Source organism: Triticum urartu, chromosome 7A, assembly GCF_056163025.1.
Source record: "Triticum urartu cultivar PI428250 chromosome 7A, HENAU_Tu73, whole genome shotgun sequence".
Classification (NCBI taxonomy): domain Eukaryota; kingdom Viridiplantae; phylum Streptophyta; class Magnoliopsida; order Poales; family Poaceae; genus Triticum; species Triticum urartu.
Window position 1 is genome coordinate 136891917 of NC_141879.1, and position 72089 is coordinate 136964005.

At 43.9% G+C, this 72089-nt stretch overlaps 2 protein-coding genes across 2 annotated transcripts; both read right to left on the minus strand.

The window, feature by feature from the left end:
* Window positions 1–39888: 39888 nt before the first annotated feature.
* Window positions 39889–40879, minus strand: LOC147958568 (protein FAR1-RELATED SEQUENCE 5-like). The gene is made up of 3 exons (XM_087532195.1): window positions 40622–40879; window positions 40247–40534; window positions 39889–40134 (listed from the first exon to the last, which is right to left on the minus strand). Exons 1-3 carry the CDS (start codon window positions 40877–40879, stop codon window positions 39889–39891), a joined length of 792 nt encoding a protein of 263 aa, XP_087388321.1.
* A 99-nt stretch (window positions 40880–40978) lies between these two features.
* Window positions 40979–58332, minus strand: LOC147958569 (protein FAR1-RELATED SEQUENCE 5-like). The gene is made up of 6 exons (XM_087532196.1): window positions 58301–58332; window positions 56757–57021; window positions 56552–56649; window positions 46750–46762; window positions 41177–41756; window positions 40979–41079 (listed from the first exon to the last, which is right to left on the minus strand). Exons 1-6 carry the CDS (start codon window positions 58330–58332, stop codon window positions 40979–40981), a joined length of 1089 nt encoding a protein of 362 aa, XP_087388322.1.
* Between the last annotated feature and the right edge of the window lie 13757 nt (window positions 58333–72089).

Here is a 72089-nt window from a genome sequence, read left to right on the forward strand (position 1 = left end):
AACATAGCACTTTTTTAGGGAAACTAGAAGTGCATAGATAGTAATGTCGAAGCTCTATCAGCACGATCTTCAACCACAATTTCTTCTCCGTTCAGCCGAACAAGAACCCTGGCTTGTCACCGACATTTGTTTCCATAGTCAATAGTTCATACGCCATCTTCTTGCGTTTCCGCAGCAGCCCCCCTAATATATTCACAACATCAAAAAATTATTCAACGAAAAGACAATAAAGTCTTCTCATTCATAGTCCACAAATGTGCGTTACCTCAGCAAATTGGTTTTGCAGCACTTCACACGTGAAGTTTTCAGTGTAGTGCATCACGTAGATGTCGGACTCCCATCTACAACAATATAAGCAGCAATATGTGATCGGACTACCGCACAAGCTGTTTATATTAATTGACTACATAAGAATGCCAGCGGCTAGACTTACAGAACACAAGGTGGGTGCATGTAGGTATTGAACCAAACATGCCAGTTTGCCGACTCCAAAACCCACCCCTCATTGTGAAGGAAATATGCCCTAGAGGCAATAATAATGTTATTATTTTATTTCCTTATATCATGATAAATGTTTATTATTCATGCTAGAATTGTATTATCCGGAAACATAATACTTGTGTGAATACATAGACAAACTAAACGTCACTAGTATGCCTCTACTTGACTAGCTCATTAATCAAAGATGGTTATGTTTCCTAACCATAGACATGGGTTGTCATTTGATTAACGGGATCACATTATTAGGAGAATGATGTGATTGACATGACCCATTCCATTAGCTTAGCACCCGATCGTTTAGTATGTTTCTATTGCTTTCTTCATAACTTATACATGTTCCTATGACTATGAGATTATGCAACTCCCGTTTACCGGAGGAACACTTTGTGTGCTACCAAACGTCACAACGTAACTGGGTGATTATAAAGGTGCTCTACAGGTGTATCCAAAGGTATATGTTGGGTTGGCGTATTTCGAGATTAGGATTTGTTACTCCAATTGTCGGAGAGGTATCTCTGGGCCCTCTCGGTAATGCACATCACCTAAGCCTTGCAAGCAATGCAACTAATGAGTTAGTTGCGAGATGATGTATTACGGAACGAGTAAAGAGACTTGCCGGCAAACGAGATTGAACTAGGTATTGAGATACCGACGATCGAATCTCGGGCAAGTAACATACCGATGACAAAGGGAACAACGTATGTTGTTATGTGGTCTGACCGATAAAAGATCTTCGTAGAATATGTGGGAGCCAATATGAGCATCCAGGTTCCGCTATTGGTTATTGACCGGAGACGTGTATCGGTCATGTCTACATTGTTCTCGAACCCGTAGGGTCCGCACGCTTAAGGTTTCGATGACAGTTATATTATGAGTTTATTAGTTTTGATGTACCGAAGTTAGTTCGGAGTCCCGGATATGATCACGGACATAACGAGGAGTCTCGAAATGGTCGAGACATAAAGATTGATATATTGGACGACTATATTCGGACACCGGAAGTGTTCCGGGAAAGTTTCGGATAAAACCGGAGTACCGGGGGGTTACCGGAACCCCCCGAGGGGTTAATGGGCCTCATGGGCCTAAAGTGGAGAAGAGGAGGGGCGGCCAGGGCAGGCCGCGCGCCCCCTCCCCCTCTAGTCCGAATTGGACAAGGAGGGAGGGGCGGCGCCTCCCCCCTTTCCTTCCTCTCCTCTCTCCCTTCCTTCCCCCTCTCCTACTTCGACAAGGAAAAGGAGGGAGTCCTACTCCCGGTAGGAGTAGGACTCCTCCCTGGCGCGCCTCATCATGGCCGGCCGCCCCTCCCCCTTGCTCCTTTATGTACGGGGGCAGGGGGGCACCTCTAGACACAACAATTGATCCTTGAGATCTCTTAGCCGTGTGCGGTGCCCCCCTCCACCATAATCCTCGATAATATTGTAGCGGTGCTTAGGCGAAGCCCTGCGACGGTAGAACATCAAGATCATCACCACGCCGTCGTGCTGACGAAACTCTTCCCCGACACTTTGCTGGATCGGAGTCCGGGGATCGTCATCGAGCTGAACGTGTGCTAGAACTCGGAGGTGCCGTAGTTTCGGTGCTTGATCGGTCGACCGTGAAGACGTACGACTACATCAGCCGCATTGTTATAACGCTTCCGCTTTCAGTCTACGAGGGTACGTGGACAACACTCTCCCCTCTCGTTGCTATGCATCACCATGATCTTGCGTGTGCGTAGAAAATTTTTGAAATACTACGTTCCCCAACAGTGGCATCCGAGCCTAGGTTTTATGTATTGATGTTATATGCACGAGTAGAACACAAGTGAGTTGTGGGCGATATAAGTCATACTGCTTACCAGCATGTCATACTTTGGTTCGGCGGTATTGTTGGATGAAGCGGCCCGGACCGACATTACGCGTACGCTTACGCGAGACTGGTTCTACCAACATGCTTTGCACACAGGTAGCTGGCGGGTGTTAGTTTCTCCAACTTTAGTTGAACCGAGTGTGACTGCGCCCGGTAATTGCGAAGGTTAAAACAGCACCAACTTGACAAACTATCGTTGTGGTTTTGATGCATAGGTAAGATTGGTTCTTGCTTAAGCCCGTAGCAGCCACGTAAAACTTGCAACAAACAAAGTAGAGGACGTCTAACTTGTTTTTGCAGGGCATGTTGTGATGTGATATGGTCAAGACATGATGCTAAATTTTATTGTATGAGATGATCATGTTTTGTAACCGAGTTGTCGGCAACTGGCAGGAGCCATATAGTTGTCGCTTTATTGTATGCAATGCAATCGCGCTGTAATGCTCTACTTTATCACTAAGCGGTAGCGATAGTTGTGGAAGCATAAGATTGGCGAGACGACAACGATGCAACGATGGAGATCAAGGTGTCGCACCGGTGACGATGGTGATCATGACGGTACTTCGGAGATGGAGATCACAAGTACAAGATGATGATGGCCATATCATATCACTTATATTGATTGCATGTGATGTTTATCTTTTATGCATCTTATCTTGCTTTGATTGACGGTAGCATTATAAGATGATCTCTCACTAAATTTTAAGATAAAAGTGTTCTCCCTGAGTATGCACCGTTGCCAAAGTTCGTCGTGCCCAGACACCACGTGATGATCGGGTGTGATAAGCTCTACGTCCATCTACAACGGGTGCAAGCCAGTTTTTGCACACGCAGAATACACAGGTTAAACTTGACGAGCCTAGCATATGCAGATATGGCCTCAGAACACTGAGACCGAAAGGTCGAGCATGAATCATATAGTAGATATGATCAACATAGCAATGTTCACCATTGAAAACTACTCCATTTCACGTGATGATCGGTTATGGTTTAGTAGATTTGGATCACGTAATCACTTAGAAGATTAGAGGGATGTCTTTCTAAGTGGGAGTTCTTAAGTAATATGATTAATTGAACTTAAATTTAGCATGAACTTAGTACCTGATAGTATCTTGCTTGTTTATGTTTGATTGTAGATAGATGGCCCGTGTTGTTGTTTCGTTGAATTTTAATGTGTTCCTTGAGAAAGCAAAGTTGAAAGATGATGGTAGCAATTACACGGACTGGGTCCGTAACTTGAGGATTATCCTCATTGCTGCACAGAAGAATTACGTCCTGGAAGCACCGCTGGGTGCCAGGCCTGCTGCTGGAGCAACACCAGATGTTATGAACGTCTGGCAGAGCAAAGCTGATGACTACTCGATAGTTCAGTGTGCCATGCTTTACGGCTTAGAATCGGGACTTCAACGACGTTTTGAACGTCATGGAGCATATGAGATGTTCCAGGAGTTGAAGTTAATATTTCAAGCAAATGCCCGGATTGAGAGATATGAAGTCTCCAATAAGTTCTATAGCTGCAAGATGGAGGAGAACAGTTCTGTCAGTGAGCATATACTCAAAATGTCTGGGTATAATAATCACTTGATTCAATTGGGAGTTAATCTTCCAGATGATTGCGTCATTGACAGAATTCTCCAATCACTGCCACCTAGCTACAAGAGCTTCGTGATGAACTATAATATGCAAGGGATGAATAAGACTATTCCCGAGCTCTTCGTAATGCTGAAAGCTGCGGAGGTAGAAATCAAGAAGGAGCATCAAGTGTTGATGGTCAACAAGACCACTGGTTTCAAGAAAAAGGGCAAAGGGAAGATGAAGGGGAACTTCAAGAAGAACAGCAAGCAAGTTGCTGCTCAAGAGAAGAAACCCAAATCTGGACCTAAGCCTGAAACTGAGTGCTTCTACTGCAAGCAGACTTGTCACTGGAAGCGGAACTGCCCGAAGTATTTGGCGGATAAGAAGGATGGCAAGGTGAACAAAGGTATATGTGATATACATGTTATTGATGCGTACCTTACTAGAGCTCGCAGTAGCACCTGGGTATTTGATACTGGTTCTGTTGCTAATATTTGCAACTCGAAACAGGGACTACGGATTAAGCGAACACTGGCAAAGGATGAGGTGACGATGTGCGTGGGAAATGGTTCCAAAGTCGATGTGATCGCGGTCGGCACGCTACCTCTACATCTACCATCGGGATTAGTATTAGACCTAAATAATTGTTATTTGGTGCCAGCGTTGAGCATGAACATTATATCTGGATCTTGTTTAATGCGAGACGGTTATTCATTTAAATCAGAGAATAATGGTTGTTCTATTTATATGAGTAATATCTTTTATGGTCATGCACCCTTGAATAATGGTCTATTTTTGATGAATCTCGATAGTAGTGATACACATATTCATAATGTTGAAACCAAAAGATGTAGAGTTGATAATGATAGTGCAACTTATTTGTGGCACTGCCGTTTAGGTCATATCGGTATAAAACGCATGAAGAAACTCCATACTGATGGACTTTTGGAATCACTTGATTATGAATCACTTGGTACTTGCGAACCGTGCCTCATGGGCAAGATGACTAAAACACCGTTCTCCGATACTATGGAGAGAGCAACATATTTGTTGGAAATCATACATATAGGTGTATGTGGTCCAATGAATGTTGAAGCTCGTGGCGGATATCGTTATTTTCTCACCTTCACAGATGATTTAAGAAGATATGGGTATATCTACTTAATGAAACATAAGTCTGAAACATTTGAAAAGTTCAAAGAATTTCAGAGTGAAGTTGAAAATCATCGTAACAAGAAAATAAAGTTTCTACGATCTGATCGTGGAGGAGAATATTTGAGTTACGAGTTTGGTCTACATTTGAAAAAATGCAGAATAGTTTCGCAACTCACGCCACCCGGAACACCACAGCGTAATGGTGTGTCCGAACGTCGTAATCGTACTTCACTTGATATGGTGCGATCTATGATGTCTCTTACAGATTTACCGCTATCGTTTTGGGGTTATGCTTTAGAGACGACCGCATTCACGTTAAATAGGGCACCATCAAAATCCGTTGAAACGACGCCTTATGAATTCTGGTTTGGCAAGAAACCAAAGTTGTCATTTCTGAAAGTTTGGGGCTGCGATGTTTATGTGAAAAAACTTCAACCTGATAAGCTCGAACCTGTTGGATAACGTTGCAGAAAACAAAAAAAATTCCTACGTTTTCACCAAGATCCATCTATGAGTTCATCTAGCAACGAGTGATCGGATGCATCTACATACCTTTGTAGATCGCGAGCGGAAGCGTTCAAAGAACGGGGATGAGTGAGTCGTACTCGTCGTGATCCAAATCACCGGAGATCCTAGCGCCGAACGGACGGCACCTCCGCGTTCAACACACGTACGGTCAGCGTGACGTCTCCTCCTTCTTGATCCAGCAAGGGGGAAGGAGAGGTTGATGAAGATCCAGCAGCATGACGGCGTGGTGGTGGTTGCAGCAGTCACCGCAGCAGGGCTTCGCCGTTCTTCTGCGAGAGGGAGAGGTGTAGCAGGGGAGAGGGAGGCGCCAAGACTTCAGGGTGCGGCTGCCCTCCCTCCCCCCTTTATATAGGCCCCCTAGGGGGTGCGTCGGCCCTAGGATATGTTATCTCCTAGGGGGGCGGCGGCCAAGGGGAGGAGTGCCCCCCAAGGCAAGTGGAGGCGCCCCCTCCCCTAGGGTTCCCAACCCTAGGCGCATGGGGGCCCAAGGGGGGCACACCAGCCCACTATGGGCTGGTTCCCTCCCTCTTCAGCCCATGGGGCCCTCCGGGATGGGTGGCCCCACCCGGTGGACCCCCAGGACCCTTCCGGTGGTCCCGGTACAATACCGTTAACCCCCGAAACTCTCCCGATGGCTGAAACTGCACTTCCTATATATAATTCTTCACCTCCGGACCATTCCGGAACTCTTCGTGACGTCCGGGATCTCATCCGGGACTCCGAATAACTTTCGGATTACTGCATACTCATATCCATACAACCCTAGCGTTACCGAACCTTAAGTGTGTAGACCCTACGGGTTCGGGAGACATGTAGACATGACCGAGACGACTCTCCGGTCAATAACCAACAGCGGGATCTGGATACCCATGTTGGCTCCCACATGCTCCTCGATGATCTCATGGGATGAACCACTATGTCAAGGATTCAAGCAACCCCGTATACAATTCCCTTTGTCAATCGGTATGTTACTTGCCCGAGATTCGATCGTCAGTATCCCAATACCTCGTTCAATCTCGTTACCGGCAAGTCACTTTACTCGTACCGTAATGCATGATACCGTGACCAAACACTTGGTCACTTTGAGCTCATTATGATGATGCATTACCGAGTGGGCCCAGAGATACCTCTCCGTCATACGGAGTGACAAATCCCAGTCTTGATCCGTGTCAACCCAACAGACACTTTCGGAGATACCCGTAGTATACCTTTATAGTCACCCAGTTACGTTGTGACGTTTGGTACACCCAAAGCACTCCTACGGTATCCGGGAGTTACACGATCTCATGGTCTAAGGAAAAGATACTTGACATTGGAAAAACTCTAGCAAACGAACTATACGATCTTGTGCTATGTTTAGGATTAGGTCTTGTCCATCACATCATTCTCCTAATGATGTGATCTCGTTATCAATGACATCCAATGTCCATAGTCAGGAAACCATGACTATCTGTTGATCAACGAGCTAGTCAACTAGAGGCTTACTAGGGACATGTTGGTGTCTATGTATTCACACATGTATTATGATTTCCGGATAACACAATTTTAGCATGAATAAAAGACAATTATCATGAACAAGGAAATATAATAACAATCCTTTTATTATTGCCTCTAGGGCATATTTCCAACAGTCTCCCACTTGCACTAGAGTCAATAATCTAGTTACATTGTGATGAATCGAACACCCATGGAATTCTGGTGTTGATCATGTTTTGCTCTAGGGAGATGTTTAGTCAACGGATCTGCTACATTCATGTCCGTATGCACTTTACAAATATCTATGTCTCCATCTTGAACATTTTCATGAATGGAGTTGAAGCGACGCTTGATGTGCCTGGTCTTCTTGTGAAACCTGAGCTCCTTGGCAAGTGCAATAGCTCCAATGTTGTCACAGAAGAGTTTGATCGGCCCCGACGCATTGGGTATGACTCCAAGGTCGGTGATGAACTCCTTCACCCAAATTGCTTCATGCGCTGCCTCCGAGGCTGCCATGTACTCCGCTTCACATGTAGATCCCGCCACGACGCTCGGCTTGCAACTGCACCAGCTTACTGCCCCACCATTCAAAATATACATGTATCCGGTTTGTGACTTAGAGTCATCCAGATCTGTGTCGAAGCTAGCGTCAACGTAACCCTTTACGACGAGCTCTTCGTCACCTCCATAAACGAGAAACATTTACTTAGTCCTTTTCAGGTACTTCAGGATATTCTTGACCACTGTCCAGTGTTCCTTACCGGGATTACTTTGGTACCTACCTACCAAACTTACGACAAGGTTTACATCAGGTCTGGTACACAGCATGGCATACATAATAGAACCTATGGCTGAGGCATAGGGGATGACACTCATCTCTTCTATATCTTCTGCCGTGGTCGGACATTGAGCTGAGCTCAATTTCACACCTTGCAACACAGGCAAGAACCCCTTCTTAGACTGATCCATATTGAATTTCTTCAATATCTTATCAAGGTATGTGCTTTGTGAAAGACCTATGAGGCGTCTTGATCTATCTCTATAGATCTTGATGCCTAATATATAAGCAGCTTCTCCAAGGTCCTTCATTGAAAAACTCTTATTCAAGTAGGCCTTAATGCTGTCCAAAAGCACTATATCATTTCCCATCAAAAGTATGTCATCTACATATAATATGAGAAATGCTACAGAGCTCCCATAAAAAGTATGTCATCTCATCAAAGCGAATGTTCTAACTCCGAGATGCTTGCACCAGCCCATAAATCGAGCGGTGGAGCTTGCACACCTTGTCAGCATTCTTAGGATCGACAAAACCTTCCGGCTGCATCATATACAATTCTTCCTTAAGGAAACCATTAAGGAATTCCGTTTTGACGTCCATTTGCCATATCTCATAATCATAGAATGCGGCAATTGCTAACATGATTCGGACAGACTTCAGCTTCGCTACGGGTGAGAAAGTCTCATCGTAGTCAACCCCTTGAACTTGTCGATAACCCTTAGCGACAAGCCGAGCTTTATAGATGGTCACATTTCCATCCGCGTCTGTCTTCTTCTTAAAGATCCATTTATTTTCTATGGCTCGCCGCTCAACGGGCAAGTCAGTCAAAGTCCATACTTCGTTTTCATACATGGATCCTATCTCGGATTTCATGGCTTCCAGCCATTTGTCGTAATCCGGGCCCGCCATCGCTTCTTCATAGTTCGAAGGTTCACCGTTGTCTAACAACATGATTTCCAAGACAGGGTTGCCGTACCACTCTGGTGCGGAACGTGTCCTTGTGGACCTTTGAAGTTCAGTAGGAGCTTGATCAGAAGTATCTTGATCATCATTATTAACTTCCTCTCTAGTTGGTGCAGGCACCTCAGGAATATTTTCTTGAGTTGCGCCACTTTCCGGTTCAAGAGGTAATACTTCATCAAGTTCTACTTTCCTCCCACTTACTTCTTTCGAGAGAAACTCTTTCTCTAGAAAGGATCCATTCTTGGCAACAAAGATCTTGCCTTCGGATCTGAGGTAGAAGGTATACCCAATAGTTTCTTTAGGGTATCCTATGAAGACACATTTTTCCGACTTGGGTTCGAGCTTTTCAGGTTGAAGTTTCTTGACATAAGCATCGCATCCCCAAACTTTTAGAAACGACAGCTTAGGTTTCTTCCCAAACCATAATTCATACGGTGTCGTCTCAACGGATTTCGACGGTGCCCTATTTAAAATGAATGCAGCAGTCTCTAAAGCATAGCCCCAAAATGATAGCGGTAAATCGGTAAGAGACATCATAGATCACACCATATCTAATAGAGTGCGATTACGACGTTCGGACACACCATTACGCTGAGGTGTTCCAGGCGGCGTCAGTTGTGAAACTATTCCACATTTTCTTAAGTGTGTGCCAAATTCGTGACTCAAGTATTCTCCCCCACGATCTGATCGCAAGAACTTGATTTTCCTGTCACGTTGATTCTCAACCTCACTCTGAAATTCCTTGAACTTTTCAAAGGTCTCAGACTTGTGTTTCATTAAATAGACATACCCATATCTACTCAAGTCATTAGTGAGGGTGAGAACATAACGATAGCCACCGCGAGCCTCAACACTCATTGGACCGCACACATCAGTATGTATGATTTCCAATAAGTTGGTTGCTCGCTCCATTGTTCCTGAGAACGGAGTCTTGGTCATTTTACCCATGAGGCATGGTTCGCACGTGTCAAATGATTCGTAATGAAGAGACTCTAAAAGTCCATCTGCATGGAGCTTCTTCATGCGTTTGACACCTATGTGACCAAGGCGGCAGTGCCACAAGTATGTGGGACTATCATTATCAACCTTACATCTTTTGGTATTCACACTATGAATATGTGTAGCATTACGCTCGAGATTCATTAAGAATAAACCATTCACCATCGGAGCATGACCATAAAACATATCTCTCATATAAATAGAACAACCATTATTCTCGGATTTAAATGAGTAGCCATCTCGAATTAAACGAGATCCTGATACAATGTTCATGCTCAAAGCTGGCACTAAATAACAATTATTGAGGTTTAAAACTAATCCCGTAGGTAAATATAGAGGTAGCGTGCCGACGGCGATCACATCGACCTTGGAACCATTCCCGATGCGCATCGTCACCTCGTCCTTCGCCAGTCTCCGCTTATTCCGCAGCTCCTGCTTTGAGTTACAAATGTGAGCAACCGCACCGGTATCAAATACCCAGGAGCTACTACGAGTACTGGTAAGGTACACATCAATTACATGTATATCACTTATACCTTTCGTGATGCCGGCCTTCTTGTCCGCTAAGTATTTGGGGCAGTTCCGCTTCCAGTGACCACTTCCCTTGCAATAAAAGCACTCAATCTCAGGTTTGGGTCCATTCTTTGGCTTCTTCCCGGCAGCTTGCTTACCGGGCGCGGCAACTCCCTTTCCGTCCTTCTTGAAGTTCTTCTTACCCTTGCCTTTCTTGAACTTAGTGGTTTTATTCACCATCAACACTTGATGTTCCTTTTTTACTTCTACCTCTGCTGATTTCAGCATTGCAAATACTTCAGGAATGGTCTTTTCCATCCCCTGCATATTGAAGTTCATCACAAAGCTCTTGTAGCTCGGTGGAAGCGACTGAAGGATTCTGTCAATGACCGCGTCATCCAGGAGATTAACTCCCAGCTGAGTCAAGCGGTTATGTAACCCAGACATAGCGAGTATGTGCTCACTGACAGAACTGTTTTCCTTCATCTTACAGTTGAAGAACTTGTCGGAGACTTCATATCTCTCGACCCGGGCATGAGCTTGAAAAACCATTTTCAGCTCTTCGAACATCTCATATGCTCCGTGTCTCTCAAAACGCTTTTGGAGCCCCGGCTCTAAGCTGTAAAGCATGCCGCACTGAACGAGGGAGTAATCATCAGTACGTGTCTGCCAAGTGTTCATAACATCTTCTTCTGCAGGGAGAGCAGGTGCTTCACCTAGCGGTTCTTGTAGGACATAATCTTTCTTGGCAGCTATGAGGATGATCCTCAGGTTCCGGACCCAGTCCGTATAGTTGCTGCCATCGTCTTTTAGCTTGATTTCTCTAGGAACGCGTTGAAGTTGAGGACAACGTTGGCCATTTGATCGACAATACATGTTGTAAAGATTTTAGACTAAGTTCATGATAATTAAGTTCATCTAATCAAATTATTCAATGAACTCCCACTTAGATAGACATCCCTCCAGTCATCTAAGTATAACATGATCCGAGTTAACTAGGCCGTGTCCGATCATCACGTGAGACGGACTAGTCAACATCGGTGAACATCTTCATGTCGATCGTATCTTCTATACGACTCATGCTCGACCTTTCGGTTTTCTGTGTTCCGAGGCCATGTCTGTACATGCTAGGCTCGTCAAGTCAACCTAAGTGTTTGCATGTGTAAATCTGTCTTACACCCGTTGTATGTGAACGTTGGAATCTATCACACCCGATCATCACATGGTGCTTCGAAACAACGAACGGTCGCAACGGCGCACAGTTAGGGGAAACACTTTCTTGAAATTATTATGAGGGATCATCTTATTTACTACCGTCGTTCTAAGTAAACAAGATGCAAAAAACATGATAAACATCTCATGCAATCAACTAATAGTGACATGATATGGCCAATATCATATGGCTCCTGTGATCTCCATCTTGGGGCTCCATGATCATCTTGTCACCGGCATGACACCATGATCTCCATCATCGTGTCTCCATGAAGTTGCTCGCCAGCTATTACTTCTACTACTATGGCTAACACGTTTAGCAATAAAGTAAAGTAATTTACATGGCGTTTCTCAATGACACGCAGGTCATACAAAAAATAAAGACAACTCCTATGGCTCATGCCGGTTGTCATACTCATCGACATGCAAGTCGTGATTCCTATTATAAGAACATGATCTCATACATCACATATATATTCATCATTCATCACAACTTTGGCCATATCACATCACAAAACACTTGCTGCAAAAACAAGTTAAACGTCCTCTAATTGTTGTTGCAAGTTTTACGTGGCTGCAAGAGGGTTCTAGCAAGAACGTTTTCTTACCTACGTTAAAGCCACAATGTGATTTGTCAACTTCTATTTACCCTTCATAAGGACCCTTTTCATCAAATCCGCTCCAACTAAAGTGGGAGAGACAGACACCCGCCAGCCACCTTATGCAACTAGTGCATGTCAGTCGGTGGAACCGGTCTCACGTAAGCGTACGTGTAAGGTTGGTCCGGGCCGCTTCATCCCACATTACCGCTGAAGCAAAATAAGACTAGTAGCGGCAAGAAAGTTGACAACATCTACGCCCACAACAAATTGTGTTCTACTCGTGCAAAGAGAACTACGCATAGACCTAGTTCATGATGCCACTATTGGATAACATTGCAGAAAACAAAAAAAATTCCTACGTTTTCACCAAGATCCATCTATGAGTTCATCTAGCAACGAGTGATCGGATGCATCTACATACCTTTGTAGATCGCGAGCGGAAGCGTTCAAAGAACGGGGATGAGTGAGTCGTACTCGTCGTGATCCAAATCACCGGAGATCCTAGCGCCGAACGGATGGCACCTCCGCGTTCAACACACGTACGGTCAGCGTGACGTCTCCTCCTTCTTGATCCAGCAAGGGGGAAGGAGAGGTTGATGAAGATCCAGCAGCACGACGGCGTGGTGGTGGATGCAGCAGTCACCGCAGCAGGGCTTCGCCGTTCTTCTGCGAGAGGGAGAGGTGTAGCAGGGGAGAGGGAGGCGCCAAGACTTCAGGGTGCGGTTGCCCTCCCTCCCCCCTTTATATAGGCCCCCTAGGGGGGTGCGCCGGCCCTAGGAGATGGGATCTCCTAGGGGGGCGGCGGCCAAGGGGAGGAGTGCCCCCAAGGCAAGTGGAGGCGCCCCCTCCCCTAGGGTTCCCAACCCTAGGCGCATGGGGGCCCAAGGGGGGTGCACCAGCCCACTATGGGTTGGTTCCCTCCCCTCTTCAGCCCATGGGGCCCTCCGGGATGGGTGGCCCCACCCGGTGGACCCCCGGGACCCTTCCGGTGGTCCCGGTACAATACCGTTAAACCCTGAAACTCTCCCGATGGCTGAAACTGCACTTCCTATATATAATTCTTCACCTCCGGACCATTCCGGAACTCTTCGTGACATCCGGGATCTCATCCGGTACTCCGAACAACTTTCGGATTACTGCATACTCATATCCATACAACCCTAGCGTTACCGAACCTTAAGTGTGTAGACCCTACGGGTTCGGGAGACATGTAGACATGACCGAGACGACTCTCCGGTCAATAACCAACAGCGGTATCTGGATACCCATGTTGGCTCCCACATGCTCCTCGATGATCTCATGGGATGAACCACTATGTCGAGGATTCAAGCAACCACGTATACAATTCCCTTTGTCAATCGGTATGTTACTTGCCCGAGATTCGATCGTCGGTATCCCAATACCTCGTTCAATATCGTTACCGGCAAGTCACTTTACTCGTACCGTAATGCATGATCCCGTGGCCAAACACTTGGTCACTGTGAGCTCATTATGATGATGCATTACCGAGTGGGCCCAGAGATACCTCTCTGTCATACGGAGTGACAAATCCCAGTCTTGATCCGTGTCAACCCAACAGACACTTTCGGAGATACCCGTAGTATACCTTTATAGTCACCCAGTTACGTTGTGACGTTTGGTACACCCAAAGCACTCCTACGGTATCCGGGAGTTACACGATCTCATGGTCTAAGGAAAAGATACTTGACATTGGAAAAACTCTAGCAAACGAACTATACGATCTTGTGCTATGTTTAGGATTGGGTCTTGTCCATCACATCATTCTCCTAATGATGTGATCTCGTTATCAATGACATCCAATGTCCATAGTCAGGAAACCATGACTATCTGTTGATCAACGAGCTAGTCAACTAGAGGCTTACTAGGGACATGTTTGTGTCTATGTATTCACACATGTATTACGATTTCCGGATAACACAATTATAGCATGAATAAAAGACAATTATCATGAACAAGGAAATATAATAATAATCCTTTTATTATTGCCTCTAGGGCATATTTCCAACAGAACCCAAATCGGAGAAATGTGTCTTCATAGGATACATAAAGGAGACTGTTGGGTACACCTTCTATCACAGATCCGAAGGCAAGACATTTGTCGCTAAGAATGGATCCTTTCTAGAGAAGGAGTTTCTCTCGAAAGAAGTGAGAGGGAGGAAAGTAGAACTTGATGAGGTAACTGTACCTGCTCTCTTATTGGAAAGTAGTACATCGCAGAAACCGGTTTCTGTGACACCTACACCAATTAGTGAGGAAGCTAATGATAATGATCATGAAACTTCAGAACAAGTTACTACCAAACCTCGTAGATCAACCAGAGTAAGATCCGCACTAGAGTGGTATGGTAATCCTGTTATGGAAGTCATGCTACTAGATCATGATTAACCTACGAACTATGAAGAAGCGATGGTGAGCCCAGATTCCGCAAAATGGCTTGAAGCCATGAAATCTGAGATGGGATCCATGTATGAGAACAAAGTATGGACTTTGGTTGACTTGCCCAATGATCGGCAAGCAATTGAGAATAAATGGATCTTCAAGAAGAAGACTGACGCTGACGGTAATATTACTGTCTACAAAGCTCGACTTGTCGCAAAAGGTTTTCGACAAGTTCAAGGGATTGACTACGATGAGACCTTCTCACCCATAGCGATGCTTAAGTCTATCCGAATCATGTTAGCAATTGCCGCATTTTATGATTATGAAATTTGGCAGATGGATGTCAAAACTGCATTCCTGAATGGATTTCTGAAAGAAGAGTTGTATATGATGCAGCCGGAAGGTTTTGTCGATCCAAAGGGAGCTAACAAAGTGTGCAAGCTCCAGCGATCCATTTATGGACTGGTGCAAGCCTCTCGGAGTTGGAATAAACGCTTTGATAGTGTGATCAAAGCATTTGGTTTTGTACAGACTTTTGGAGAAGCCTGTATTTACAAGAAAGTGAGTGGGAGCTCTGTAGCATTTCTGATATTATATGTAGATGACATATTACTAATCGAAAATGATATACAATTTCTGGATAGCATAAAGGGATACTTGAATAAGAGTTTTTCAATGAAAGACCTCGGTGAAGCTGCTTACATATTGGGCATTAAGATCTATCGAGATAGATCAAGACACTTAATTGGAATTTCACAAAGCACATACCTTGACAAAGTTTTGAAGAAGTTCAAAATGGATCAAGCAAAGAAAGGATTCTTGCCTGTGTTACAAGGTGTGAAATTGAGTAAGACTCAATGCCCGACCAATGCAGAAGATAGAGAGAAAATGAAAGATGTTCCCTATGCTTCAGCCATAGGCTCTATCATGTATGCAATGCTGTGTACCAAACCTGATGTGTGTCTTGCTATAAGTCTAGCAGGGAGGTACCAAAGTAATCCAGGAGTGGATCACTGGACAACGGTCAAGAACATCCTGAAATACCTGAAAAGGACTAAGGATATGTTTCTCATATATGGAGGTGACAAAGAGCTCATCGTAAATGGTTACGTTGATGCAAGCTTTGACACTGATCCGGACGATTCTAAATCGCAAACTGGATACGTGTTTACATTAAACGGTGGAGCTGTCAGTTGGTGCAGTTCTAAACAAAGCGTTGTGGCGGGATCTACATGTGAAGCGGAGTACATAGCTGCTTCGGAAGCAGCAAACAAAGGAGTCTGGACGAAGGAGTTCATATCCGATCTAGGTGTCATACCTAGTGCATCGGGTCCATTGAAAATCTTTTTTGACAATACTGGTGCAATTGCCTTGGCAAAGGAATCCAGATTTCACAAGAGAACCAAGCATATCAAGAGACGCTTCAATTCCATCCGGGATCTAGTCCAGGTGGGAGACATAGAGATTTGCAAGATACATACGGATCTGAATGTTGCAGACCAATTGACTAAGCCTCTTCCACGAGCAAAACATGATCAGCACCATAGCTCCATGGGTGTTAGAATCATTACTGTGTAATCTAGATTATTGACTGTAGTGCAACTGGGAGACTGAAGGAAATATGCCCTAGAGGAAATAATAATGTTATTATTTTATTTCCTTATATCATGATAAATGTTTATTATTCATGCTAGAATTGTATTATCCGGAAACATAATACTTGTGTGAATACATAGACAAACTAAACGTCACTAGTATGCTTCTACTTGACTAGCTCATTAATCAAAGATGGTTATGTTTCCTAACCATAGACATGTGTTTTCATTTGATTAACGGGATCACATTATTAGGAGAATGATGTGATTGACATGACCCATTCCATTAGCTTAGCACCCGATCGTTTAGTATGTTGCTATTGCTTTCTTCATAACTTATACATGTTCCTATGACTATGAGATTATGCAACTCCCGTTTACCGGAGGAACACTTTGTGTGCTACCAAACGTCACAACGTAACTGGGTGATTATAAAGGTGCTCTACAGGTGTCTCCAAAGGTATATGTTGGGTTGGCGTATTTCGAGATTAGGATTTGTCACTCCGATTGTGGGAGAGGTATCTCTGGGCCCTCTCGGTAATGCACATCACCTAAACCTTGCAAGCAATGCAACTAATGAGTTAGTTGCGAGATGATGTATTACGGAACGAGTAAATTGACTTGCCGGCAAACGAGATTGAACTAGGTATTGAGATACCGACGATCGAATCTCGGGCAAGTAACATACCGATGACAAAGGGAACAATGTATGTTGTTATGCGGTCTGACCGATAAAAGATCTTCATAGAATATGTGGGAGCCAATATGAGCATCCAGGTTCCGCTATTGGTTATTGACCGGAGACGTGTCTCGGTCATGTCTACATTGTTCTCGAACCCGTAGGGTCCGCACGCTTAAGGTTTCGATGACAGTTATATTATGAGTTTATTAGTTTTGATGTACCGAAGTTAGTTCGGAGTCCCGGATATAATCACGGACATAATGAGGAGTCTCGAAATGGTCGAGACATAAAGATTGATATATTGGACGACTATATTCGGACATCGGAAGTGTTCCCGGAAAGTTTCGGATAAAACCGGAGTACCAAGGGGTTACCAGAACCCCCCGGGGGGTTAATGGGCCTCATGGGCCTAAAGTGGAGAAGAGGAGGGGCGGCCAGGGCAGGCCGCGCGCCCCCTCCCCCTACCCCTCTAGTCCGAATTGGACAAGGAGGGAGGGGCGGCACCCCCCCTTTCCTTCCTCTCCTCTCTCCCTTCCTTCCCCCTCTCCTACTTGGACAAGGAAAAGGAGGGAGTCCTACTCCCGGTAGGAGTAGGACTCCTCCCTGGCGCGCCTCATCATGGCCGGCCGCCCCTCCCCCTTGCTCCTTTATATACGGGGGCAGGGGCCCCTCTAGACACAACAATTGATCCTTGAGATCTCTTAGCCATGTGCGGTGCCCCCCTCCACCATAATCCTCGATAATATTGTAGCGGTGCTTAGGGGAAGCCCTGCGGCGGTAGAACATCAACATCGTCACCACGCCGTCGTGTTGACGGAACTCTTCCCCGACACTTTGCTGGATCGGAGTCCGGGGATCGTCATTGAGCTGAATGTGTGCTAGAACTCAGAGGTGCCGTAGTTTCGGTGCTTGATCGGTCGACCGTGAAGACGTACGACTACATCAACCGCGTTGTTATAACGCTTCCGCTTTCGGTCTACGAGGGTACGTGGACAACACTCTCCCCTCTCGTTGCTATGCATCACCATGATCTTGCGTGTGCGTAGGAAAATTTTAAAATACTATGTTCCCCAACACATTGCCGAACAACCCACCTGCCTGCGCCATCCCTTCAAACATGAGCTCAATAGTTGGCTCGTGCTTTGATACATATCTAGCTTCATTTCCATATGTAATCACAGGGTCCAGGATATGCAGTATCTTGTCACGCATGTCAAAACCATATCCACTCCAAGTTTGCTCTAGCTGTCCTGGAGCCATTATCTACAAATTTATGTTTTCCCCCACAAACAATTAATACATAGCATTCATAGGAAAACAAAATTGGTCCATTTGTAGGAAATACCAACAACATGAAAATAGTGGTTTAGAAACTCACAAGCCTAGTGTGCAATGGACCAAACCCAGGCCTAAGAGGTGTTAACAGGCTGCGTATGTACTCCATATCCCGATCAGCGATTCCAACTGAGAAATTCATCTGCATATTGTAACAAACAAAACAAAACAGGTTAGGAACTTGTGAAAAAGGTAGAGTTTTATATTATATTATGCTTGTTATACATACCAAGAGCTCAACCAAAACAAGTCTCCTCCATTCTGGTCCATCTAAGCCGCGTAGCATTGCAATCTCCTTCTGGTTGAACAAACGAACACCAGTCTCCATCATCTCGATATCAAATGGTACATTATGCTTCACTTTCTCCTTGAATGTAGTTCCAGTCATCCTAATCAACCAAGGTAGCAAAAGATGGACCCAGATGCTGCATGAAACAACATTTCTTAAGATGTTTAGTAAACAATGCATTCTATATTTTCAATATTTTGATATATGTTAATAATCTTACTTCTTCAATTCAGAGCTTTCGCACAGCTGGACAGATTCGTAGCATTCCATGGCCAGTTCATCAGGAACCTCATGATGGCGCAAACCGACATCAAATGGAGATAGTGCAAACACGATCTGCCCCCCTATTCCTAAATATGAGACATTGTTCATCACACATCAGTACAAACCAAACAAACCAAACACACGACCAACAGTCTTAAGTTTTCCCCCATCACTTTGATTAATTTCAGGAGCAGGCATATCTGCAAAACAAACCATCAAGCCAAGTTTTATTAGTCAATAAATTTTACTAGGCAACAATTAACATGTATATCGTTTAGTTAGCGACAACAACCTTGCATGATAATAGCATCTGGCAAGGGGGCAAGCTCCGTATTTGAAGCCACCTCTTTCCCCATCATGTTGCTCAATGCACTCACAACACCAACCATATCCTGCTGCTGCGCAAGATCACCACCCAGTCCACAATTCACTGGAGTCGATCACCTAATTGTTGGCAAATTCATATTGATGCGTCCACTAGGCGGGTACGAGTCAAATGCCGGCCCAGCTGAGCTTGACCCACTCACCAAGTCCACAACGTCTGCTCCAAACCAAAATGTTAGCAAACCAAGTTAGAGTGCACCAAAATTTTCTTTATTTAGTTAAAGTAAGTAACTTTGACATACCATTGCATGTCATTGTAGGAGTAGAGAAGCCAACACTCCTAGAAACAGGAACCCATTTTTCTCCAGAAAGCATGCACTTTAATGGATCAGCCGCCATACAAGTCCCACCCATGATGCCTATCAAACACAATTCAAATTTTTGTTTGTCAATGAATGACCACACCGAACACGACGAGTACCCGATGAGCACAAAAACTCACTCAGGTAATAATCAAGTCCAAAACGATGAGCACCTGCTTTGTCATTGGCATTTAGATCATCCATCGAACTTGACATTGTCGGAATGTCAACGGCAACTCCTGAATTTTTTGGATGGCACACAATGTAACAGTCAGTCTTTAGCATCATCATTTGGATGGCACACAAAAATTCTGTAACATATTAGAAGCATTTATTTTCTACCAATAATATTTAATTCAGTTTGTCAGTACCATTACTTCTCCATTTTACTACAACTAGCTCTTTACCATGTGAACATACTTTTATCAGCAAGACAAGCTTGATTTGCATTCTTACTCAGAGATTAACAATGTATCCTAATAATTATTAAATAAAAAATAACTTAGTATCACAAGCTATACATATAAATTCTAATATATTTTTTTCAAAATTAGATCATTTAGTTAGAAGGGCCATTACACTGATACCGTCCACACGGACTGTAGTAAATGCACTTTTTGTCTTAAATGTGTATAAGAATTTATAATAATAACTAAGAAACTTCCATAGCAAATTGTCAAAAAATATATTGAGGACTATATGTTAACAAAACAACACTTAAATTATGATCTAATTATACATCCGTTTCAGCGCTGTACTTCTTAATCAGCAAAACAACGTTTTTTAACCAATAGTGATCTACATTTTTTCATGCAACTAAATGGTTATGGCCAGTTAGAAACAACATTGAAATACACTTCTGTCCAAAAATGTATCTGTGCAATCCCAAGGTAATTTTACTGAACTACAAGCTAAGTAAATTTGATAAAACCACAACATTTTTTGTTAGGTCAATGGTTGTGGCCAGTTAGCACCACAAGCTAAGTAAATTTGATAAAACCTTATTTATATCAACAATTTTTGCATACTTTTAGAGATCTATTACACAATAATAATCCAATTCAATCTTTATAGGGTCACCATCCAGCATTTTTTGTTAGCTCATTTAAATAAGTTCACGGAATTCAAATAATCTGCAAGAATCCATCAAACTTAACACCTACAAAACATTCTTTAATACTAACCAACCAGGATTTTTTTAGAAGCAATTTTTGTACTGTTGGAAAATCGGTTAAAAAAGTTTAAATATGTAGCAGTAACTACATTTTAAAGTTTTCATCAACTCTCTTGCACCTATGTAAATTTTTTTGGACAATTTTAAATAACTATTTCTCACCAGCAGAAAATAATACTCAAAATAAATCTATGATACGTCCAGTTTTTAAAATATTTTTCCACCAACAGCACTTATCCAAGTTCATTAATTTTATGATTTCTCTGTAGGAGTCATCTAACCTTTACCCTTGTTATTGTCAATCATGATACTGTATCATGATAAATGCTATACTACTTTGTGTCATGTATGGCAATAAATGAACTACTACATGATACTAATATATGATACTATGCATTAAAGAGGTAGTATCATACACTAGTATCATATGCATGATACTACTATATGATACTCCCCATTACAACCAGCCTCATGCCCACCCCCTCCCACCTGAGGCGGTACCGCCCCATCTGCCCCGGCAGCACCAATGCTGTTGTCGGATTGTTCTTGCCCCTGCGCATGCACACACACTTCATTAAATTCTCAACTTAACTCCTTTCATGGATGTAACCCAAATTTAGCAAAACATGCATGTACTCGCCCTCACCCGATAGGAAGAATAAATCTCAGGTGGTGCATAACGCCTGATGACTCTTCTAAGCCTTGACTGGCCGTACGCAGCGATCCTGGGTTCTGCTAGGGTGGCGATCTCGCTCGGCAAGTACTCAAAAGACTCGCAAAAAAGTATTTGCGTCGTCATTTAAGCAAAGCTGAGTACCCTCCCAAACAACCCCATGTTGAATAAATCAAATCTAGCACGTTAATCCATTTACCTGCGGGATTATCATGCACCCTTCAAGCACTATCCTCGCGTGCCCACGCTGGAGGCTTCGACGCGCACGTCGAGTTCCATGCCTGAGGCTTTCAACAATGTACTCGGTGACGTCATACTTGTCGATTTCATCTGGGTACTGCACCATGTACAGTATCTCGTCCACTACCTTTGCGTACGGATCTTGAGGAGCTAGGAAAGTTGAGGACGCTAGCATCGTATACGCCACCTTGATTCTCCTCCTAACCGCCGGAGTTAGTTCTTATCTTCTTGCATTTTGAAGAATCGTCTTCAAACGCAAAATAGAAATGGATGCACACTTGGCGTAGTCGTTGCCAAGCAGCTCGTGCACTCTCTCAAGCACCTCTAACCTATTGGCCAAACACATCCTACGAAGAACACGCGTGCGGCCACCCCCTCCTACCAAACCAAGTATCCTACGTACTTCTCGGGCGTTTATATCTCTAAAATGCCCCTCACCCAGATTCAATCTCATACTGACTGGATCTATTTTTGAAAGCAACCACAAACAAAAAACACGATCTGTGTTGCCCCCTGGTTTGAGCTTAAGGAGGGCAGCCATGCCTCCCTCCCCCAAGATGTCCTCAACCGGAGCATCCCAGTCGCATTGGGCCCGGAGAAGATGCACAAGGGAGTACGAGGTCATTACCCTTCTTCGTCGCGGAGGTACGGTCTCTGCCGCCTGCGGTGAACCATCCATCATGGCCTCATCCACCACCACCGAATCGACGTGCACGTAGTCGCCATCACTAGTGCAGAACCGGGCAATAGCGCCGGTTCGTAAGGCCCTTTAGTGCCGGTTCGGTAACCGGCACTAAAGTGTGGGCACTAAAGCCCCCCCCCCCTTTAGTACCGGTTCAGCACGAATCGGTGCTAAAGGGCAACCACGTGGCACGAGTCAGCTCCGGGGGCAGGGAGCCCTTTAGTATCGGTTGGTGACACCAACCGGTATTAAAAGGTTGGGGGTTTTGGATTTATGATTTCTTTTTCATTTAATTTTTTTTTGTTTGCTGCTATTTTATGATACTACATATTGTACACGTTATGCATATATATAAATAAAATTTCTAGTAGAACCGATGATATATATATATATATATATACAATTAGCTAGCTATATGCAATTTCTCCTAATTAGTGCCTTCGGAGCCAATGGCATTAGCCTAATTGGTGTCTTTGGAGCGCGATGACAATTGGAAGTGGTTCATGGGGGCGGTAGCGGGTAATAGTATTCTCCTTTGGGATCTATGACCTGGTCAAGCAAAAATCCCGCTATTTTCTCTTGAATTGCTTCTATGCGGTCCTCTGCTAGGAGCTGCTCCCACACCTCTTTGAACTGTTAAGAAGGAGATCAATATGCATGTGTATTAGTTGTGTGACTAGATATCGATAATGGTGTAAAAATTATGAATAGTGTTCTGACAAACATACACACTCCTGTTTTTGAGATCTGCTTTTTTTTGACGCCATCATGCGAATGTTCTCGCAAACATAGTATGCACATAGATTATTCTCCGGCGCCTGCTTCAGGGCCTTTACGAGAATGGAATTTGATCAGATAATAATTAATCAAGCATGATAATTAAAGAGATGGCAGCTAGCTAGCTAGTACTACTTAATTACTTACCTTTGGTCGATACCATTTCAGCTTTCGTTTCCATTGGCCTGGAGTGACGCTGATGAACTTTGCCCAAGCCCTGCCCGCCGACAAAGAAAATAAATAAAGGGGTTATTAAATAGTTCATATCAGGAAATGACGAACTAAATAGGCCGAGATATAGTTAATAATGATTGAAATTACCTGTTGACTATTCCAAACAAGATGGTGTAGTCACTTGCTTTTTTAAGTAGTGAGTCCAGTATTTCAACTGTTCCTTCATCAACTTTAATGATTAACAAGATCCAGTGAAATCTGCATGCACGCATGTTTGCATGTCTTAATTAAGCGGGCATATGTAAGCAAAAACATGTAGCTAGCTAGTAGGCAAAAACAGAATTTGTAGTACAAGACAGTGTGACTCACTCGAAGTTGTAAGGAAGTAGTATATCTTCATTGGTATTGAGGCACTTGAAGAACTCTAGCATGCTTTCCTCTACACTTTTTTCATAATATGGATCTAATTTCCATGTGTATTCATTAATGATATTTGGGTCAATGAACCCAATGCCATAGCGTCCACCTTTTTTCATTTCATAAAATTTCATCCTGCATAATACCACAGAAAAGAATATAGTGAGGATAATTACAGGTAATGATTGATTAAAATGATCACTACAGCTAGCTTGAGACTTAAATTACAGAAAGAAAATCACTTACAGACAATAGCAACCGACGATAGATTTGTCGAGTGCGTCTTGATTGTATAACTGAAATAGTTTTGAATACTCAACGGACACAGCTTTCTCATGGTACTAATGATCCTTCTTGGCATTCACCATGAGGGACTCTCGATTGGAAATCTTGGTAATGTCCATGTACCATTGATGCAATTCATACATTCTCGTTGGGAGCTTCTTGACCTCGTCTGGCTCGACCAAAGGTTGGCCCCAGACATATTTCCGTTTTATTTCCTCCTCTCTAATCAGAGACATGGGCTCGATATTGAGGAGTTGTCCAACAATGATCATGAGCCTTTTAGCCTGCTCAATAGGCTCCTCGGTTATTACCACATCGCCCAGCCCGGGAACGTTAACGGTTTGCCCACAATAATATTGGGCGCGCGTACTCTCATGTGTTGTTGGCACAACAAGCGGGGGGATTGATTGCGCCGCCTGTTCTCCCAGCTAGGGAACAGTTTTACCGCTCCTTTTCCAGCTGATTTGCTCGAGATCGAGCTCGCCTCTTTCTATAGACATGCTCGATTTAACTTCCTGAGGTGGTGCTCATAGTCTGTGTCAACAGACTTGGGAGCTGGTGCTCTAGCCATACGAATGAAGTGGTCAACCTTTTCCTCAGTCACTTTCTCCCTTGGAGGCGGTGGCGGTTTCGATGCAAAATGGGCTTCCACCTCGACCTTCGATATGGCTGTGTTTTCCTCCTCGGACTTGTCGTAAGGCCTCTGTGGAAGAGGCGCGAGGCTGCTTGGACCATATTGAAATCGCTTGCCTCCGCCTGTACCTCCAGTACTACCTCGACTTGTACCGCTACGCACCATAGCTGAGGCAGCTCTCTTCTGTGATTGCTGAGGCGGCGAAGACAGCTGACGTGGCTGAGTTGGAGGAGGAGGAGTGGCCTGAAGCTGTGCCGGACTTAGAGGAGGAGTGGCCTGACGCTTTGCCGGACTTGGAGGAGAAGGAGTGGCCTGAAGCTGTGCCGGACTTGGAGGAGGAGTGGTCTGACGCGTTGGTGGACTTGGAGGAGTGGGAGTCTGCTGACTCGGTGGCGGACTTCGACGAGGAGTCGGATGACGCGGTGTCGGTGGCCTTCGAAAGATGATGCAATCCTTTCTCCATAGGATGATATGATGGTTGGCCTCTTCCAGTGTGTGCTCCTCGTCACCTCCAGGAATGTCAAGCTCTAGCCCCGAATATTGGTCCACCACCTCATCAACCAAGACACGAGCATAGCCCGCTGGAATCGGGTTGCAATGGAAGGTTGCCTCGGGGGGATTTGTAAAAGAAACGGCGTCCGCCACCTTCATGGATATGTTCTTCATTTTGAAGTGTAGCTCGCAGTTAGTGTCCTTCATGATGTCATCCACTGGGTAGCTATCCAGCAATGCGTCGCTCGGGGCGGAACCCATGCTGCTTCTCGGCATGGATGGGACGGAGCTATCCAATGCTGGATCATCCGCTAGCTGCTGCAGCTGCTGAGACCCCCTTTGCTGGCTAAGTGAGTCGATCTACTCCTGCTGCCGCTGGAATTTGACTGCCAAGTCCGCGTGCGCTGATTCTAGGCCTTGAAGGCATTCATAGTCCAGCTTCCTCTGTTCCTCCTCCATCTTCCTCTTCTTCTCCTCCGCAATCTTATTTCTCGCACGGGTTCTGTAGTCGGCATTCTAGTCCGAAAACCCCTCATACCACGGAATAGCGCCCTTGCCTCGTGTTCTTCCCGGGTGTTCAGGATTTCCCAGGGCACGCGTAAGCTCGTCGTTCTCTCTGTTGGGCCCGAACACCCCCGATTGAGCCTCTTCTATTGCAACAAGTAGCTTATCTTCGGCTCCGTCCAGACATGCGTTCTTCGAAACTTTGGCTGTCTTCGGGTCCAACTCCCCCCATGCGCATAGAACCAAGTCCTGCACCTGGGGGGCCAGCTCAATATTTCTGGAGTGACACCTGCATCCTCCCATCTCTTTCTCAGACTTATCCCACTTAGGCATTCCCACCGTGTAGCCACCTGGCCCCAGCTTATGGAACTTATCCTTTTTTGCGGCATTGGCCTTGTTTATTCTCGACCGTTCCTTAGATAATTCTGATTCCTTGAATTTCACAAAATCGTCCCAATGAGCACTTTGCTTCTCTAGTGTTCCCTTGAATACCCGAGTCTACTTTCCTCCCGTGACGTACTGGTCCCATACACGATTCTTGTGGTTGTTGAATGCAACCGCCATCTTCCTAAGAGCAGCGTCCTTGACTTGCTCCACATCTGCATCTGTGAAATGATCCAGTAGGGTGAAATGTTCCATGAGCGTTTCCCAAAGCAGAAGTTTTTGTCTATCGTCGACAAAAGTAAGATCTGGACGTGGCTTTGCTGGCTCTCTCCATTCTTGAAGGGAGATCGGGAGTTGGTCCTTCACAAGAACTCCGCACTGACGAATGAACTTGTCCGCAATCTTCTTAGGCGCTAATGGTTCGCCATTAGGTTTGATGGCCTCGATATTGTACTTTATGCCCTCCTTCAACTTTTTGTTCGGGCCTCGTACTGTCCTGCTGCCTGAAGATTTGCCCGATCTGGATGGCTGAAAGAAGAAAGATCGATTCGTTAATATATATCTTCAAGTCATTTAAAACATGTGATGATCACCAGATGCTTGCTTATATAAATATACCTCGCCGGTCTTTGTTGTTTCAAGATCAACATTTTCTTCGTCATGTTCATAGTTCATGACTTCATCAATTAGGTCGTCGCGATCGAATATCATATCACCCTCCCTGGTGTTGTTTAGATATTCGGAGCCGTCATAATCTTCTTCATTCTGATCATCATCTGGCCCGCGAGCATTGCATATGATATTGAACAGGGCCTCTTCTCCCTCTCTGCCAGTATTGTCCGCCATAGGTTTTATTTAACTAATCCAAAAGAAATATATTCAAATTACAATGCATGCATGCAATCAATTAATATGGAAAAACTGAATCAATCATAGTACATAATAAGCATCATCGAATATAATCACGAATACGTCGTCTCGAATAATAGATATAATCTCGAATACATCGTCTCGAATAATATATATAATCTCAAATAAATCATCTCGAATATTATATATTGAATACATCACTAGCTAGCTACCTAGCTAATAAAGATCGAATACTAGAGAGTAATCTAGACGGTGGACAACCAAAGTGAAGGAACCATCACTAGATCATAGCTCAGATGATCTCCCCAAAGAACCTGCCAGGTATTGGAGAACCTGACGTCCATAGCAGCCATGTAGCAATGGACGTGCTCGTCCTCCTCCCTGACACGGCGACGTACCACCTCCGGCGGGGCCGGCTCCCTCCGCACCGAAAGTGTCCCACACGAACGCCACCAAAGGAGATCATGGTCGACGACGGGACCCGGGGCCGGGTTCCTCACCAGGCGTCGCGCCCCTGAAGGTAGCACCTCCCAGTGCCAGCCCGGCGGAGCCCAGTCCCGGACATGGATCCTCTGAAGCAGGACGTCATTGCGAACTGGTCGACGGCGAGGATGCAGGTCGGGCATCGTTGTAAGGGCATATTTATCCCTAAGTGTTTTTTATAATTGATGACAACGCATTTGCGGACTAATCGTGTGCCTTGAGTATTCCAGACACTTCATTGCTAGGCACAAGACGATTGGGTGCCCCTCGAAGACTGATGAAGATGGCGTCTTTTCTACGTTTCTTTTTGGTGGATTTGAGTCGTAGCAAAGCCGTACTATTAAGAGGGGGTCCGCGTTGGAAAGGTTTAGGTGGAATCATCACGTACACGTCTCCTTCTTGTCCCCTCCTTTTTCCTTGGAGCTTCCTCCGTTTTCTTGTCTCCCTTGTCTGGCTGCTGTGGTTGGTCGCGGCAGTACTGCTCCCAGGAAAACGATAGTACCGTAGGCATCCGCGATAGTACCGCGCGGTGGCGTGGTAGTACCGCAGGTGCCCACGGGAGTACCGCTCCCCTGGAGCTGCACTACCGCTGCCCACCAGGCTAGTGCCGCCCCTTTGCGGTAGTAGGGGAGGATGTAATTTTTTACATCCGCACCTACCACGGTAGTACCGCTTTCGCCGAGCGGTAGTACCGCGCTATGCAGTCAGGCAGTAGTACCGCCCCTAGGCAGTACTACTGTGTCGGGCTTTTGCTACTTCCGTTTCTTTGCGGAAGTAGACATGGAAGTTCCCTTCCCCCTGGCTGGGGTGTTTGCCTTGCGGTAGTACCGCATGGGGGGCGCGGTAGTACCGCGCGTGCGGAAGTACCGCCCCCAGCTCCTGCGCGTATGTTTATCTTTTCTGTTGCTGGGGTTGCGGCAGTACCGTGGGTCGGTACGGTAGTACCGCACAGCCGTGCGGTAGTACCGCTTGGTTGCAAGAAGTAGTACCGCGCGCCCTTGTGGTACTACCGCTGGCCAGGCGCGGTACTACCGCTGGCCGCGGGCTGGTTGGTGGGTAACAGTTGGATCCTTTTCCCACACTATATAAGGGGTCCCCTTCTTCCCCGTTGACTTATCTCTTCCACCCCCAAGCTCCATTATTGCTCTAAGCTCCATTTTCACCCGATCTCCCTCCCTAGCCGACCAAACTTGTTGATTTGCTCGGGAGTGGTTGAGAAGGCCTCGATATACACTTCCACCAAGAGATATTTGATTCCCCCCATTAATCCCTTGCAGATCTTGTTACTCTTGGGTGTTTGAGCATCCTAGACGGTTGAGGTCACCGCGAAGCCATAGTCCATTGTGGTGAAGCTTCGTGGTGTCGTTGGGAGCCTCCAATTGAGTTGTGGAGATTGCCCCAACCTAGTTTGTAAAGGCTCGGTCGCCGCCTCCAAGGGCACCAATAGTGGAATCACGACATCTCGCATTGTGTGAGGGCATGAGGAGAATACGGTGGCCCTAGTGGCTTCTTGGGGAGCATTGTGCCTCCACACCGCTCCAACGGAGACATACTTTCTCTCAAAGGGAAGGAACTTCGGCAACACATCCTCGTCTCCACCGTCTCCACTCTTAGTTATCTCGTGCCTTTATTTGTGCAAGCTTATTTGTTTCATATATCTTGCTTGCTTACGTTCCTATCCTTGTTGCATCATATAGGTTGCTCACCTAGTTGCATATCTAGACAACCTACTTTGATGCAATGTTTAAATTGTTAAAAAAGCTAAAAATTGTTAGTTGCCTATTCACCCCCCCTATAGTCAACCATATCGATCCTTTCAATCGTCGACAACAAATACTATATGCCGCAAAAGTAAAGTAACATTTTTTAAATGATGGATTGTGATTTCATATATGCAAATTCTAAATTTTATAACTAAAACTAACATTTCTAATATTTCTATAACTAAAACTAACATTTCTAATATTTCTATAACTAAAAAACATTTCTATATAACTAACATCTCTATATAACTAACATTTCTAATATAACTAACATTTCTAATATTTCTATATAACTAACATTTCTATATAACTAACATTTCTAATATTTCTATAACTAAAAAACATTTCTATATAACTAACATCTCTATATAACTAACATTTCTAATATAACTAACATTTCTAATATTTCTATATAACTAACATTTCTATATAACTAACATTTCTAATATTTCTATAACTAAAAAAATTTCTATATAACTAACATTTCAAATATTTCTATAACACAGTGTGTGTGTGTGTGCGCGTGCGGCCGGGGCAGGAGCTCACCGGCGAGGCGCGACGACGGGGGGCGGCGACGGGGACGGAGACGGGCGGTGACGACAGGGATGGGGACGGGGCGGTGGCGACGGGGACGGGGACGGGCCGGGCGGGGACGACGGGAGGACGGGGCGGGGATCGGCGACGCGGTGCGGCACGACGACGGGGACGGGGACGGCGACGGACGGCGACGGGGGTAGCGACGAGGGGTGGCGGCGACGGGGCAGAGGAGAAAGAAGCAGAGGGAGAGATGAGAAACTGACAAATTTTTTGAAGTGTTTTCTTATATAGAACAATCTTTAGTACCGGTTGAAGCCACCAACTGGTACTAAAAGTCTGTTTTGGCCAGGCCAAGCGGCGGGAACGGCACCCCTTTAGTACCGGGTGGTGGCTCCAACTGGTACTAAAGACCCCCCCCCTTTAGTACCGGTTTGAGCCACCACCCGTTACTAAAGGGGGTGCGCTGGCGCATGTGCGGTGCGTCATGTTTAGTCCCACCTCGCTAGCCGAGGGGCGTCCGCACTGGTTTATAAGCCCCAGTGTGGTAGCTCTCTCGAGCTCCTCCCCAAAGCACGCCTACTGGGCCTAAATGTTCTGTGTTGCCCTGTGGGCCTACTGGGCCTTTACGGGTTTGCATCCTGGCCCAACAACAGGTTGGGTTTCTAATCGTATGCAGGCCGCTGTGGCGCAGTAGGCGGGCTTTTATTTTCTTATTTTTTGCTTTATTTATTTTTGTTTTATTTATTTTTGAGTTGTTTTTTTTGCTGTATTTATAGTTTCTTTGTGAATATTTTTGCTTTAGGTACAAAAAATTACAAACTTTCTGTTAGTGCCGGTAGTTTACAAATTTGAATAGTTTAAATTTTGAATTATTTGAAATTTGTGTGAATCACTAGTTTGTGAATAACTTAACTTTGAAAATAGATTTTTCAGTGATTCTTTTTTCTTATGTTTAATATTAGTGTGTTTTATCATTATATTCAATTTGGTAATGCTTAGGTTATTTAAAAAATGAAATGCCTTTGTAACGGATGAGTTTTCGTCCGAAACCCTGATACTTCGAAAGAGATTGTCCATTTTGTACACGAAGTGCATCCAGTTTTTGCGGTAACCCTCTCTACTTTTTTGCACATGCTATGTGGGTGAAATTATGATACCATGCAAACTTTCAACCTTTTCTGAGTTCATTTGAAATGCTTTTCAATTTCAGGGTCATTTAGCTGAAAAAATCAGTAAATGCATGAAAGAATTTGTTTGTACATAAAATTTCTTCGCGTTTCAAATGGCAAAACACATAACTACCCTAACTATTATAGAGATTCCCTCCTGGGTGTGAAACACAGAAGAAAGTGATGATAGTGAAGCCGATCACATCCCAGATCTTTGGGTGTGAAACTTTTTCTTCGCGTGTGTCCCTTTGCGTCGTAGCCATGGAAAATTTTCATCATTTAACTAGATGCTCGGGTCAATATTCACTGTGAATGGAGCAATTTCATCAAACTTTTCATAATCTTCTAACATGTCTGTCTTGTCATCCACTCCCACGATATTTCTCTTCCCAGAAAGAACTATGTGGCGCTTTGCCTCATCGTATGATGCATTCACTTCCTTATCTCTTCTTTTTCTCGGCTTGGTAGACATATCCTTCACATAGAAAACCTGTGCCACATCATTAGCTAGGATGAATGGTTCGTCTGCATACGCAAGATTGTTGAGATCCACTGTTGTCATTCCATACTGCCGGTGTTCCGTTACCCCGCCTCGTGTCATATTGACCCATTTACACCGAAACAAAGGGACCTTCAAACCACGTCCATAGTCAAGTTCCCATATGTCCTCTATGTAACCATAATATGTTTCCTTTCCTGTCTTGGTTGTTGCATCAAAGGGGACACCACTGTTTTGGTTGGTGCTCTTCTTATCTTGGGCGATCGTGTAATATGTATTACCGTTTATCTCGTACCCTTTGAAAGTCATTATATTCGAAGATGGTAACTGGGACAGCAAGTACAGGTCATCTTCAATAGAGGCGTCATGCATGGTACGTGTCTGCAACCAGCCGGCGAAACTCCGATTTGTTCACATGTAATCCAGTCCTCAGACCACTTCGGGTGTTTGGAGCGTAGAAAATTCTTGTGTTCGTCCATATACGGATCCACCAAGACGGAATTCTGTAGAACTGTGTAGTGTGCTTCAGTTAGAGAATGTCCGTCCATACATATTATTTCATCCCCTCCTAGCGTGCCTTTTCCATTCAGTCTGCCCTTATGCCACGATTCAGGAACATCAATCGGCTTAAGGTCAGGAATAAAGTCAATACAAAACTCAATGACCTCCTCATTTTCATGGCCCTTGGAGATGCTTTCTTCTGGCCTAGCACGGTTATGAACATATTTCTTTAAGACTCCCATGAACCTATCAAAGAGGAACATATTGTGTAGAAATACAGGACCCAAAACGTTAATCTCTTCGCATAGGTGAACTAGGACGTGCGTCATGATATTGAAGAAGGATGGTGGGAACACCAACTCGAAACTGACAAGACATTGCGCCGCATCACTCCTTAGCCTTGGTACGATTTCTGGATGGATCACCTTCTGAGAAATTGCATTGAGGAATGCACATAGCTTCACAATGGCTAATCGAACGTTTTCCGGTAGAAGCCCCCTCAATGCAACCGGAAGCAGTTGCGTCATAATCACGTGGCAGTCAGGAGACTTTAGGTTCTGGAACTTTTTCTCTGCCATGTTTATTATTCCCTTTATATTCGACGAGAAGCCAGACGGTACCTTAATACTGAGCAGGCATTCAAAAAAGATTTCCTTCTCTTCTTTGGTAAGAGCGTAGCTGGCATGACCCTGATGTATGTCGTCTTTTCCGTGCATATGTTGCTGGTCCTCTCGTGCCTCAGGTGTATCTTTTGTCTTCCCATACACGCCCAAGAAGCCAAGCAGGGTCACACATGATTCCTCAACAATTTTTTCATTGTAACTGACTCTCCGTTCTCTCCGTTCCACTTTGGTTTTCTACTAATAATTACCATGATGAATTTCTCTTACTGCTTGGTTCCGCAAAAAGATTCTTCGTCACGTGCATCACGTCGATTGCGGAGCGGACCTCTAGGTCTTTCCAATAGGGCAGGTCCCAAAATATAGATTTGTTCTTCCACATGGGTGCATGTCCGTCAGCGTCATTCGGAACAGGTTGTCCGCCAGGACCCTTTCCAAAGACTACATTCAAATCCTTGACCATATCATGTACATCAGCACTAGTACGGTGGCGAGGCTTCGTCCGGTGATCCGCCTCACCTTTAAAATGCTTGCCTTTCTTTCTTACCGCATGCCTCCTCGGAAGAAATCGACGATGTCCCAGGTACACATTCTTCTTACAATTAGCCAAATATATATTGTCGGTATTGTTCAAACAATGTGTGCATGCGCGGTATCCCTTGTTTGTCTGTCCTGAAAGGTTACTGAGAGCAAGCCAATCATTGATGGTCACGAACAGCAATGCCTTTAGGTCAAATTCTTCCCCCATGTGCTCATCCCACGCACGTACACCTGTTCCACTCCACAGCTGTAAGAGTTCTTCAACTGCCTTAGGTACACATCAATATCGTTGCCGGGTTGCTTAGGGCCTTGGATGAGCACTGGCATCATAATGAACTTCCGCTTCATGCACAACCAAGGAGGAAGGTTATACAAACATAGAGTCACAGGCCAGGTGCTATGGTTGCTGCTCTGCTCCCCAAAAGGATTAATGCCATCTGCGCTTAGACCAAACCATACGTTCCTTGCGTCATCTGCAAACTTCTTCCCGTACTTTCTCTCGATTTTTCTCCACTGTGACCCGTCAGCGGGTACTCTCAACTTTCCGTCTTTCTTACGGTCTTCTCTATGCCATCGCATCGCCTTGGCATGCTCTTTGTTTTGGAACAAACGTTTCAACCGTGGTATTATAGGAGCATACCACATCACCTCGGTAGGAATCTTCTTCCTGGGGCGCTCGCCCTCGACATCACCAGGGTCATCGCGGCTGATCTTATAGCGCAATGCACCGCATACCGGGCAAGCGTTCAAATCCTCGTACTCACCGCGGTAGAGGATGCAATCATTAGGGCATGCATGTATCTTCTGCACCTCTAACCCTAGAGGGCAGACAGCCTTCTTTGCTTCGTACGTACTCTCGGACAATTCGTTGTCCTTTGAAAGCATATTCTTTATCATTATCAACAACTTTCCAAATTCCTTGTCAGATACACCATCCTCTACCTTCCATTCCAGCAATTCCAGTGTGGTGCCCAGCTTTTTCTTGTCACCTACGCAATTCGGGTACAACAATTTTTTGTGATCCTCTAACATGCGCTGCAACTTCTTCTTCTCCAAATTACTTGCGCAGTTTCTTTTTGCATCGGCAATGGCCCGACCTAGATCATCAACGGGCTCATCCGATGCCTCTTCTTCAGCTTCTTCCGGCATTGCCGGCTCAGCTTCTTCCCTCATTGTTGTATCATCGTATTCGGGGAATCCATGGCCAGGATAGCTGTCGTCGTCCTCTTCTTATTCATTGTCTTCCATCATAACCCCTCTTTCTCCGTGCTTGGTCCAAACATTATAGTGAGGCATGAAACCGGACTCAAACAGGTGGACGTGAATGGTTCTTGACGTAGAGTAATTGTGACCATTCTTACAGCCAGGACATGGACAAGGCATAAAACCATCCGCCCGCTTGTTTGCCTCAGCCGCAAGTAGAAAAGTATGCACGCCATTAATGAACTCAGGAGAGCATCGGTCATCGTACATCCATTGCTGGCTCATCTTCAATACACAGCACCAAAAACACAAAATTAATACAATACATAAAGTTCATACATAAAGTTCATACAACACTTAAATGCAACAAACAAATAACTCTCTAACTAAAGAATTTAAATGCAACAACAAATGTGATCAAAATCGCAACTAAGGTAACAATTGATCCAACAGCATAATGATACCAAGCCTCACTATGAATGGCATATTTTCTAATCTTTCTAATCTTCAAGCGCATTTTCTCCATCTTAATTTTGTGATCAACGACGACATCGGCAACATGCAACTCAAATTCCATCTTCTCCCTCTCAATTCTTTTCAATTTTTTCTTCAAATCCTTGTTTTCTCTTTCAACTAAATTTAACCTCTCGACAATAGGATCGGTTGGAATTTCCGGTTCAACTACCTCCTACATACAAATATCTATGTCAACTTGATAGGCATAATTTATCATAAACACGAAATGCAACAAATAGTTTTAAAAGAGAATGTACCACATCCGAATCATAACTCGGACGAGGGCCGACGGGGACGGATATCAAAACCATGACACTATGTATAACAAACAACGTATGGGTAAGATAATTATACGAGTAACTATATATCCAAATCACACAAACATCAATTTTTTATATAAAACATTCATGAACAAGAGGCTCACCACAAGGTGGTGCCGGCGACGGGACATTGCGGGCGATCGACGGTGGTTACGACGGAGATTTAGAAGGCACTAAGTAAACCACACCTACATATGCAAACTAAGTGTTATTATTGCATATAAATCAAATACTAGCACATATATATAATTCCATCCAAATTACTAAACTCAAAAATCAATCACTATATAAAGCATTGCACGAGCTAATCTAGCAATGAGAGATGAAAGGACAAAGTTGTTAACCTTTGTGATCATTTGAATGGATGGGTTCTTCAAATCTTGACAAATTTTGGGCAAAATGTGTGATGAGTTTGAGAGAAAGAGGGAAAGAACAGAGAGGAGAAGGGAAAGGGGAAGAACAGAGCAAGCTCGGGTGGACGAAGGGTGTATGTAGGACAACCTTTAGTCCCGGTTCGTGATACGACCCGGTACTAAAGGTGCTGAAGGGGCTCCGGACTGACAACATCCTGCCACCACTCACTTTAGTACCGGTTCGTAACCGGTACTAATGATGTCCGCCCGCCTAGCCGTTGGAATCGGCACTAATGAACACACTTGTGCCGGCTCCAATTCAAACCGGCATTAATATGCTTTACATTTGACCCTTTTTCTATTAGTGCATCCATGTCATCTCCATCAATACCGTCGCCGCCATCCACACCATCGCCACCAACTTGAGGAGGGGAGACGCGCCTCCTCGCCGCGTCCTTTGCCGAGCAGAAGAAGCTCGGCCTCATCTCTCCGCTACAACTTAGCTAACATATCCACTACGCGCAGTACGGGGGAGCGCTCTGTTCTTGCTCTGGAATGCTTCGAGTGGGGTGAGTGAAGCTCAGTGGTGGTAATAAGAGAGGAGAGAGGTTGTGATGGAGACGAGGCGTGTGGGCAGAGAGGAGTTACGGAGCGGAGGAACGAGCTGCTCCCTCTCTCTGACATCCACAGGCTAGAGCTCTCCCACGATGCACAGTGCGTCATTCAAAACCCACCCACTCCAGGTCCATGTTTATTGCAGGCAGTGGTTTGGCTTCGTCTATATCGATGCGCGCAGACAGGACGAGCAGTCGCGCACAAACGAACAGTAAACGAACCCTCCATTCACTGTTCTCAACCAGGAGTTTCAAATATATCCAAGCTACCAGATTTTGTGGCCCGGACACAACCAATCTTTATGCGACACGTGTACAGACAGGTCAAAAAAGCAATGGAAAAAACAAATACCATTTTGACCATTAGTTAATCATTTTTTAAACCAGATTTTTCTTTGCAAATTAAATTTGTATGGCTGTTTTGCACATGCCACCGTCCGGGGCAGAAATTCATTTTTTTTACCATAATCGGACATATAACAAAACAAATTTTCTTAGGTTTTTTATCGGATGAATAGCCTAACCCCAGTCCGAGACCCATAAACAAAATACAAATGCTACGTCGCAATTAAAAAATTATATATAATCCTGGCGGCGTTTTTGCGGTGATATGCAATGCAATATATTAGTATAGTTAATACCTAAGCAAAAGAGTCCTTTATACTACTCCGATAAGCAAAAAAATTCGTCACGTCCGGTAAACCTCCCAAGTAAATGTGTTTAGGATTACAATGTCGAAACCCTATACATTAGCCGCCATGTCCCTCCGTTACCGCCCACTACACCATAGCATACACCGCCTCGGCGCTAACCAACTATACCCTAGCGCGAGCGTCGGGCCCGCTCGGAGGCCAAGCTGATGTGTAGGGGGGATGATTCTACGTTCCGTGTCCTCTCGCCCCCGTCTAGCTTCCTCGACCGCGATACCGGGCATCATCAGGCCACACCCTTCCACGCCGCCCTTACTCTTCTGTTGAGACTAAGTTGTCGGAAGACACAGAGGAGGGTGACCTTGTCAACGCGATTTATTTTTATAAAATCCTTTTTCTCGGTCACAGACCTATTACCTGTGCGGTTGGTTAGTAGTATACATAGTTATATATATGAGATGCATTTTATTATTTTAACCAGTGGGTTCCGAATCAATTTTCTTTATATTATTCAAAATAGCATCTGAAAGCCAAACAAATACATTACATTTTTAGTCACGAGAAGTAACTACCACATTACTTGTACTGATAAACTAGCTTATCGCCCAACGCATTTTCATCCATTCTCATTTAATCTTTTTTCCTTTAATCCGCCTCGATGCCTGGCTGTCAACTTCCTCCTCCTCAGCACACCTCATACGACGCTTCCCTAGCACGCCTCCGGCGTCAGAGAGCGCGCCGCTCGAGGCAAGGTCTCCGTCAGTCTGCAGCCCGTCTTCAAGGACTCCAGCCATTGGGTCAAAATCTCCCCACCCCTCGAGCGAATCTCTAGCTGCGCGGCGATAGGTGTACCCGGCAGCAATCGTCTCGTCAGCAGGCTAAGTACATTTAGTTTGCAAAAAATATTAGTTAAGGAGGGAACGCAAATACATAAATCCAATTTGAATGTACGCCATTTTTTGAGTTTTTGAAAACGCACCTTGTATGCTCAACATTCATCACCTGAGAGCAGCGACTTTGCTTCCACACCGCTCAATGCCTGAACACAACACTGCAGCAAGAACAAGTCAGATGAGCTAAATTTTGTGATGGAAATGTTGAAACATCAACTGCTGCAGAGAGCAAACTAGAACAAGGAATGCATATGACCTGGTTCCGGCCAATAACAGATTCCAGTGAAGTATATGAGCAAACATCAACATCATTTGAGTCTGTGCATTTCATCTTGAAATATCTCACGGGCTTTTCAAAGATAGACATGGGTGAGTATGAAAATATGGAAATGAAGAAGCAGTAGAGCATCGAATATGTAATTTTAAAAAGGAAAACGACCTCACCTCTGTTGTCCTTGCAGCCGTGCCAACAGCCCCACCCATCGAATATGTTCGAAAAGAGGAAGCGCAGCTGTTATCTTTCTCAGTTTCTGCTGTGTTGAGAATACAAAATTCACTCACTTTAGCTTGCTACTTATAAAGCTTTCCAATACAGCCCTCATGCAGATCTGGACCTCTAGTTTTCGAATTTTTTTGAACAACGGAATATCGGCCAAAGCAATGCACAGACACGATCCCGCAAAAATTAATTCCACGTACGGTAGGTGCATGCAACATTTACATCACCGAGCTGGCCCTCCCATCGATCAAGCCAGACTTTTTTTTTTGCTAAACAAGCTAACAATCGTACGCACAGCCCGTCCTGATCTGTCGCTTCCACAGCGGGGCCTGTTTTGTGCCCCGTCTAGCCATCCCGTGGCAATTGAGTGCCTGTGCTACACGCCCTGGCGTTCTTTGCAGCATAAAACTGGCCCAGTACAACCACCAGCGCGCGCATTAACGTACTAGCGAGAGCTAGGACCGATGACGATTTCCACAACAATAGATCGTGTCACCTTTTTGCCTAGATTCGGACGCCAGCGTTTGATTCAACCACTCGACGTGCACCGTCCCTAGGCATGTTGCCCGCTCAGGACGCCAAGCACTCTCCTCGGCCCGGCTCGTCATAGTGGGAAGTAACTTAGGGCTTGCTTGGTTCCAATAAGTCATCTGATTTATAAGTTAAGTGACTTAAAATCCGTGATTTATAAGTCACATTTGTTTGGTTGCCACCTGACTTATAAGTCACCTGAACACATCTTTCCACCTTATTTTTTTATGTAAAGGTGGTGGGACCCATGCAAAAGAGGATGACTTATAAGTTTTAAGTTGGGGTGGAGCAACTTATGACTTATAAGTTTGGGTGACTTATAAGTTGGGTCCGTTTGGTAAAATAAGTCACTTTTTGCACTTTTCGACTTATAAGTTGGTGACTTATTTGAAACCAAACAGGGCCTTAAACTAAACTAGTAACATACATATGTTACTAGTCCATGTTACTATCTTCATAGTGGGAAGTGTCATAAGTACATGTCTTTATTTATTACTTTGTAGACTCATTTTGTATTGGAATCCGCTATATGATGGTAACATATTATGTTACTCTATTTCTCTCTCTCCTCTTTAACTACATGACACATCATCTTAATTGGAGTATGTTACTACTTATATTACTCCCACTATGACTAGCCTCACGTGCACGTACCCCCTGCCCGTTTTCGAGGATTAGGAAATAAAACTCTTTCCTACTGGCAAGATTTAGCATGATATTATGTTGCAAAGGTACTTTTAATGACAACAATACATGCAAAGCTACAAAATCCAGAAAAAAATTTAATACTTGTACAAACACACCAATATTTTTTTAAATAAACTTATATTAGGTATCTAAATAAAAACAAACTATATTGAATTTTGTTTTTAACTTTAATTTTAGTTGTTATTTTCGGTGACCAAGATTGAGAAGCATATCAATTTTTCTCATTGGAAAAAGTTTGTTAAAACTCTAACCATCGTTAGGTCCCATTTTCTTTTGTTGCACCTCCAATTCAAGAACTAGTATCAATTGTTTAAAAGTCTACATATAAAAAAACATCAATTAGTTAAATTAAAACACATAGCAAGTTTTGCGTATGGAAAATACATTAAGGATACTCCTAACAACTTATTTAAACAATCCGGTGTGCCTTGCCACAATTGTTCCTTCTATGTCCTAGCACACCACAGTTCGAGCATTTTGGTTCCTTCCTCGGAGCCTTTGGCATGTCGCCGCGCTCAGGACAAGTTGTGCTTTTGTGCCCCTCTCCGCGACATATCTTGCAAAAGCGTGTGCGTTTCACTGCCTATTCATACGGAGCTCTGTCTCTACTATTTGTTGGACGGCCAGCTGGTCGTTTCCTTTCTGCTGCCTTGCTAATTGTAGAAACATCATCATAGTTACCCCACTGAGCTACGACACTGTCATTGTCATCTGCAATGGCTTTCGCTGCAGCTTCTTTATCTGCTACTCCCATCCCATCTCTTATCACACACAGTGGTTTAATTTTCTCGCTTGCTTGTTGCAACAATATGATTGCCGTACGACTCGACATCTGCATCCCCTTGCCTGACAAATGCCAAAGCTGCATGGTGCAACTTAGAGTGCCTGTATGTGTCAGCCTTGGGACGTCCATTGTCATTCTGGTACCTAACAAGATCATCTAGTAAAATATCTCTTGCGTCCCATGTCCATCTCTTTAATATGTGTTTTTTAGGTATCTCTGATAGACCCATGTCCAGCATGACCTGTTTGTTAGAATGATAATTTCCCAGGAAAAATTAGTCCACCACTGTTTAAAAAAAATTGACATAATTAGAAAGCATCTCTCCTCTATCAAAAGCTTTATTTTTTTCGTACCTTTATCGCGTGAGCACACAGCATGCCACCATGTTCAAAGAAGCCACACTCGCAAACAAACTCTGTCCTGTCCATATCAACAACAACATAGAACACTGATTTGCACCAACTGCTCCTTCTTTCGGCGTCTACATGAGTAACCATGTGTTTCCTTCCAGGTTCCACCTCTTCAGTTACATACAACCCAGCCTTATACAACGATTCACCAAACTGCTCAAACATACTCCTTGTGTATATTTTGCTTGCATGACGTTCCAACGGCCAATTACCCTTCAGCACCACACCAGCCTTCATGATGTAATGATGAAAGGTTATAATAAAGCATTTTGTTGGTTTTTTCATATTCGTTGTTTATAAAATAAAAAACAAACTTACAATTGCAGTTATCTTCTCTTGATAGCTTTCCTCCGAATCCCTATCAAATAATATCTTCTCGAATTGCTTAACGAAAAGATGCATTGGGCATCCAGGAGGGACGTACCCCTTCAACAAATGGTTTGCACTTTCACTTCGTTGTGTGCTTGTCATCTTGGCACAAAATACTCCCATGAAGTATGGCTTCGCCCACTTATGCCTAACCCCATATATTTGTGTTAGGAAATGGTGTTTTTGCAAACCATATTTGGCTAACATTACATCCCACTCGTTCTCAAACTCTTCTTTAGTTAGGACATGGTGGACCAACATTTGGAAGTCTTTTTTGAACTCTGACTTCTTACCATAAAGAACTCCCTAGCTTTCTTTTGCTTTCTTCACCACATGCCACTTGCACCAACGATGGGTGGTGTTTGGCAATTCATCGATTATAGCCAACTCCATAGCCCGTGCCTGATCTGCAACATACATTTTACAAGTGTTATTGCCCTTTGGTAAGCACTTTGTGTAGGAGAAACAAATAATGATTTTGTTGTTGTGTTTAATAGTACAAACCTGTCAACATTGTAACCGGGTGTTTCCCACCAACCATTCTCACGAACTCCCTGAATACCCGTTTAAAACTTTCAACTGTTTCATCCCTCATTAGAACACCACCAAAGATAATACTTTGAAAATGGTTGTTCACACCAACAAACAAACCGAATGGCATGTCATAGAGATTAGTTCGGTAAGTGGTGTCAAATGTAATTGCATCACCAAAAAATCTGTACTGGTCTACCCCCCTCCCTGTCACCCGCATCAATGTCTTCACCCTCGATTCATCATCAGCCTGTACGTTGTACGTGAAATCTGGATCTGCGGCTTTAAGGTCTTGTAGCAAAGTAACCATTTTCGTCGCGTCATGGTCAGATTGGTCTCTGCTCATTTTCCCACACAGGGTACGCAACGACCTTTTGGTGAAAGGTACATTTTCCAAAGTACCAAAGAAACTGCCAACAATACTGTATACCTTGCTAAGGCTTACATTATTCTCACGGAGTTGCTTCACCAAGTCTTTTGTGTGTATATCAATGTACCTATGCGACTTCCAATGTAGTTTCTGCCCACAATTAGTCGACAACGGGTGGTTATGCTCAATCACTAGTAGAAAACGGAGCTTTAAAACCGGTTCATAAGGGTCTTTAGTGCCGGTTCCATAACCGGCACTAAAGGGTGGGCACTAAAGGCCCCCCTTTAGTACCGGTTCGGCACGAACCGGCGCTAAAGTGCCACCATGTGGCGTGAGCTCGCGCCCTGGTATGGGGGACCTTTAGTACCGGTTGGTGTTACCAACCGGTACTAAAGGTTTTCTTTTGAAAAAAATTTGAATTTTTTTTTGAAATTTTTGGAAAAAATTTGATTTTTTTTTTCGATTTTTAATTTTTCTGAATTATTAGATGATTTAGTCTCTAATCACCTCTCTTAACTGCACATGTGTGGATCACTCATTCCAAATCGCCTAACTTCCCGGCCGGTCACCCATCCTCTCACTCCCCCAGCCTGAGCACGCTTAACTTCGGAGTTCTATTACCCCTACATTCCAAGTCTGCACTTGTTGTTTTCCTGACAAATGTAAGCTGTCAATCCTATTAACACTCAGCAGTTTAGCTTGAGCATTAGGTCACACGTTTCACCGTTTGAGTTTGAAACTATTATTCTAAAAAATAGTAATTATTTAGTAACACTAATATTTCTTGAATAAGTTTGACCATAGTTTGACCACAGTTTGACCATAGTTTGACCAGATTTGACCAAAATTCAAAAAATTGAAATAATTATTTATTAACACTAATATTCTTGAATAATTATGTAGTAACATTAATACTTCTTGAATAAGTAGTTTGACCAGATTTAACCAATTTTTTTTAAAAAAACTGAAATTTGACCATATCTTTTTTTCCTTTTGGAATTTGAGGATTCTAAAAAATTGCAAACAGGCCGTAGGCAGTCTCCATCGGATGCGGATTTTCGTGCTGAATTTTTTGATATATTATACGTTTTTTCCGACATCGTATGCAAAAGTTATAGCCGTTTTACATTTTCCCTACACTTTTTGCAAAACATGTCCAAATTTAAGTTTTCAAATTTTTCTAACTAGTAGATGTAGTAATATAACTACCTCTCGAAGGATTTTATTTTTTGAAGTTTTTATCATTTTCTTTTGATATTTTCAAAACTGAAATGGCGATACACCGGGGGGGGGTGGGGGTAGAGTTTGAAAATTGCCCTATAGTGACGGTTTGTGTCTCCAACCGGGACTATAGGTTAAGACTCTTTAGTGCCGGTTGGTGACACAAACCGGTACTATAGGTTAGACCTTTAGTACCGGTTTGTGTCACAAACCGTCACTAAAGGGGCTCGTGGGGCCCTGGCCTGACGCCAGCCTGCCACCACCCCTTTAGTACCGGTTCGTGGCACGAACCGGTACTAAAGGTTCATTACGAACCGGCACTAATGCATAGCCATTCGAACCGGCACTAATGGTCACATTACACCGGTAGAAAAAGGGCTTGTTGTCCCGGTTCGTAAGGGCCTTTAGTCCCGGTTCCTGAACCGGGACTAAAGTGTCGATACTAATGCCCTGCCCCTTTAGTCCCGGTTCAATCCAGAACCGGGACTGATGGGCCTCCACGTGGCCTGTGCGCGGAGCCCAGGCAGGAGACCCTTTGGTCCCGGTTGGTGGCACCAACCAGGACCAATAGGCATCCACGCGTCAACATTTCTGTGGCTGGGGGTTTTTTTTTGAAAGGGGGGGGGGGTTGGGGGTTTTGGGGGGTTAATTTAGGTGTTCCATATATTGTGTTAGCTAGTTATAATTAATAGAGAGAAGTGTCCTCTCTTATGTCCGTGCTTGGTCGACGCTACGTACTATACATACGTATAGAGAGGACTAGACACGCTAGTTAGCTAGTAAGCAAACGAAGGAAATAGAAGATCGTCATGAACATATATGCATACAGAGAGAAGTGATATTGACCACCTCTCCTTCTCCGAGAGATTGGTCGAACAACAAGTTCTCGTATATCTATCCGACACTACCGGCTACATATATACAATAATTATCTCTTACAAATATAATCATACGGACTCATGGTCCACATAGTATTCTCCGTCTTCAGCGATCACGTGGTCAAGAAAGAATGCCGCCAATTCCTCTTGAATTGCTCGCATGCGAGCTGGTGCTAGGAGTTCATCCCGCTTTCGAAACATCTAATTTGAAGAAGGGGGTCAATACATATATATATGAATGAATGAAACTCAATACAAATGATGGTAATAAAATAAAATTGTGAATGTTGTTATTTACGTACTTCATATTGTTCGTCAGAGTACCCGCCCCGCTCACAGGTCGTGTGGCGGATGGACTCGCAGACGTAGTATCCACATAAATCATTCCCTTGTTTCTGCCACAACCACTTTACAAGAAATGTCAATCAAACTGATAAGCAAGAATGGTAAATGGTATTGATGAAACTAGCGCTTGAATCACTAGGAGATGCGCGGAACATGCTACTATAGTACTTACTTTCGGGTGTCTAAATTCCAGCTCCTTCGGCAGTCCCAGAACTTTTCTGGTGAATTTTCTCCAAACCCTGCCGGACAAAGAAAACAATTACTTGATATCAGGAAATGAACAAAGTTGTTGATATGGTGGATAATGATCGATTTAACTTACTTCTTGAGGATTTCAGTCATGTCCGCATACTCCTGGGGATCTTTTCGTTTAGAGTCCAAGACGGTTACTACTCCCTGCTCAAGCCTAATCTCTAGGAGAATATAGTGGAAACTGCACACTCATGCATAACTCATCAATTACATTACTATAACCTGGACTAATATATAAGGAAAACCGAATATGCACAAGACAGTAACACTCACTTGAAGTTGTAAGGAAAGAGTATTATATCTTTGTTTTCATTTTTTTTGAATGATTGTAGCAAGTTGGCCTCGGTATCTCTGGGACGATGTTGAACCTCAGTTGCATCTATGAGATATGTGTTAACGAACCCAATATCACCGATTTGTCTTTTCTTCAATTCGGCGATCTTCATTCTGCATAATATAGTGAGGATAATTATAAATACATGCAATGAAAGAGATGAGCTATATAGAGAGACTTAATGACAGAAGTAGTAGTACTTACAGACAGTAGCAGGTGATCGTTGTTTTATCGAGGGCCAATTGATTGAAAAACTGATAGAACTCCTCAAATGGAATAGGCAACAGTTCAATTCCAACGAGGTCATGCTCCGGTTTAACTCTCGCATACAAAGTACTCCTCCCCCCAGACTCTCTGCAGATTTTCAAGTACCAATCATGTAATCTTCGCATCATCGTTGTTAAAGATTTTTCATCTTTGACGAGAGGCTTCCCGTACTCGTATCTGTGTAGCTGCACCTCCATGGGATCATAATGTACATCGTCGGGCAGGTAATCGTCAACATTGCCATAACCGGGCACCATCCTTGGATCGACGATGTCGCTAGGCACCTTGAGGGGGGGGGCACGATTGCTTTGCTTGTTCGCCGAGCTGGGCAATTTGTTTCCCAGCTGCTCGTCGTTCTTTCAGCCTTTGATCACTGACTGTACTTCCCGACCGCTCCGCTTCGGCCCATGTCTTTGCAATAATGCGCTCATAGTTGCCTTTTGGCGGAGACTTGGGTGGTTTTGCCAGGGCAGCCAGAGTGCGCTTCACTTTCACCGGATCTACCTTCTCCTCCGGAGGTGGATGTCTCTTTGCTCTCAACCCTTGAAACCAGTCATCCACTTCGGTTCGCGCAATCTCGGCGTTCTCCTCCGGGGTCCTCTCATGTGGTAACTTCTCTGGAGTCTTCAGAGAAGGACCGAATCTGTATGTCCTCCCGCCTCTGGTTGTACTGCTAGACGCCGACCGAGCAGACGGAGCGGTTATCTTCTTTACTTGCTTACGAGGCGGAGGAGAAGGACTACGACACGCCGGAGCAGCTAGAGCGGCGGCAGGTCTCTTCCGCCCTTGCTGACGAGGCAGAGAAGGAGGAGGCTGGCTGCTCGGGCGCGTCGGCGCAGGCGGAGAAGGAGGCGGAGTGCCGCCACGCGCCGGAGAAGGAGCCGGCCGAGGGCCCTGATCGTCACTCGCCGGAGGAGGAGGCGGTGGAGGAGGCGGAGTGCCCTGACTCGCCGGAGGCGGAGGCGTCCAGTTCGGAAGGTTGATGAGCTCCTTCCGCCATAGGCATGGAGTCTTCAAAGCAGACCCCAGCCGAGTCTCCCCTTCACCGGTAGGGTGGTCAAGCTGGAGGTCCTAAAATCCCTCCGTTATTTCATCCACCATCACCCTAGCATATCCTTCTGGAATCGGCCGGCAGTGAAAAGTTGCGCCGGGTTCAGTAGGATAAACAAAACAGCCGCCTTGACCTTCAAATTCATCCATTGCGTCATAAGGTGGCAATTTTGAGACTCCGTGATAGCATCCACGGGATAGCTGGCATGAGCCATCAAGGCATGCTCCGGCTGAAGCAGCTCGATGGAAGCCACGCTGCTTCTGCGCTGAGATGGCGGGGTAGCTTCGGGGGAGGCTTCGGCAGTACGTTTGCTGCGATTTGCTTCTCGTTCCTCTATCGCGTCTACCCTTGCTTGCAGCGCCTGCATTTGGGTCTGCTGCACTTTTTTCGTCCTCTCATGGGATTTGTAACCGCCTGCGTCCAGAAACCCAACCTTCCACGAAATGGAGCCTGGCGTGCCTCGTGTCCGTCCAGGGTGCTCAGGATTCCCGAGGGCCATTGTGAGCTCGTCGTTCTCTCTGTCTGGAAAGAACTTCCCTTGCTGCGCTGCTTCGATATACTGCTTAAGCTTCCTGACTGGTATGTCCATTTGATCGTTCGTCCAAATGCACTTCCCTGTTACAGGGTCCAAGGTTCCGCCAGCCCCGAAGAACCAAGTCCGGCAACGGTCTGGCCAGCTAATTGTCTCTGGTTCGATCCCTTTATCAACCAGATCATTCTCAGTCTTGGCCCACTTAGGCCGGGCTACGAGGTAGCCACCTGACCCCGTGCGATCGTGAAGCATCTTCTTCGCAGCATTTTGCTTGTTTGTCGCCGACATCTTCTTACTCTTTTCCGATGTCTTGTGGGCCACAAATGCGGGCCAGTGATCTCTGATCTTCTTATATCTGCCCTTGAATTTTGGTGTCTCATTATTTTCGACAAACTTATTCAGCTCTTTCTTCCACCTCCTGAATAGTTCTGCCATCCTCTTAAGAGCAAAAGACTTGATTAATTGCTCTTTAACTGGGTTCTCTGGATTATCCTCTGGCGGTAGGGTGAAATTTGACTTCAGCTCAGTCCAAAGATCATTTTTCTGCATATCATTGACATAAGACACCTCAGGGTCTTCTGTAGCCGGCTTAAACCATTGCTGGATGCTTATCGGGATCTTGTCCCTAACCAGAACCCCGCACTGAGCAACAAATGCGCTCTTTGTCCGGAGGGGTTCAATCGGTTGGCCGTCGGGCGCGATTGCTATGATCTCAAACTTTTCATCCGAGCTCAACTTTTTCTTCGGGCCTCGTCTCTTTACCGAAGTTGTGCTCGATCCAGAGGGCTAGAAAAAACAACAAAGACTTAATTAATATGTGTACATACCAAAACAATGAATGCATCAATCAGCTAGTCAGCACAGGCTTAACTAATATACATACCTGGCCGGACTCGGTTCGGTCACCGGAGCCGTCATCACGGTCTCCTTCTTGCACCGGCATTGGGTCACCGGAGCCGTCCTCATGTTCTTCTTCTTGCACCGGCATTAGGTCACCGAAGCCAGCTTGTTCACCCTCTCCTTCCAGACCATCGGTGTCGTTGAGAAACAACGAGACGGCATCACTTCCTTCTGCGATTATGTCCCTCAACAACGCTTCTTTTTCTTCGTCTAGGGCGGTGTCCATAGTTTCTACAAATATTTACAACATGGCAATTATTATTCAAACATGACAGATGGATATATTAGTGCCAAACATAGAACTAGCTACCTAATCATAGTAAGGAATCATATATATTAATTAGTGGCCTCGACCCCCCCACGTGTTGAAGCTATCGGGAGGGGGTATATATCGACAACGACGACACTACATCTATATGTCCCTCGACGACCCTCGTTCCCGATAAAAAAAGAGGAAGAAGAAGAAAAAAAAGAGGAGAAGAAAGAATAGAGGAGAAGAACTCCTCTATTCTTTCTTCTCCTCTTTTTTTCTTCTTCCTCTTCTTTTTTTATCCTGTTCTTCCTCTCATGTTCGAGAGGATCGTCGAGGGGTCGGAAGGTTGCCTAGTGTCAAAGGATTCAACAAAACCATGTCTTCATCATTAGGCGAAAGTAACATGTGCATGATGGTACGAAGCTCTCCAAAGTTATTTTGGAACGGAGTCCCAGATAAGATAATTCGCTTTTTGGTACAAAGTTCAGCAACACCTTCCAAGTATCGTTATTTGGAAGGCCTTTGCTGAAATTCATACAAAAAGGCAAATTATCCTATCCGGGACACCATTCCAAAATAACTTTGGAGGACTTCATCATGCACTGGTTACTTCCGGCTAATGATGAAGCCATGGATTTCTTCAATACTTTGACACTAGGAAACCTCTCTTGACCCCTCGGCGATCCTCGACCCCTCGAACCCTCGACGACCCTGAAACCCTCAACCCCTAGACGACCCTGGAACCCTCGACCCTCGATCCCTAGACCCTATAGAACCCTCGAACCCTCGACCCTGAAACCCTCGACCCTTGACCCCTTAACGACCCTCAACCCTCTACCCTAGTTCCCGACCCTCGACCCCTCGGCGATCCTCGACACCCTCGTTCCCGATAAAAATTAAGAAGAAGAAGAAGACAAAAGAGGAGAAGAAGAAAGGAATAGCTAGAGGAGAAGATCGAAGAAAAAAAGAAGAAAAAAAGAGGAGAAGAAGAAAGGAATATCTATTTTCTCTTCCTCTCCACTATTCCTTTCTTCTTCTCCTCTTCTTTTTATTCTTTTTTTTCTTCTTATTTATTTCTCCTCTTCTTTTCCTCTCCTCTTCTTCTTTCTTTCCTCTTCTTATTTTCTTCTTTCCTATCCTTCTTTTTCTAAAATTGTAACTTTTGCATATATAAAACTTTTCTAAAATTGTAACTTTCTATATAAAACTTTCCTATCGGGAGGGGATTATATCGACCCCCTCCTCGTGTTGAAGAAAACGAAGAAGAAATAAAAAGAGGAGAAGAAGAAAGGAATAGAGGAGAAGATCGAAGAAAAAAAAGAAGAAAAAAAGAGGAGAAGAAGAAAGGAATAGAGGAGAAGAAGAAAAAATAGAAAAAAATTTCTTTTTCTATTTTTTCTTCTTCTCCTCTATTCCTTTCTTCTTCTCCTCTTGCTTTTCTTCCTCTCCTTTTCTTCTCCTTTTTCCTCTTCTTATTTTCCTTTTTCCTCTCCTAAATATATAAAACTTTTCTAAAAATGAAAGTAACCTAAAATGTACTAAATCAGAGAACATATATAGATAATCCTTTTCTAAATATTTAAACCTAACTTTTGCATATATGAACATATATACACAGAGAACATAAAAACATATATACATTTTTATAAAAAAGAAAAATACAAAATACAAACATATATATGAAAAAAAATCTGAAAAGAAGGAATATACACAATACATATACTGACATATATACATAATATACACAAAGAGGCAATATACACAAGCATATATAATATATAAAAAAACAGGGGAGGGGCGCCAGCCGGACCAACGGGCAGGGCGACGACAACGGGCGGGCCGGGGCGACGGCGACGGGCGGGGCGGGGCGACGGCGACGGGCGGGGCGGGGCGACGACGACGGGCGGGGCAGGGGCGACGGCGACGGGCGGGGCAGGGCAGGGCGACGGTGACGGGTGGGCCGGGGCGCGCGACGCGCGTCGGGGCAGGGCGGCGATCGGCGACGGCGTCGGGCGAGGGCACGGGCGACGGCGAGCGGGCGGCGACGGCGACCTCGGGCGGCTAGGGGAGGCGACAACGACGTCGGGGCAGCCGGCGTCGAGGAGCAGCGCAGCAGCCTGGCGGCGTTTGGAGAGAAGAATGGCGGGTGGGGGAAATTTCCTAAGTGTTTGGTTATATAGGAAAGGTATTGGTCCCGGTTTGTGGCTCAACCCGGGACCAATGCCCCCCCTTTAGTCTTGGTTGGTGCCACCAACCGGGACCAAAGGCCTCTTTTCAGCAGCCCAAAGGGCGGGAAGCGGCGGCCTTTGGTCCCGGTTGGTGAGGTGAACCGGGACCAATGCCCCCCTTTGGTCCCGGTTCTTCCCACCAACCGGGACCAATGGCCTTGTGTTGCCCCGCGCCCAAAAGTTTAGTCCCACCTCGCTAGTTGACAGGGCTCAGGAGTGGTTTATAAGCGCTACTGCGCCCACCCTCCCGAGCTCCTCTCAACTTCAGGCTTTCAGGCCTAATCTGTCACTGCAATGCCTGTGGGCCTACTGGACCTGCCGCGGGCCTGAATCCTGGCCCATGGTAGGGTTTCTAGTCGTATTCAGGCCGTGGTGGCCCAGTAGGTGGCATTTTTTTGTTTTTTTCGTTGCTTTATTTATTTTCTTTTGTTTTTTGCTTTATTTTTTAATTCTTTATGCTTTTAGTTTTATAAAAATTATAAACTTTTTGTTAATGCCATTAGTTTTCAAATTTGAAAATAATTTTTTAGTTTTTTTGTTTTCTTTGTTGCTTTATTTATTTTATTTTGTGATTAACTTTACTATAAAAATAGTTTTTTCCCGTTTTTTTGATTTGTTTTTTGCATTATTTATTTTCTTTTGTTTTTTGCTTTAATTTTTAATTCTGTTTGCTTTTAGGTTAGCAAAATTATAAACTTTCTGTTAGTGCCATTAGTTTTAGAAAAATTATAAACTTTCTGTTAGTGCCATTAGTTTTCAAATTTGAAAACACTTTTTTAGTTTTTTTGTTTTCTTTGTTGCTTTATTTATTTTATTTTGTGATTAACTTTACTATAAAAATAGTTTTTTTCCTGTTTTTTGATTTGTTTTTTGCATTATTTATTTTCTTTTGTTTTTTGCTTTAATTTTTAATTCTGTTTGCTTTTAGGTTAGCAAAATTATAAACTTTCTGTTAGTGCCATTAGTTTTAGAAAAATTATAAACTTTCTGTTAGTGCCATTAGTTTTCACATTTGAAAACACTTTTTTAGTTTTTTTGTTTTCTTTGTTACTTTATTTATTTTATTTTGTGATTAACTTTACTATAAAAATAGTTTTTTTCCTGTTTTTTTGATTTGTTTTTTGCATTATTTATTTTCTTTTGTTTTTTGCTTTAATTTTTAATTCTGTTTGCTTTTAGGTTAGCAAAATTATAAACTTTCTGTTAGTGCCATTAGTTTTAGAAAAATTATAAACTTTCTGTTAGTGCCATTAGTTTTCAAATTTGGAAACACTTCTTTAGTTTTTTAGTTTTCTTTGTTGCTTTATTTATTTTATTTTGTGGTTAACTTTACTATAAAAATAGTTTTTTTCCTATTTTTTTGATTTGTTTTTTGCATTATTTATTTTCTTTTGTTTTTTTCTTTAATTTTTAATTCTGTTTGCTTTTAGGTTAGCAAAATTATAAACTTTCTGTTAGTGCCATTAGTTTTAGAAAAATTATAAACTTTCTGTTAGTGCCATTAGTTTTCAAATTTGAATAGTTAAAATTTGAATTCTTTGAAAATTGTTTGAATCACAAGTTTGTGATTAACTTACTAAAAAAATGAGAATAGATGCGCTTATAGAGAAAATTCAACCTAAATTCCTAGTAAATTTCTATGAATTTCAGAGAAATTCACTATGATTTTAGGTTAAACTTTTCTCTATTAGGGCATCTATTTTCACTTTGAGAGGAGCTCAACAAGGCAGAGAGGGAAGGGCTTATAAACCGGTGTGAGCCCCTTCGGTTGGCGAGGTGGGACTAAACTCGGCCCGCAACGAGGACCAACCCTTTAGTCCCGGTTTGAAAGTTGGCATGGGCCAGGGACTAATGGTCATGGTATTACGAGGGCCGAACCATAAGACATGAAAGCATTTCAAATGAACTCTGAAAAAGTTGAAAGTTGGGATGGTATCATAATTTCACCCACATAGCATGTGCATGTACAAAACAGACAATGGTAGCATGTTCGTGTGTTACAAAGTTGCGGGAGAAAGTCTTAACTTTTTCTTCACTTGTGTCATTTGCTTATTGCGCCGTAACCATGGATAATCTTCATTGTTTATCAGGATGCTTGGGTCAGCCTTGACATTGAAGGGAGGAATTTCATGAAACTTTTCATAATCTTCAGACATGTGTGTCTTGCCGTCCACTCCCAGGATGTCCCTTTTTTCTGAAAGAACTATGTGGCGCTTTGACTCATCGTATGATGTATTCGCTTCCTTATCTTTTCTTTTTCTCGGTTTGATAGACATGTCCTTCACATAGATAACCTGTGCCACATCATTGGCTAGGACGAACGGTTCGTCAGTGTACCCAAGATTTTTCAGATCCACTGTTGTCATTCCGTACTGTGGGTCTACCTGTACCCCGCCGCCTAACAGATTGACCCATTTGCACTTAAATAAAGGGACCTTAAAATCAGGTCCGTAGTCAAGTTCCCATATGTCCACTATGTAACCATAATATGTATCCTTTCCGCTCTCGGTTGCTGCATCAAAGCGGACACCGCTGTTTTGGTTGGTGCTCTTTTGATCTTGGGCAATCGTGTAAAATGTATTCCCATTTATCTCGTATCCTTTGTAAGTCAATACAGTCAAAGATGGTCCCCTGAACAACAAGTACAACTCATCACAAACAGTGTTGTCACCTCTGAGACGTGTTTCCAACCAACTGCTGGAAGTCCTGACGTGTTCACATGTAATCCAGTCGTCGCACTATTCCGGGTGTTTGGAGCGTAGACTGTTCTTGTGTTCATCGACATACGGGGTCACCAAGGTAGAGTTCTGTAGAACTGTGTAGTGTGCTTGAGACCAAGAATATCCGTCCCTGCATATTATTGAGTCTCTTCCAAGAGTGCCTTTTCCAGTCAGTCTCCCCTCATACCGCGATTTAGGGAGACCTATCTTGTTAAGGCCAGGAATGAAGTCAACACAAAACCCGATAACATCCTCTGTTTGATGGCCCATGGAGATGCTTCCTTCTGGCCTAGCGCGATTGTGGACATATTTCTTTAGGACTCCCATGAACCTCTCAAAGGGGAACATATTGTGTAGAAATACGGGCCCCAGGATGACAATCTCGTCGACTAGATGAACTAGGACGTGCGTCATGATATTGAAGAAGGATGGTGGGAACACCAGCTCGAAACTGATAAGACATTGCGCCACATCACTCCTTAGCCTTGGTACGATTTCTGGATCGATCACCTTCTGAGAGATTGCATTGAGGAATGCACATAGCTTCACAATGGCTAATCGGACGTTTTCCGATAGAAGCCCCCTCAATGCAACCGGAAGCAGTTGCATCATAATCACGTGGCAGTCATGAGACTTTAGGTTCTGAAACTTTTTCTCTGGCATATTTATTATTCCCTTTATATTCGACGAGAAGCCAGTCGTGACCTTCATACTGAGCAGGCATTCAAAGAAGATTTCTTTCTCTTCTTTCGTAAGAGCGTAGCTGGCAGGACCTTTATACTGCTTCGGAGGCATGCCTTCTTTTTCGTGCAAACGTTGCAGGTCCTCCCGTGCCTCAGGTGTATCTTTTGTCTTCCCATACACGCCCAAGAAGCCTAGCAGGTTCACGCAAAGGTTCTTCGTCACGTGCATCACGTCGATTGAGGAGCGGACCTCTAAGCCTTTCTAGTAGGGTAGGTCCCAAAATATAGATTTCTTCTTCCACATGGGTGCGTGTCCCTCAGCGTCATTCGGAACAGCTAGTCCACCGGGACCCTTTCCAAAGATTACGTAGTGTAAATCATTGACCATAGCAAGCACGTGATCACCGGTGCGCATGGCGGGCTTCTTCCGGTGATCTACCTCGCCTTTGAAATGCTTGCCTTTCTTTTGACATTGATGGTTGGTCGGAAGAAATCGACGATGGCCCAGGTACACATTCTTCCTGCATTTGTCCAGGTATATACTTTCAGTGTCATCTAAATAGTGCGTGCATGCGTGGTATCCTTTGTTTGTCTGTCCTGAAAGGTTACTGAGAGCGGGTCAATCGTTGATGGTCACGAACAGCAACGCCTTAAGGTTAAATTCCTCCTGTCTGTGCTCATCCCACGTACGTACACCGTTTTCATTCCACAGCTGTAAAAGTTCTTCAACTAATGGCCTTAGTTACACATCGATTTCGTTGCCGGGTTGCTTAGGGCCTTGGATGAGAACTGGCATCATAATGAACTTCCGCTTCATGCACATCCAAGGGGGAAGGTTATACATACATAGAGTCACGGGCCAGGTGCTGTGATTGCTGCTCTGCTCCCCGAAAGGATTAATGCCATCCGCGCTTAAAGCAAACCATACATTCCTTGGGTCCTTTGCAAACTCATCCCAGTACTTTCTCTCGATTTTTCTCCACTGCGACCCGTCAACGGGTGCTCTCAACTTCCCATCTTTCTTTCGGTTCTCACTGTGCCATCGCATCAACTTGGCATGCTCTTCGTTTTTGAACAGACGTTTCAACCGTGGTATTATAGGAGCATACCACATCACCCTCTTCCTGGGGTCTTGCCGTCAACATCACCAGGGTCATCTCGTCTGATCTTATACCGCAATGCACCGCATACCGGGCATGCGTTAAGATCCTTGTATGCACCGCGGTAGAGGATGCAGTCTTTAGGGCATGCATGTATCTTCTCCACCTCCAATCCTAGAGGGCATACAACCTTCTTTGCTGCGTATGTACTGTCGGGCAATTTGTTATCCTTTGGAAGCTTCTTCTTCAATATTTTCAGTAGCTTCTCAAATCCTTTGTCAGCCACAGCATTCTCTGCCTTCCACTGCAGCAATTCCAGTACGGTACCGAGCTTTGTGTTGCCATCTTCGCAATTGGGGTACACCCCTTTTTTGTGATCCTCTAACATGCGATCGAATTTTAGCTTCTCCTTTTGACTTTCGCATTGCGTCCTTGCATCGACAATGACCCGGCGGAGATCATCATCATCGGGCACATCGTCTGGTTCCTCTTAATCTTCAGCAGCTTCACCCGTTGCAGCATCATTGGGCACATCGTCTGGTTCCTCTTGATCTTCACCAGCTCCCCCCATTGCAGCATCACCGTATTCAGGGGGCACATAGTTGTCATCGTACTCTTCTTCTTTGCCGTCTTCCATCATAACTCCTATTTCTCCGTGCCTCGTCCAAACATTATAGTGTGGCATGAAACCCTTGTAAAGCAGGTGGGAGTGAAGGATTTTCCGGTTAGAGTAAGACCTCGTATTCCCACATTCAGTGCATGGACAACACATAAAACCATTCTGCTTGTTTGCCTCAGCCGCATCGAGAAAATCATGCACACCCTTAATGTACTCGCAGGTTTGTCTGTCACCGTACATCCATTGCCGGTTCATCTACGTGCATTATATATAATTAAGTGTCCAAATTAATAGAAGTTCATCATCACATTAAAACCAAAGTGCATACATAGTTCTCATCTAACAACATATAGCTCTCGAGAGCATCTAATTAATTAAACCATACATTGAAACTATGTAAAACATTTCAATGCGAAAACAAATGCGATCATAATCGCAACCAAGGTAACAATTGATCCAACGGCATAATGATACCAAGCCTCGGTATGAATGACATATTTTCTAATCTTTCTAATCTTCAAGCTCATTGCATCCATCTTGATCTTGTGATCATCGACGACATCCGCAACATGCAACTCCAATATCATCTTCTCCTCCTTAATTTTTTTATTTTTTCTTCAACAAATTGTTTTCTTCAACTAATTTAACCTCCCGACAATAGAGTCGGTTGGCATTTCCGATTCACATACATCCTAGATAATTAAAATCTATGTCACGTTGGTCGGCATAATTTTCATAAACAATAAATGAACCAATAGTTATAAACATAATATACATACCACATCCGGATCATAGACATGACGAGGGCCGCCGGGGGCGGATACCAAAACCATCGCACTATATAAGATGCAATAATAAATGTAAGAAAATGATATAAGTATCTATCTAAACATACAAGTAAGAATATTTTTCCTTTCAGAAAGAAGATAAGAACAAGAGGCTCACCACGGTGGTGTCGGTGATGAGATCGGCGCGGGTGATCGACGGCGGTAAAGACGGGGACGGGGCGTGACGGACCGCTAAATCTAGACAAATCTCGAGGAAAATGGAGCTTGGAGGTCGAGCTTCGAGAGGAGAAAGCTTAAGTAGTGTGGCTCGGGCATTCCATCGAACACCTCATGTGCATAGGAGGTGAGCTAGAGCACCACAAAGCCCTCTCCCCCTCGGCCAGAGAAAAACAGAGCACTGGGGTGCTCTGCTCGCGAGCGAGGGGTATATATAGGCACCTCATTGGTCCCGGTTGGTGACATGAGCCATGACTAAAGGGGAGCCTTTGGTCCCGGTTCAAGCCACCAACCGGGACCAATGGTGGTGGGCCAGGAGCGAGGCCCATTGGTCCCGGTTCATCCCACCAACCGGGACCAAAAGGTCCAAATGAATCGGGACCAATGGCCCACGTGGCCCGGCCAGCCCCCTGGGCTCACGAACCGGGACCAATGCCCACATTGGTCCCGGTTCTAGACTGAACCAGGACTAATGGGCTGACCCGGCCTGGACCAAAGCCCTGTTTTCTACTAGTGTTAGTGCCGGCTCAAATACAAACCGGGGCTAAAGGGATGAACATTTGACCCTTTTTCTACTAGTGAATGTGGTGCTCGCTGATGTACCAACCATTATCAGACGAATGCAATAGGCGAATTTTGGCTTCACATCCACACCTAGAAGATCTGATGTTCTCCTTAATTGGGGTGCCCTGCACTACGAGTAGTATGTTTAAAATCAAACCATCACAAAAAAAAATCATGAATCATCCAAGGTGTTCATTCTGAAAAAACTATTCAATTTCTAAATGGGACTCACCGCACATCCGCAAACCAACTCTTGCATGCATTTGGCTCGTTTGACATTCAGACAACTTCTGGCAAAACGTATCCCAAATCCGATTTCCCACGAGTAGAGGTTGTAAAATTCGTACGCCTCGTTCAGAGAATCAAACGACAAACCAATTTTAGGATTTATTACAACGCCTTCTTTCTTCTCGGCAAATCCTCTTATGGTCAATTCAAGTGCGCTCTTCCTTTCTGCACTCCACTCTCTGTCAACATCTCCATTTGACAGCCTAACCCTGAAATCCATGTGTAAATAGTACATATAGCTGTATCAAAGAAACTTTGGAGAGGACAACAGAACAATATCAATATGAACAACGTGAATTTTTTTGTCAGCACTACGGAATAGTTGCCCAGATTCTCCACATTTTTTGGACAATGGCCCATTACTGGATTTAAATTTGCACGGCCCATGAACGCCACATGAGGTAAATGATCCAATTTTTTTTCCTAGTAGCAAGGACCAATAAGTAACTTTGAATAATATTCGCAAGAAGACCAAGTATTGTGATTTTACATCGTTTATGATCCAGCGCATGCATAATCCCCATATTTTTTAAGTCGACTCCCTTGGATACTATGCAGTAACATTTTACCCGAATAACAAAAATTATTTCGTTAATACAAACAACTAACCATTTCAGTACAATTATCGTTTTTAATATCGAACACATAATTGTTGCGGGTAAACATGTTCATTATGTAGAGCATGCCAGAGTAAAATAAAAACAAGGAATGTCTAATTTTTTTTACCATATCGGATCATGGACCAGCCTTTTTATATTTTTTTAGACAGAGGCCCTTAATTCTATATAAACTACCCAGGCCCATGATTCGATATGAAATACCTAGGCCCATGAGCGAGACAGTTGCAAAATGACCAATTTGCGCACATGCGGGTATATTGCATAAAGACCAAGATTTGTTATTTTACAACATCAAAAACCAACGCATGCATACATGACATTTTACTTCAGTGTTCAGATTTTTTATACAAAGCATGAACATTTTACGAGCTAACCATCAATAGTTCGTTATAAAAAAACAACTACCAAGTCAGCATTTTTTTCCTTTAATCTCGAATGAAGAAAATGCTGCGTCTAAAATCGTCGTTAATAATTTTTTTCTGATTCTTACCTCCTTTTCCATGTTGATGTTGCTTCTGCTCCGCCTGCATCCTCCACACGGACTTCGCAAGCTCCAGCCTCTAAACTATCTGCATGCTCACGGGATAAGTTGTTGATGGATAGATCTATTTCATCTCCCCCCCGGTGGCTTCAAGCTGTGATCGAGCCTCATCTTCCATATCATTTGTCTCGAAGCATCCACACGATGGCAAGCCTTTGACGATCCTGATGAACATATTGATGGCACACGCATCACATCTCTTAATCTTTGCGACGCGTTCAAGCACCCAGGTATCAAGCTGCATGTCGATCTAAACATTTGAGAAGAGAAGTCACGTCAGAAGAAATCAATTCAAACCAACTACAAAACAAATCTTAAACACCTCACCTTAGCTGACCATCCATGTCGACGAACTCCATCTTCGATGACAGAAGGAAACAGATCGAGATGTATCACCTAGCCTCCACCAGACAGACACCACACAAACCACCTGCCCAACGCATCATGTGTTTCTTTTGCCTGCTAGCCGTTGTTTTGACTATAATAACACCTGAGCAATGAATGGGTCAAGCCAGGACAGCGCGTCCCAAAACATGTACCAGGCCCTTGTTGTGTGGTACATCATGGCGCATGCAAGTGGACATGTGCTGGTTTTCACATTGGATACGCCGATCGGAGGAACAATTGCCAGCGGGTGGCGGGTGGGGGGCGCATGTGTATCCATACTGGACCGTAACGCGAGTTAAACGTACCACCTCTATGCAGTATATGTCTCGCGTATTGCTGATATATCCAGGCATGGGCCCCATTGTGCAAATCACCACGCATGCAGCGCACGACATCGATTAAGTGCGCCAATGCCGGGCACTGAAAGTCCGCTCCGCGAATTGAATACATTACTTGTGAGTTGTGTGTTCCCCTGTGTGTGTTTGTATGTAGTGTAACTGTGTAAGGGCCCAATTGGTTTGTCGTTTTACCAGGAAAAAAAACTAAAACCTCCTTTGGTTCGAAGGATTTTTGTAAAAATTTCATAGGATAGGATTTTTGTAGAAAAAAAAATCCCTTTAGAGCTTTTTGGTTTGTAGGAATGAAATTCTATTTCTATGAAAGAATTCTTTCTATCCTTCACATTTTATAGGAAAATAAACATGGGGCCCACGAGGGTAGAGGGCGCGCCTGGGGGGGGGGGTAGGCGCCCCCCTACCTCGTGGCCTCCTCTTTTGTGTCTTGACGTAGGGTCCAAGTCTTCCGAGTCTTGTTCGTTGAGAAAATCACGTTTCCGAAGGTTTCATTCTGTTTGGACTCCATTTGATATTTCTTTTTTTCGAAACCCTAAAATAGGCAAAAAAACAACAATTCTGGGTTGGGCCTCCGGTTAATAGGTTAGTCTCAAAAATAATATAAAAGTGGATAATAAAGCCCAATAATGTCCAAAACAGTAGATAATATAGCATGGAGCAATCAAAAATTATAGATACGTTAGAGACGTATCAAACATCCCCAAGCTTAATTCCTGCTCGTCCTCGAGTAGGTAAATGATAAAAACAGAATTTTTGATGCGGAGTGTTACTTGGCATAATTTTAATGTAATTCTTCTTAATTGTGGTATGAATATTCAGATCTGAAAGATTCAAGACAAAAGTTCATATTGACATAAAAATAATAATACTTTAAGCATACTAACAAAGCAATTATGTCTTCTCAAAATAACATGGCCAAAGAAAGTTATTCCTACAAAATCATATCGTCTGGCTATGCTCCATCTTCACCACACAAAATATATAAATCATGCACAACCCCGATGACAAGCCATGCAATTGTTTCATACTTTTGACATTCTCAAAACTTTTTCAATTTTCACGCAATACATGAGCGTGAGCCATGGATATAGCACTACAGGTGGAATAGAATGGTGGTTGTGGAGAAGACAAAAAAGGAGAAGATAGTCTCATCATCAACTAGGTGTATCAACGGGCTATGGAGATGCCCATCAGTAGATATCAATGTTAGTGAGTAGGGATTGCCATGCAACGGATGCACTAAAGCTATAAGTATATGAAAGCTCAAAAAGAAACTAAGTGGGTGTGCATCCAACTTGCTTGCTCATGAAGACCTAGGGCATTTTAAGGAAGCCCATCATTGGAATATACAAGCCAAGTTCTATAATGAAAATTTCCCACTAGTATATGAAAGTGATAACATGAGAGACTCTCTACTATGAATATCATGGTGCTACTTTGAAGCACAAGTGTGGTAAAAGGATAGTAACATTGTCCCTTCTCTCTTTTTCTCTAATTTTTTTATTTGGGCCTTTTCCTTTTTTATGGCCTCTTTTTTTAGTCCGGAGTCACATCCCGACATGTGAGAGAATCATAGTCTCCATCATCTTTTCCTCACTGGGACAATGCTCTAATAATGATGATCATCACACTTTTATTTTTCTTACAACTCAAAAATTACAACTCGATACTTAGAACAAAATATGGCTCTATATGAATGCCTCCGGCGGTGTACCGGGATATGCAATGATTCATGAGTGACATGTATGAAAGAATTATGAACGGTGGCTTTGCCACAAATACGATGTCGACTACATGATCATGCTAAGCAATATGACAATGATGGAGTGTGTCATAATAAACGGAACGGTGAAAAGTTGCATGGCAATATATATCAGAATGGCTATGGAAATGTCATAATAGGTAGGTATGGTGGTTGTTTTGAGGAAGGTATATGGTGGGTGTATGATACCGGCGAAAGGTGCGCGGTATTAGAGAGGCTAGCAAAGGTGAAAGGGTGAGAGTAGTGCGTATAATCCATGGAGTCAACATTAGTCATAAAGAACTCATATACTTATTGCAAAAATCTACAAGTTATCAAAGCAAAGTATTACGCGCATGCTCCTAGGGGGATAGATTGGTAGGAAAAGATCACCGCTCGTCCCCGACCGCCACTCATAAGGAAGACAATCCAAAAATAAATCATGCTCCGACTTCATCACATAATGGTTCGCCATACGTGCATGCTACGGGAATCACAAGCTTTAACACAAGTATTTCTCAAATTCACAACGACTCAACTAGCACAACTTTAATATCACCATCTTTATATCCCAAAACAATTATCAAGTATCAAACTTCTCATAGTATTCAACACACTCATAAGAAAGTTTTATTATTAATCTTGTATACCAAGCATATTAGGATTTTAAGCAAATTACCATGATTTTAAGACTCTCAAAATAATCTAACTGAAGCATGAGAGATCAATAGTTTAAAACAAATCTACCACCGTGCTCTAAAAGATATAAGTGAAGTACTAGAGCAAAACTATATAACTCAAAAGATATAAGCGAAGCACATAGAGTATTCTAACAAATTTCAAATCATGTATGGCTCTCTCAAAAGGTGTGTATAGCAAGCATGATTGTGGTAAACTAACAAATAAAGACTCAAATCATAAAATACGCTCCAAGCAAAACACATATCATGTGGCGAATAAAAATATAGCTCCAAGTAAAGTTACCGATAGAAGTAGACGAAAGAGGGGATGCCTTCCGGGGCATCCCCAAGCTTTGGCTTTTAGGTGTCCTTAGATTATCTTGGGGGTGCCATGGGCATCCCCAAGCTTAGGCTCTTGCCACTCCTTGTTCCATAATCCATCAAATCTTTACCCAAAACTTGAAAACTTCACAACACAAAACTTAAAGTAGAAAATCTCGTGAGCTCCGTTAGCAAAAGAAAATAAAAGACCACTTTAAGGTACTGTAATGAAATCATTCTTTATTTATATTGGTGTTATACCTACTGTATTCCAACTTCTCTATGGTTTATAAACTATTTTACTAGCCATAGATTCATCAAAATAAGCAAACAACACACGAAAAACAGAACCTGTCAAAAACAAAATAGTCTGTAGTAATCTGTAGCTAGCGCACGATCTGGAACCCCAAAATTTCTAAAATAAATTGCTGGACGTGAGGAATTTATCTATTAATCATCTTCAAAAAGAATTCACTAAATAGTACTTTCCAAATAAAAATGACAGCAGTTCTCGTGAGCGCTAAAGTTTCTGTTTTTTACAGCAAGTGTAACAAGACTTTTCCCAAGTCTTCCCAACGGTTCTACTTGGCACAAACACTAATTAAACACAAAAAAACACAACCAAAACAGAGGCTAGATAAATTATTTATTACTAAAAAGGAGCAAAAATCAAGGAATAAAAATAAAATTGGGTTGCCGCCCAACAAGCGCTATCGTTTAACGCCCCTAGTTAGGCATAACAAGCAAGGATAGATATAGGTATTGCTATCTTTGGTAGGCAATCCATAAGTGGCTCTCATAATAGATTCATAAAATATTTAATTTTCTTTCTAGGAAAGTGTTCCATGCCTTTCCTTAATGTAAATTGGAATGTAATATTTTCTTCCTTCATATCAATAATTGCACCAATCGTTCTAAGGAAAGGTCTACCAAGAATAATAGGACATGAAGGATTGCAATCTATGTCAAGAACAATAAAATCTACGGGTACATAATTCCTATTTGCAACAATAAGAACATCATTCATTCTTCCCATAGGTTTCTTAATAGTGGAATCTGCAAGGTGCAAGTTTAGAGAGCAATCATCAAAATCACGGAAACCTAACAAATCACACAAAGTCTTTGAAATCGTGGAAACACTAGCACCCAAATCACATAAAGCATAACATTCATGATATTTAATTTTAATTTTAATAGTTGGTTACCACTCATCATAAAGTTTTCTAGGGATAGAAACTTCCAATTCAAGTTTTCCTTCATAAGATTGCATCAAGGCAACAACGATATGTTTAGTAAACGCTTTGTTTTGACTATAAGAATGAGGAGAATTTAGCACGGATTGCAACAAGGAAATACAATCAATCAAAGAGAAATTTTCATAGTTAAATTCCTTGAAATCCATAATAGTGGGTTTAGCAACATCTAGGGTTTCAATTTCTTCAATCCCTCTTTTATCAATTTTAGCATCAAGATCAACAAATTCCGAATTCTTGGAACGCCTTCTAGGTAAAGGTGGATCATATTCAGTCCCATCATTATCAAGATTCATATTGCAAAACAAAGATTTAATAGGGGACACATTAATAACTTTTAGATCTTCATCTTTATTTTCATAGGAACTAGAAGAACACGCTCTTATAAAGGCATCTTTCTTAGCACGCATCCTAGCAGTTCTTTCTTTGCACTCATCAATGGAAATTCTCATGGCTTTGAGAGACTCATTAACATCATGCTTAGGTGGAATAGATCTAGATTTCAAAGAATCAACATCAAGAGCAATTCTATCAACGTTCCTAGCCAAATCATCAATCTTAAGCAATTTTTCTTCAATCAAAGCATTGAAATTCTTTTGCGAAGTAATAAATTATTTAATATTAGATTCAAAATCAGAGGGCATCTTATTATATTTTCCATAAGAATTGTTGTAGCAATTACCATAATTATTAGAGGGATTACTAGGATAAGGCCTAGGGTTGAAATTTCCTCTATACGCGTTGTTACCAAAATTGTTCCTACCAACAAAATTCAAATCCATAGATTCATTATTATTCTTAATCAAAGTAGACAAGGGCATATCATTAGGATCAGAAGAAAGACTCTTATTAGCAAATAATTTCATAAGTTCATCCATCTTTCCACTCAAAACATTAATTTCTTCTATCGCATGCACCTTTTTATTAGTAGATCTTTCAGTATGCCATTGAGAATAATTAACCATAATATTATCTAGGAGTTTAGTAGCTTCTCCTAAAGTGATTTCCATAAAAGTGCCTCTTGATACGTCCATTTTGCATCATGCTTTTATATCGATATTTATTGCATTATGGGCTGTGATTTCACATTATGTCACAATACTTATGGCTATTCTCTCTTATTTTATAAGGTTTACATAAGGAGGGAGAATGCCAGCAGCTGGAATTCTGGGCTGGAAAAGGAGCAAATATTAGAGACCTATTCTGCACAACTCCAAAAGTCCTGAAACTCCACAGAATACCTTATAATAAATAATGAAAAATCCTCGCCAAAGATGAAGACCAGGGGGCCCACACCCTATCCACGAGGGTGGGGGCGCCCCCCCAGGGCGCGCCCCCTACCTCGTGGGCCCCCTGGTGGCTCTCCGATGACCATCTTCTGCTATATGAAGTCTTTTGTCGAGAAAAAAACCAGAAGCAATCTTTCGGGATGAAACTCCGCCGCCACGATGTGGAACCTTGGCGGAACCAATCTAGGGCTCCGGCAGAGCTGTTCTGCTGGGGAAACTTCTCTCCCGGAGGGGGAAATCATCGCCATCGTCATCACCAACGCTCCTCTCATCGGGAGAGGGCAATATCCATCAACATCTTCATCAGCACCATCTCATCTCAAAACCCTAGTTCATCTCTTGTATCCAATTCTTGTCTCCAAGTCCGGGATTGGTGCTAGTAGGTTGCTAGTAGTGTTAATTCACTAGTAGAAAAAGGGCCTATAGTCCCGGTTCGTAAGGGCCTTTAGTCCCGGTTCCGGAACCGGGACTAAAGTGTCGGTACTAATACCTCCCCCCTTTAGTCCCGGTTCAATCCAGAACCGGGACTAAAGGCCCTCCACGTGGGCAGTGCGTAGAGCCCAGTCAGGAGACCCTTTGGTCCCGGTTGGTGGCACCAACCGGGACCAATAGGCATCCACGCGTCAGCACTTCTGTGGCTGGGGTTTTTGTTTTTTTTTGAAGGGGGGGGGGTTGGGGGTTTTGGGGGGTTAATTTAGGTGTTTCATATATTGTGTTAGCTAGTTATAATTAATAGAGAGAAGTGTCCTCTCTTATGTCCGTGCTTGGTCGACGCTACGTACTATACATACGTATATAGAGAGGACTAGACACGCTAGCTAGCTAGTAAGCAAACGAAGGAAACAGAAGATCGTCATGAACATATATGCATATATACAGAGAGAAGTGATATCGACCACCTCTCCTTCTCCGAGAGATTGGTCGAACAACAAGTTCTCGTATATCTATCTGACACTACCGGCTACATATATACAATAATTATCTCTTACAAATATAATCATACGGACTCAGGGTCCACATAGAATTCTCCGTCTTCAGGGATCACGTGGTCAAGAAAAAATGCCGCCAATTCCTCTTGAATTGCTCGCATGCGAGCTGGTGCTAGGAGTTCATCCCGCTTCCGAAACATCTAATTTGAAGAAGGGGGTCAATACATATATATAAATGAATGAAACTCAACACAAATGATGGTAATAAAATAAAATTGTGAATGTTGTTATTTACGTACTTCATATTGTTCGTTAGAGTACCCGCCCCGCTCACAGGTCGTGTGGCGGATGGACTCGCAGATGTAGTATCCACAGAAATCATTCCCTTGTTCCTGCCACAACCACTTTACAAGAAATAGAGGTCAATCAAACTGATAAGCAAGAATGCTAAATGGTATTGATGAAACTAGCGCTTGAATCACTAGGAGATGCGCGGAACATGCTACTATAGTACTTACTTTCGGGTGTCTAAATTCCAGCTCCTTCGGCAGTCCCAGAACTATTTTGGTGAATTTTCTCCAAAGCCTGCCGGACAAAGAAAACAATTACTTGATACCAGGAAATGAACAAAGTTGCTGATATGGTGGATAATGATCGATTTAACTTACTTCTTGAGGATTTCAGTCATGTCCGCGTACTCCTTGGGATCTTTTCGTTTAGAGTCCAAGACGGTTACTACTCCCTGCTCAAGCTTAATCTCTAGGAGAATATAGTGGTAACTGCACACACATGCATAACTCATCAATTACATTACCATAACCTTGACTAATATATAAGGGAAACCGAATACGCACAAGACAGTAACACTCACCTGAAGTTGTAAGGAAAGAGTATTATATCTTTGTTTTGATTTATTACGAACGATCGTAGCAAGTTGGCCTCGGTAGCTGCGGCATGAAGTTTAACCTCAGTTGCATCTATGAGATATGTGTTAATGAACCCAATATCACCGACTTGTCTTTTCTTCAATTCGGCGATCTTCAATCTGCATAATATAGTGAGGATGATTATAAATACATGCAATGAAAGAGCTACGCTATATAGAGAAACTTAATGATAGAAGTAGTACTACTTACAGACAGTAGCAGGCGACCGTTATTTTATCGAGGGCCAATTGATTGAAAAACTGATAGAACTCCTCAAATGGAACAGGCAACAGATCAATTCCAACGAGGTCATGCTCCGGTTTAACTCTCGCATACAAAGTACTCCTCCCCCCAGAGTCTCTGCAGATTTTCAAGTACCAATCATGCAATCTTCGCACCATCGTTGATAGAGATCTTTCATCTTTGACGAGAGGCTTCCCGTACTCGTATCTTTGTATCTGCACCTCCATGGGTTCATAATGTACTTCGTCGGGCAGGTAATCTGCAAGATTGCTATAACCGGGCACCATCCTCGGATCATTATCGACGTTGTGGCTAGGCACCTTGAGCGGGGGGCACGATTGCTTCGCTTGTTCGCCGAGCTGGGCAATTTGTTTCCCAGCTCGTCGTTCTTTCAGCCTTTGATCACTGACAGTACTTCCCGACCGCTCTGCTTCGGCAAATTCCTTTCCAATAATGCGGTCATAGTTTCCTTTCGGCGGATCAGACTTCGGTGGTTTTGTCAGGGCAGCCAGAGTGCGCTTCACTTTCACCCGATCTACCTTCTCCTCCGGAGGTGGATGTTTCTTTGCTTTCACCCCTTCAAAGAAGTTCCTCACTTCTTCTCGCGCGATCTCGGCGTTCTCCTCCAGGGTCCTCTCATATGGAAACTTCTCTGGAGTCTTCAGAGAAGGACCGAATCTGTATGTCCTCCCACCTCTGGTTGTACTGCTAGACGCCGACCGAGCAGACGGAGCGGTTGTCTTCTTTACTTGCTTAAGCGGCGGAGGAGAAGGACTACGACGCGCCGGAGCAGCTGGAGCGGTGGCAGGTCTCTTCCGCCCTTGCTGACGAGGCGGAGAAGGAGGAGGCTGGCTGCTCGGGTGCGTCGGCGCAGGCGGAGAAGGAGGCGGAGTGCCGCCACGCGCCGGAGAAGGAGCCGGCCGAGGGCCCTGATCGTCACTCGCCGGAGGAGGAGGCGGTGGAGGCGGAGTGCCCTGACTCGCCGGAGGAGGAGGAGGAGGCGGTGGCGTCCAGTTCGGAAGGTTGATGAGCTCCTTCCGCCATGGGCATGGAGTCTTCAGAGCAGACCCCAGCCGAGTCTCCCCTTCACCGGTAGGGTGGTCAAGCTGGAGGTCCTCAAATCCCTCCGTTATCTCATCCACCATCACCCTAGCATATCCTTCTGGAATCGGCCGGCAGTGAAAAGTTGCACTGGGTTCAGTAGGATAAACAGAGCCAACAGCCGCCTTGACCTTCAAATTCATCCATTGCGTCATAAGGTGGCAATTTTGAGACTCCGTTATAGCATCCACGGGATAGCTGGCAGGAGCTTTCAAGGCATGCTCCAGCTGAAGCAGCTCGGTGGAAGCCACGCTGCTTCTGCGCTGAGATGGCGGGGTAGCTTCGGGGGAGGCTTCGGCAGTACGTTTGCTGCGATTTGCTTCTCGTTCCTCTATCGCGTCTACCCTTGCTTGCAGCGCCTGTATTTGGGTCTGCTGCACTTTTTTCCTCCTCTCATGGGATTTGTAACCGCCTGCATCCGGAAACCCAACCTTCCACGGAATGGAGCCTGGCGTGCCTCGTGTCCGTCCAGGGTGCTCAGGATTCCCGAGGGCCATTGTGAGCTCGTCGTTCTCTCTGGCTGGAAAGAACGTCCCTTCCTGCGCTGTTTCGATATACTGCTTAAGCTTACTGACTGGTATGTCCATTTGATTGTTCGTCCAAATGCACTTCCCTGTTACAGGGACTAGTGTTCCGCCAGCCCCGAAGAACCAAGTCCGGCAACGGTCTGGCCAGTTAATTGTCTCTGGTTCGATCCCTTTATGAACCAGATCATTCTCAGTCTTGGACCACTTAGGCCGGGCTACGAGGTAGCCACCTGACCCCGTGCGATGGTGAAGCTTCTTCTTCGCAGCATTTTGCTTGTTTGTCGCTGACATCTTCTTACTCTTTTCTGATGTCTTGTGGTCCACAAATGCGGGCCAGTGATCTCTGATCTTCTCATATCTGCCCTTGAATTCTGGTGTCTCATTATTTTTGACAAACTTATTCAGCTCTTTCTTCCACCTCCTGAATAGTTCTGCCATCCTCTTCAGAGCAAAAGACTTGATTAATTTCTCTTTAACTTGGTTCTCTGGATTATCCTCAGGCGGTAGGGTGAAATTTGACTTCAGCTCAATCCAAAGATCATTTTTCTGCATATCATTGACGTAAGACACCTCAGGGTCTTCTGTAGCCGGCTTAAACCATTGCTGGATGCTTATCGGGATCTTGTCCCTAACCAGAACCCCGCACTGAGCAATAAATGCGCTCTTTGTCCGGAGGGGTTCAATAGGTTGGCCGTCGGGCGCGATTGCTATGATCTCAAACTTTTCATCCGAGCTCAACTTTTTCTTCAGGCCTCGTCTCTTTACCGAAGTTGTGCTGGATTCGGAGGGCTAGAAAAAAGAACAAAGACTTAATTAATATGTGTACATACCAAAACAATGAATGCATCAATCAGCTAGTCAGCATAGGCTTAACTAATATATATACCTGGCCGGACTCAGTTCGGTCACCGGAGCCGTCATCACGGTCTCCTTCTTGCACCGGCATTGGGTCACCGGAGCCGTCCTCATGTTCTTCTTCTTGCACCGGCATTAGGTCACTGTAGCCAGCTTGTTCACCCTCTCCTTCCAGACCATCGGTTTCGTTGAGAAACAACGAGATGGCATCACTTCCTTCTGCGATTATGTCCCTCAACAACGCTTCTTTTGTTGCTTCGTCTAGGGCGGTGTCCATCGTTTCTACAAATATTTACAACATGGCAGTTATTATTCAAACATGACAGATGGATATATTAGTGCCAAACATAGAACTAGCTACCTAATCATAGTAAGCTATTGGGAGGGGGTATATATCGACAACGACAACACTACATCTATGTCCCTCGACGACCCTCGTTCGCGATAAAAAAAGAGGAAGAAGAAGAAAAATAAGAGGAGAAGAAAGAATAGAGGAGAAGATCTCCTCTATTCTTTCTTCTCCTCTTTTTTTTCTTCTTCCTCTTCTTTTTTTATCCTCTTCTTCCTCTCATGTTCGATAGGATCGCCGAGGGGTCGGGAGGTTGCCTAGTGTCAAGGGATTCAACAAAACCATGTCTTCATCATTAGGCGAAAGTAACATGTGCATGATGGTACGAAGCTCTTCAAAGTTGTTCTGGAACGGAGTCCCAGGTAGGATAATTCGCTTTTTGGTACAAAGTTCAGCAAGAGCCTTCCGAATATCGCTATTTGGAAGGCCTTTGCTGAATTCGTACCAAAAGGCGGATTATTCTATCCGGGACTCCATTCCAGAACAACTTTGCAGAACTTCGTACCAACATGCCCTGGTTACTTCCGGCTAATGATGAAGGCATGGATTTCTTCAATACTTTGACACTAGGAAACCTCTCTCGACCCCTCGGCGATCCTCGACCCCTCCAACCCTAGACGACCCTGGAACCCTCGACCCCTAGACGACCCTCTTCTTCCTCTCATGTTCGAGCGGATCGCCGAGGGGTCGGGAGGTTGCCTAGTGTCAAAGGATTCAACAAAACCATGTCTTCATCATTAGGCGAAAGTAACATGTGCATGATGGTACGAAGCTCTTCAAAGTTGTTCTGGAACGGAGTCCCAGATAGGATAATTCGCTTTTTGGTACAAAGTTCAGCAAGAGCCTTCCGAATATCGCTATTTGGAAGGCCTTTTCTGAATTCGTACCAAAAGGCGGATTATTCTATCCGGGACTCCATTCCAGAATAACTTTGCAGAACTTCGTACCAACATGCCCTGGTTACTTCCGGCTAATGATGAAGGCATGGATTTCTTCAATACTTGACACTAGGAAACCTCTCTCTACTTCCGGCTAATAAGAATAAGAAGAAGAAGAAGAAGAAGAAGAAGAAAAGAAGAAAAAAAAGAGGAGAAGAAGAAAGGAATAGTGGAGAAAAGAGAAAATAGAATATATTCTATTTTCTCTTCTTCTCCACTATTCCTTTCTTCTTCTCCTCTTCTTTTTCTTCTTTTTTCTTTTTCTTATTTATTTCTCCTCTTCTTTTCGGTAGAGGAAACCCTAAATAGCTAGCAAGTATCGTGGGTGTGAGATACATGTGGCCTTCGGTGTCGGACACTACATCCACGTCCCACAAGTGACGAGGGCGTCGAAGCCCGCGCCACTTGTGGGATGTGGGTGTAGTGTCTGACACCGGTACATGTATCTCACACCGACGATACTTTCTATTTAGGGTTTCTCCTCTACCGCTCCTCGACCTCTCGACGACCCTCGTTCCCGATAAAATAAAGAGGAAGAAGAAGAAGAAAAAAAAGAGAAGAAAGAATAGAGGAGAAGACTTCCTCTTCTTCCTCTCCTCTTCTTCTCCCTCTTCTTCCCCTTCTTCCTCGCCTCTCTCATGAATGTCCGGCGTTCTCGACCCCCCCCACGTGTCGAAGAAAAAAAAGAAAAAAAAAGAGGAGAAGAAGAAAGGAATAGAGGAGAAAAGAGAAAATAGAATATATTCTATTTTCTCTTCTTCTCCACTATTCCTTTCTTCTTCTCCTCTTCTTTTTCTTCTTTTTTCTTCTTCTTATTTATTTCTCCTCGTCTTTTCCTCTCTTCTTCTTTCTTTCCTCTTCTTATTTTCTTCTTTCCTATCCTTCTTTTTCTAAAACTGTAACTCTTGCATATATAAAACTCTTCTAAAATTGTAACTTTCTATATAAAACTTTCCTATCGGGAGGGGGAGAAGATCGAAGAAAAAAAAGAGGAGAAGAAGAAAGGAATAGAGGAGAAGAAGAAAAAATAGAAATTTTTTTCTATTTTTTCTTCTTCTCCTCTTTCTTTTCTTCCTCTCCTCGTCTTCTCCTTCTTCCTCTCCACTAACATAAAATGCACTAACCTAAAATGCAACAAACATAAAATGCACTAAAGAGGCTCAACTAACCTAAAATCAGTGATAAAATGCACTAACCTAAAATCAATATCTACTAACAACTTAAAAAAATTAATACATATATGAAAAAATGCATATATGAAAAACTTTTGCATATATACATCAACATATATATATATATATATACACTAACCTAAAATGCACAAAAATGCTATCGAAGAGGGGGTATATCGACCCCCCTCATGTATCCACATACATACATCTATACATACATATATTTCTCATATATAAATACATACATTTCTCATATATAAGTTTTTCTTCTTCTTCCTTTCTTCCTTCTTCCTAGCTAGATATATAAATTTTTGCATATATAAAATACATATATACTTGCATATATGTATAAATTTTTGCATATATAAACTTTTGCATATATAAACAGAGCCTCGACGGCGGCAGCTCACAACGGGGGCGGCCGGCGAGGGCGACAGCGGCGGCGGCGGCGATGGCGTCGGCGACGACCACGGCGTTGGCGGGGGCGGGCGGCGGGCGGCGTCGGGGCAGCGCCTGGCGGCGACTGGGCAGGGGCGACGAGGACGGCGGGCTCGGGGCAGCGCGGGGCTCGGGCGACGGCGGGGGCGGCGCGGGCGACGACGGGGGCGGGCAACGGCGGGGGCGGCGCGGGGCGCGGGCGACGACGGGGGCTGCGACGACGTGCGCGGGCAACGAGGACGAGAATGAGGAACTGAATGAAATTTTTGACAAGTGCTGTATATATAGCAAGAGCATTGGTCCCGGTTCATGGCACAAACCGGGACTAATGCCCCCCTTTAGTCCCGATTGGTGCGACGAACCGGGACCAAAGGCCAATTTTCGGCAGCCGAAAGGGCGGGAAGCGAAGGCCATTGGTCCCGGTTGGTGGCACCAACCGGGACTACAGGGGGGCAATGGTCATGGTTGGTGCCACGAACCGTGACCAATGGCCCCTTTAGTCTCGGTTGGTGCTACCAACCGGGACCAATGGCCTTTGCTGCCCCACGCCCAAAAGTTTAGTCCCACATCGCTAGCTGAAGGGCGCCGGCACTGGTTTATAAGCGCGGGTGTGC

What these genes read in the sequence shown, in the direction of transcription:
- LOC147958569 (XM_087532196.1), bottom strand. Translation starts at nt 58,332, where the DNA reads ATGGAGTTCGTCGACATGGATGGTCAGCTAAG. An exon ending in AGTTGGTTTGCGGATGTGCG is followed by an intron (nt 56,650 to 56,756) that starts GTGAGTCCCATT and finishes CTCGTAGTGCAG; the next exon opens with GGCACCCCAATTAAGGAGAA. An exon ending in CCCGGTTACAATGTTGACAG is followed by an intron (nt 41,080 to 41,176) that starts GTTTGTACTATT and finishes TGTATGTTGCAG; the next exon opens with ATCAGGCACGGGCTATGGAG.
- LOC147958568 (XM_087532195.1), bottom strand. Translation starts at nt 40,879, where the DNA reads ATGTTAGCCAAATATGGTTTGCAAAAACACCATTTCCTAACACAAATA. An exon ending in AAGAGAAGATAACTGCAATT is followed by an intron (nt 40,535 to 40,621) that starts GTAAGTTTGTTT and finishes TACATCATGAAG; the next exon opens with GCTGGTGTGGTGCTGAAGGG. An exon ending in TGTGTGCTCACGCGATAAAG is followed by an intron (nt 40,135 to 40,246) that starts GTACGAAAAAAA and finishes TCTAACAAACAG; the next exon opens with GTCATGCTGGACATGGGTCT.